This window comes from Lytechinus variegatus, chromosome 10, assembly GCF_018143015.1.
Source record: "Lytechinus variegatus isolate NC3 chromosome 10, Lvar_3.0, whole genome shotgun sequence".
In the NCBI taxonomy this organism is placed as follows: Eukaryota; Metazoa; Echinodermata; class Echinoidea; order Temnopleuroida; family Toxopneustidae; genus Lytechinus; species Lytechinus variegatus.
Window position 1 is genome coordinate 15,627,046 of NC_054749.1, and position 72,089 is coordinate 15,699,134.

General features: G+C 36.8%; 3 protein-coding genes across 4 annotated transcripts in view; 1 reads left to right on the top strand and 2 right to left on the bottom strand.

Moving 5' to 3' along the window:
- Positions 1-3,764: 3,764 nt before the first annotated feature.
- On the bottom strand, positions 3,765-24,260 carry LOC121422620 (ankyrin repeat domain-containing protein 54-like). Its single transcript, XM_041617778.1, has 7 exons — positions 23,588-24,260; positions 13,203-13,250; positions 11,980-12,078; positions 8,538-8,609; positions 7,182-7,354; positions 5,636-5,743; positions 3,765-4,662 (listed from the first exon to the last, which is right to left on the bottom strand). The coding sequence occupies exons 1-7, from the start codon at positions 24,033-24,035 to the stop codon at positions 4,603-4,605; spliced, it is 1,008 nt and encodes a 335-aa protein (XP_041473712.1). The 5' UTR covers positions 24,036-24,260; the 3' UTR covers positions 3,765-4,602.
- Positions 24,261-30,913: 6,653 nt separating this feature from the next.
- LOC121422384 (signal recognition particle subunit SRP68-like) lies at positions 30,914-53,336 on the top strand. The gene is made up of 12 exons (XM_041617390.1): positions 30,914-31,019; positions 33,589-33,655; positions 34,876-34,989; positions 36,210-36,405; positions 37,443-37,525; positions 38,376-38,559; positions 39,584-39,826; positions 40,894-41,121; positions 41,839-41,933; positions 50,189-50,321; positions 51,691-51,769; positions 52,202-53,336. The coding sequence occupies exons 1-12, from the start codon at positions 30,950-30,952 to the stop codon at positions 52,513-52,515; spliced, it is 1,806 nt and encodes a 601-aa protein (XP_041473324.1). The 5' UTR covers positions 30,914-30,949; the 3' UTR covers positions 52,516-53,336.
- An 11,312-nt stretch (positions 53,337-64,648) lies between these two features.
- The window catches only part of LOC121422404 (kynurenine 3-monooxygenase-like), an 18,478-nt gene continuing 11,037 nt past the window's right edge, over positions 64,649-72,089 (bottom strand). For both annotated transcript variants that reach the window (XM_041617419.1, XM_041617418.1), the window contains 5 exons: positions 71,635-71,724; positions 69,862-69,919; positions 67,821-67,903; positions 67,077-67,238; positions 64,649-66,553 (listed from right to left, as the gene is read on the bottom strand). In XM_041617419.1, the coding sequence (XP_041473353.1) occupies positions 66,419-66,553; positions 67,077-67,238; positions 67,821-67,903; positions 69,862-69,919; positions 71,635-71,724 (528 nt within the window). In that variant the 3' untranslated portion in view covers positions 64,649-66,418. The remainder of the gene's footprint in view (positions 66,554-67,076; positions 67,239-67,820; positions 67,904-69,861; positions 69,920-71,634; positions 71,725-72,089) is intronic.

Genomic DNA, 72,089 nt, shown 5'->3' on the forward strand with positions numbered 1-72,089 from the left:
ATGCTAATGATAAATTGTGTCTTTTTATCATAATTTTTGGTATACATATCATTAAAAGTGGAAGTTGGAATTACAGATTAAAATAAAAAGTAAAGAGGGCAACACAGTACGGTTAATGAGAGCATAACAGTCAGAAGTACACTGTATCTCAAATGAGAGTAATCTAATGTAGAACTGCAGATTTACACCCGAGGAGCATTTCATGAAACAAAATGCTAGCGATACTAACTATCGTTATAAACTACTGAAATCCAGGCATTTCATTCGCTCAGAGTGAATTAGTTTGTGAAAAACAAATCTAAAATAATATCGGATTGATGTGTGTGGAGTTAAAAAGTATATATTTATCAAAGAAACAAATTTACACTACCGTATTTAAAAACTTATTTGCGAAGAGAAAAATTTCAGACTTCATCAGGACATGGCACATAAAAACAAGATAAAACTGCTAAAATGGCATGATACAATACTTAAAAAAAAAGGAAAGAAATATAAAAAGCACCAAAGGTCTATAATCTTTTTACAGCTGCATAAATGCAGCAAGAGGGCGGGAGATTGTCCACAAACATCATGAAGGTTGGATATCTTGTGATTCCTAAACATATAAGTTACATTGCTTCAGGTAGAAATTGATGACACACTCATTATCCTGTATTCGCAAAAGAGGTTTCATTTGTGACCAGCCACCCCAAACCACCAATAAGTCGCCAGGGAAGGTTCCCTGTAATAGTCAAAATATTGAAATGGTCTTCGAAAAGCCAAAATAATAAATAGCTTTAATATCTGAAGGAGTATTCATTTTTCTTTATGCTGTAAAAATTTGAAATTGTAAACTCAATTAGAAGACACGAGTTTGTTTGACACAAGTTTTTGTACACTGCTTGAAACTTTAATTGAAATTGCAGTGTGCACATCTCATGCTTGAGTAAACATTCTTCAAACGTTTTCTCCTTTATCTTTGAAGCTGATGCTTCAATGGGTTATTGTTGTTCAATTTAGACAAAAAGTATATATCACTTTAAAGGTATGGCTTTGCCTTTTCAAACTAGATTAAAATCTCAAGGGCGACTTATTGTTGGTTTTGGGGTGGGGCTGGTCACAATTGTACCATGATACACATCCATGAACTATGCAGATTTGTTTAAATAATTACACAGACTATTGCATCGCAAACACTTAACAGAAAAGTCCAATCATAAATGTACACTTTTGGCAAAGGGGGTCTAATTGAAGCATGATGACACAAGAAATCTGCATAGTCTCTGGTTTAGTACCATGGTACAATTGAATCCTCTTTTGAGGATACGGGCCATAAAAATTGCAAAATATACAACTTAAAAATAAATTCCAGTAGAGGTAACAACCATCACATGACTTTGAATGAAATACAACAAGCTTACTGCCCAAGTTCATGTATTTCTACACTGTTTGCATGAATGAATGTATTCTGGTAAAGAATAAATAATTGCTCAGAAATTTGCAACATAATCATGGCATTCTGCTTGTAGATTAGTATTTTCCAAGCAATAATAAAACACATACCCACATGTGCTCATCTGTGCTTGTAATTTTCAATGTAAGATTTCTGGCCAAAAAAAAATCTTTTTTTATAATATCTAGATCTATGATAAACTCTGATTATGCAAAGGTTTGCCGAGAATAAGGTGAATTAAGGAGATGACTTGAGGCAAGTTACCTTATTGAAATAGTAAAAATCTTTGAACACCACCTTCAAGCTAATAATAATCAAAGATTGAACCATACTAACGATGCAAGTAAAACGGCGAAAAAGCGGGGTCACTTATTCTCTTACAACAGCCATTTGGGCTGTAGAAAATGATATCTTCTGCGAAAAAAATTTCACTATGATGAAGCATATTGTGATGTACAGGAGGCAGATGTGGGTCAGATAATCAATTCTGTATGGTTGTTCTTGGCCAGAAACAACCACTCAACAACATAACGGTAGTGAGGAAAATTGTATGGTACATCACATTCAAATGTCGTTTGAATGTGATGTGTTTGGTACTCAAAGCAGGTCTACATGTTTGCATATACATGTAGAGGGAGGTTGGCTCAGTCGGTAAAAGCGTCTGCCCGTCGAACCAAAGATTGTGGTTTCGAGTCCACCCCGGGCGGATGACTGAAGCCAGTGCATTGTGTGTAAACGTCTCTCCCCTGTTTCATAGATGCAGGCTATGGTACAGTGGAAAACACTCTGTCCCTTGGATAGGATGTTAAATGGAGGCCCCATGTAGAGGAGAATCACCACCTTTGCTCGTTACGAACCCACTGCACTATTTGAATAAGAGTAGGGGGAAACCCCGGTGTAGTGGTCCTCCTGCATTCCCCAACCAGTTATCGGCAGGAGAGACCTGCGGGTCACAGTTCTGTGTGCACGCCCTTCTTGGCGACCCAGATTGGCTGGCTCCTCCAATGCGCCTTCGAATGTCTTTGACAGATATATGGCGCTATACAAAACCTGTGCATCATCATCACATACACACACACACACTGGATTAGATCCATATCATCGTGCCGATGCTAATAAATTCAATTCAATTAAAAAAGCACAAACATGAAATCAATGATACGAATTTGATCATTTAGTTTAGGATGACGACCCAACAATAATTCCACCTGTATAAAGATACAGCACACTTGCGGTAAGAAATATTTGTGCCTGTTTTTTTAATTGTTTGGGTAGTTCCATAGGATTGGGACAATTTTGTTGACAATCTTAACTACCACATGTCTCATTTGAACTTTGAAAATATCTGCCATTTTTTCTGATATTAGTAGTTGAAATAATTTTCAAAAAAGCGTCCTCTGCAAAGACATTTTAAAACCATTAAATGGAAGATTTTCACTATCCTCCAGCTTAATCAATTGATGGGAAATTATTTCAAAAACCCTTCAAAATAACACTGGATTTGTAAACTTTCAGGCATTCAATAGATTTAGACTGTCACTTCAAACCCTGATTTCATGACAAGGGACAACAATGGCAGAAGTTACTCTACAGAAACCTTACAAAAAAACAATTACAGAACAGTTATATTTCAAATGTCATTGCTTTCAAGTAATTTTCCATTGAAAAATCTAGACAGTAAAGAATGTTTACTCATCCAACATTTTTTTTTCAACATACACATGTACGTACATGTACGTAGCAGACATATAATCTAAAACTAGAACCTAAGGACGTCCTTTAATGGATTTTCCTCCCCCTTAAGCACACACTCTGTTTTAGATCTGCTGGTAAGATGGTCTATAAGTCTATTCATTTCAATGTTAAGATTGTGACTTTTAAAGTCAACTGATCTTACAAAGGCGTGGTGCCACTGACTAACATTTCATCCCCTCTCTACCGCTTGTAAGATAGCACCAAATGAAGCACAGTGAGGATGACTGAATACATATCTTGAACTCATAAGGGATATCCTGAATACTGTGTGCAGCAACAATGAAATTGTACATGTAGGTTCCACGAGCGAGTCTCTTGGCTATGACCTGGACCTGTTAGGTTCCATTTCAGAATGCTAGATTTTCCTCACATGGAGGCTAAGCACTGATCTATGTGTTGCAGCAATGTAGTTCTAGGTTCCACCAGTCTCTGGGCTAGGACCTGGACCTGTCATGTTCCATTTAAAAATGCTGGACCTTCCTCATGTGGATTTTTAGCACTGGTGTCGATCCATGATGTTATATTATTCAAGTGAGTGGGGGGGGATGAAGCAATAGACCCCCCCCTTGAACACAACATAAATTGACACCAATGATTTTAAGAACTGATATATGTGAACATATGTGTACAGCAGCAATGAAGTTCTAAAGTTTAAGACCAGGACTTGTAATGTTCTAACATGGAAATCCCTGACCTTCCTCACAAATAGTCTCGCAACTAAAGCATGAATTGGAGCCTTTCATAAAGCAGCTAATCAATGAAAAGGATTTACGTACACTGAGCCTGTTGCATAAGATCTGAGATTGAACACATTCCCACCAGTCAATTGCAAATCCGCACATAAAATTTGGGATTGGCCAAACATTATATTGTAATTAAAAGTTTCTGAGTTGTATTTAGATGCAAGAAACATGCAACAAGCTGAATGTATTATTCAAAAGGCATCTTTAATTGAAACCGGGCCTTGCTCCATAATTCCAGGTCATTTCCCTGGCAAGGACTTAGTTTTACAAGGAATTCCTTTTAAATTGGAGAAAGGACCTAAACCTAAAACTGCCTGAGACAAAAAAACGTCCTTACATATATCAATCGATAATTCTTTTATGACAGAGTTCAAGTCCAGGTCCTAGAACTCAAACATTCCACATTTCATGGTCTCAAGTCCTGGACGTCCAGGTCATAGAACTCAAATATTCCACATTTCATGGTCTCGAGTCCTGGTAGTCCAGGTCCTAGAACTTAAATATCCCACATTTCATGGTCTCAATTCCTGGTAGTCCAGGCCCTAGAACTCAAATATTCCACATTCCAAGGTCTCCAGTCCTAGAACTCAAATACTCCACAACACATGGTCTCCATGTCCAGTCTGGGCTACATTACTGTTGTGTCTTTCTCTCCATCTCTGTGTCTGCCACTCACTGTTTGGTGAGGTTCATTTTAGTAAATCCCTCAAGCATATCTTGTAGTATATCCACCTGAATAGGCACAAAACAATAGGACAAAATCAATTTAAAAAAATACTAATATAAAGGGGTACTACACGCTGAAAATAATTTGATTTGAACAGATTAATAAAAATCAGACAAACAAAACACTGAAACTATGATCAAATTCAGACAAGGAATAACAAAGTTATAGCTCTTTAAAGATTTGCATTATTACGGTGAAACAGTTCTAGGCATGTCTTCATGAATATTCAATGAGCAAACTGATGTCATATCCCTACTCGTTCTTTTGTATTACATTATATAAAATTAGGTTTATTCAATATTTTCCTTCAAGAACAAAAAATATTGGAATAACTGATTAAGTGCATTATATACTTGTTGCTGCAACTGATTTCATTATAAGGAGACATACCATTTACACATGTATGAAAAAAATTAAACAATTATAATTTAATGTAATAACATAAGAAAAAGGAAAGTGGGGATGTGACATCATCAGCCCATCTAATGAATATTAATGACAACGTGCATACAACTGTGTTTTCACAAAATATTGATAAACTTTAAAAATAGTTTATCAGATTTTGATGAAATTTTCAGCATTTTCTCTGTGAATGTTACTCTATTTACTTAAAAATAAACATTTTCAACCAGAAGCATCTCCCTTTTCCATTTTAAAGACAAAGAGCTTTTGAGTAAAAAAATCTCTTGTCTTTTAGAGTTTTCTGCACACAATACTACAACACATTTTGACCCCCTGTGAGTAAGAAGTATTTTTCTTACCTTGATTGAGTGGTCTTTACACATTTCAGACAGATATTTTTACCATATTTAAGTTTCTTTTCTTTTTTTTCAAATCAATTTGTTATTTTCATTTCCACACAATCAACACGATCACTGCACTAAATCAACCTTGTCAACAGAGGCCACCTATGAAAAAAAAATTGTTCCCTATCTGTATGCAGGTTGCATTTAAAACATTCTTTGTGCTGGTACCTACCTCTTCTTTCTTCTCTGTTTCTCTTAATTTGACAGACATTTGTTCTAACTGCATGGCATTTTCTTGTTGGCCTCGACATGATACGTACACTCTAAGCATTCCCATTATCTGCAGAGAAAACAAGCAACAATAATGATAATGATGTTTACTTTAAAGTCACTTACAATAATGATTCTATGCACTCCCACTATCTGTGTAGAAAATGAGCAACAATAATAATGTTGTTTACTTTTTACTTTTTAAGTCACTTTAGATAATATGTTATGTATATTTAACTTGAATAAATTGGATTTGTTCCATTTAATTTACTTATTTTTAAAATATTTGTTTATTGTTTGGTTTTTCATTTATTTCATTATCAAGCGGTTATTAACAAACCACAAAACAAGCATGGAATGCAACAACAAAAAATCTGAATGTGATCTCAATATGATTTTCCTTATTGTAATAAATACAAATGGAGAAAATATATTTGAATGACCTCAATTAAGAAAATATATCACCAAGAACAATAAATATGATATATATAAATAAATGAAACAGCAAAATTTATATTTTTTTTAGTATTATCAGTAAATAGATTAATTTTGTAATATTAAGATTAAATGCTAGAATAAGAGTCTGATATCATTCACAATTACATGCACTAAACCTTTTGAAATATAGATCAACACCCCTTGGTTCTGCTTTTATAAAAGCTTGTTATAAGAATACACAATTTCTGTATCTAGTTTACTGTCAGCAAATCAAATTGAATGATTTCAGTAGCTTTTAACTATTGTTGGAGATTGATTTATAACAAGTTCTATGAAACAGCCCCCTGGTATTGTATAACAACATGTAATCTCTGTGGTTTAGAGACATTGTTTCACTGTCCTTCCTTAACAGGTGCTTGGTTTAAACCTTCCAAATTCTTGGAAAGTTTTCCCACTAGCAATTGGTTGCCATGGTTACAACCACTAAATAACCTTTGATGGAAGACTGAATATGAGAGAAACATTAGGATACGGACCCCACCCCCAAAGGAGCTATTGTATAATAAGAGGATTTGGGATTAGAATTGAAGTTTTTAAACACGCAACTGACTACAAATGATTGTGATTTATGTGAAAAGCTTGGTCCATGGGTCATATTATACAACATCCAAAGGCAAAGAAACAGATACATAAATCCTCAGGGCCCTGCTGGTTTCATGACATTTGCTCCCATGACATTTGCTCCTACGACAATTGCTCCTACGACAATTACTCCACTTTAATCAAATGACCAACTGTAATCCAGGGTTTAACACTATACCCTACCCTAAACCTAACATAAAACCCTATTGCAACCATATCCCTAACATTGTCACTGGAGCAAATGCTGTGTCACCCCTAAACAATCTACTCACCCCCCCTCCCTCCCTGCATGATTGCACCAAAATTTCCCCCATCACATCAAATTTTACTACATTTCATTCCTAAATCGAGTCGCAGACCAATTGTAATGTGTGCGGTGACCTTAAGCAAATCTACAATTGTAGTAATATCAAAAGTCTTCCACTCACCGTAAGAATTTCTTGTCTGAAATGAATATCTTGGACAGACGCGTTTGATCGGAGGTGCTGAAGACGACTTAGGGCAAGGTGAAATGGGGTGTGTCCACCCCGGTCCAGGACCTGCACATTAGCCCCGGCTTCTAAGAGTGTAGTCACCATAGATATATGACTACCTATTGCAGCTAAAAATTACAAAAAAAGAAATGAAAATACTGTTAGCCCTGGCTGCTAAGAGTGTAGTCAACAGAGAGATATGACTTCCTATTTGAAGTCAGCTACAAATCACAAAAAAACTACAGTAAGCCCCATCTTCTAAAAGTAAAGTAACCAGAGAGATATGACTACTTATTGCAGCTACAACTCACAAAAAAAAAGAAACAAAGACATCACAAATTCATATTTGCTTTGTTTTGCAAAATGAGATAAGAATGATCTCTCCCAATATCTTTTTCTAGCTCTGACATTTGGGTATAATGCATAATTGGATGTAGATTATATTTCCAGATAGAGGTTTTACATCAATTTTTCCACTGAAAGATTTTTTTCTTTGATAATAATATCTAGACTGTGTTGTCTTTCAATCATTCGGCTTTAGATGCAAGTTACAATATTGTTAAAATTAAAGGACAAGTCCACCCCAACAAAAACTTGATTTGAATAAAAAGAGAAAAATTCAACAAGCATAACACTGAAAATTTCATCAAAATCGGATGTAAAATAAGAAAGTTATGACATTTCAAAGTTTCGCTCCATTTCACAAAAACAGTTATATGAACGAGCCACCTACATCCAAATGAGAGAGTCGATGATGTCATTCACTCACTATTTCTTTTGTTTTTTATTGTTTGAAATATGAAATATTTTGATTTTCTCGTCATTGTCATGTGAAATGAAGTTTCATTCCTCCCTGAACACGTGGAATTCCATTATTTTAACATTTTGTGCTTCAGGCAAGGAGGTCCTAATCGTCAAATTCGTAAAAATTGAAATATTGTATAATTAAAAAAAAAAAAAAAAGATATAGTGAGTGAGTGACATCATCAACTCTCTCATTTGGATGTAACTGGCTCGTTCATATAACTATTTTGTTAAAAATAAGCGAAACTTTGAAATGTCATAACTTTCTTATTTTACATCCGATTTTGATGAAATCTTCAGCATTGTGCTTGTCTGATTATTCTCTATTGATTCAAATCAACATTTTTCTGAGGTGGACTTGACCTTTAAGAAGAAAAGATGAATTTTATAATCATGTAAGTGAAAGACCATTTGGCTATGTTGAAAAATAAATAACTGGGAATACTCGATTTCATTTTTACGGGACACACTTTACAACGTATTGCAATAAATCAATGGTTTTCTTACCTAAATGTAATGGAGTATTGCCAATGCCATCTTTCTGGTTTACATCTGCTCCTCTATCAAGGAGTAATTGCACTTGAAAGACAAGGAATAAATTGAATTAGAAAATACCTTTTTTCATATATCACCTTTCATTGAGAAAAAAGGGAAACAATTACAACAATATGACTAGGTTACATGTTCTAAATGAACATGATACAGGGTAAAATCTAATGAATACAGTATGGTACTTTCCATGGAAAAAAAAGAAAAGAAATCTGCACATAACACTCCTGTAAAAAAAATCGCTGAATGTGAAAAAAAAAACAAAGTGAGTATAAAACATTTCCATGGTCATGAAATTTAGAGAAACTCCTGTAATTGTCAATTTGCTAGCCATAAGTCATATTTTTTTCTATGTTGATAAATGCAATGAAATAACTCATAGAAAATGGTGGATGAATATACAGAGTGGAATCTGTAGGGGAAGGCGGGGTAAGTTGTGACAGTTTTTGCTTTTTGCATGTTAGAATTGATATGATTAATAATCTTGTCGAAATAAGTACCTTGCCTTGAAATATAATTCTTCTGAAATTTTTTCCACCTATATATTAATCGCTAGAGGGTATTCATTTGTCTCGCAATCTACTATGGTCAACAAGGAACTTCGTGATCACTCTCGCAAAAAGTGTTCACTGGCTTTCTAGGAAATTTGTGATCACTCTCGCAAAAAGTGTTCACTAGCTTACAAGTTCACGAGCTTTTGAGTGCCGCTGCAACTCTTTATCAAGTGACACGGATTGTCCGATATAACTTTCTATCCCCACACTGAAAGTCATCGTGACCTTTGAAAAAAACGATGTCAAATGGCTCAACTTGCCCCATATATGGGGTAAGTTTGAGCCACCTTCTGGGGTAAGTTGAGCCACAAAAACTATGTACAAAATGTATGAGGGGAGAACCAGCATGTCAATTTTTTGCTTTAAGTCTTTTCACTTGCTAATTCTCTATAAATACTAATATCCTTTAAAAGGAAGAGCAGTCATGTAAATTTGCTCGTTTCAGCCAGCATTTCACTTGATTTTTATGGTTTGTTTGTTTTTTAAGATACATTACCATAGGAATTACCATGGCTCAACTTGCCCCATGCTGTTTGGCTCAACTTACCCCAGTCCGAACTTAGTGCGATAATTTTGTATCCACACATTTATTATGCATCCATCATATAAAAGACTATGACAAGAATGAAGATCCATACCTGGACTAATAATGTTGTTATCATGTCTTTTTTATAAAGACGTGTGTGTTTATAAAGCACTTATCTATTTCACACTCTTTTTTACTTTTTTGGCTGAAATTCATATATTTCCCTCTAAAAAACTACTTTTTGTTTCAAAGTTGAAAACAATGTGGTGGGGTTAGGGGTAATGCTATTGGTCATCAATACATGACACCACCACAATGTCTGACTCATTCATTATTGGCCTGGGCTGGTGGCTCAACTTGCCCCTATGCTCCACTTACCCCGCCTTCCCCTACTTAAATGTCACTTTGATATGAGCTTTTTCTCATTATGTTCCATTTTAAGTGCTACATGTAGCTATGCTGATACTTTACTAATTATGCAAAGACATAACTAAAAGAGAAGTTCACACTGATGAAAAATTTATTATAAAAATAGCAAAAAAAATACAAAAGAAAGAAAATTGGTTAAGGTTTGAGAAAAATCCATCAAAGATTTTAAAAGTTTGTAGTTTCCATTTTTGAATTGTGACATCAAGTTCGAGCAGCTTCCTATTAAAAAACATCAATGAAATACCATTTTATCAAAAAATTAATGTGTTTATTGTACTTTCAAGAATTTCAACAGAAAAATAATTTCACAACCACTCCTGAAAGAAAAAAAATATGCTAGTCATCATGAACCATTAAAAAAATTGAAATTTATAAATTCAACATATTTTTTAAAAATGTGGGGCAGCTGGTCAAATATGACATCACAAATAAATTGACATTCTAATTACTTCCTTGATCTTTAATGGATTTTCTTCAAACCTACAACAGTATATTTCAATATTTTTCTCTGGTATTTTTTGCGACAAACGTCTCGTCATGGTGAACTTCCCCTTAAACGAGACATTGTACTACAAATACAGGTTCAAACAACTGTTTTCACAAGTGACTCAGCATCTCACATACAACTCTTGTTAAGAATCCATGTCATTCCCTTTCTCTATAATGTGTTTGTTCCTGTAATGTTAACTATGTCCAGATATTCCTGCCCGAGAAAATAGCAAATGTGTCACTCAGCCCCACATACTCTGTTTTGTGTACTGTATTATTTGCCATGGAGATTGTAGAAACATAGGCTACATGGAGTGGTAATGTTTTGTTAGGTCTGGCTGAGCTGGAAATAGATGCCTTTGTTTTTCAGAAAACCTGCATAAAGTTTGAGGCACATGAACATTGTTTCTTTTGCTGTACTTTATTTCTGAACTTTTTTGTCTGTACAGTGTAACAGCTCTTCTCCTGCCTAGCTATCCTCCAATAACCCTGCCATCCCCCCACCCCCCTTCACAGTTCCTTATGAGACTTGAGCCTGCTCTCCCTGCAACTATCCAATTGCGGTCTCACTCCAGTCCCCCTCCCCCATCCCCTTCACAGTTCTGTATGTGTCCCGGTGCATCTCTTCTGTCTCTCTTATATTTATTTTTGTTTTAAAGTATTCTTTTATTGCTTCTTCCAGTGAATACAAACATAAACTGACTTAAAGAATATAATAACTACATAAATGATACTCCAAGGTACCAGTAAATATGTATTTCATGAACATTATACATAATTTATAAAGTAATCCATTCATTTTCCAATTCACTGGAAGAAATTGAGAAATATAATACACAAGAAAAAAGAAACACACCCGTAAATCCCACACGTAAAAAATAAATAAATCCTTGATCTCTCAATACCCCCCCCCCCTACACCAGCTCCCCTTCCTGGTCCCCACCTCTTTGCCTTTGTCTATAAATTTCCTTCAGTTATCATTAAACTCCCCCCCCCCTCATCATTTTTTTCATCCTTCTACATCTATCCTTTACATGTATTAAACCTCTTCTACACTTTCATCTTGCTTTATCATTCTGAAACTTTTTTCTTTTAAGATTTTTTGTTCTCATTTTTGTACGGCCAGCTCTCACTCTTTCTATTTCCTTATCTTTCTCCTTCATTCTTTCCCTATCCCTATCTCACTCTTTTTCTATTTTCTTTCTCCATATCTCCTCACTCTCTCCCTCTCATTCTGTCTTTCCCCCTCTCTTTATTTCTTTCTTTTTCTTTCTTTCTTTCTTTCTTCCTTCTTTCCTTCCTCCCTAACTTCCTTCCATCCTTCCTCTCTCTCTCTTTCTCTTTCGCAAATGCTCTCTCTTCCTTCAATCTGTCTAATCTTCCTACCTTCCATCTATCTTACCTATTTCTCGGAAGCCCTTTGTGATTGCAAAGTGAAGAGCGGTCCTTCCTTTGTCATCCCCTCTATTTGGATTGATACCTTCATCCAACAGCTTCAAAACTGGTGTTCAAAACATTAAACAGAATAAAGGACCAAAATCTAAATGTGTACAATGTTAAAAATTTCATTCCAACAACAAATTATCACATCATAGACCTCCAACATCAAAGGTAATGTTAGATACCACTTACAAACACCCCCAAAATACTTGAACAGTAAGTAATACAATTTTTCTGGTACATTGATAAATGTCTGTGTTAAAACATGAGATTGAATGTTTTTCTTTATGTTTCTAGGCTGTGAATAATTAGTCCCCTTCTCCTCCCCCCCCCAAAAAAAAAATACATCCCAGAAGAGTCCTAATAATTTACTAGTACCAAAGAGCCATATAAATTACTACTGGGTTCAGTTGAAAACATAACCAATTTACTTGAAATCAACAGAGCACATTCTTATACTATCATTTTTCTGCTACATTGTGAATATACATTGTAACATATGGGACACAGGAAATCAATGAGGTCTTCTGTACGAGAATATAAAAGTTCATAAAAAATTATTTGTGCAAAAATAAGAAATAACTATTATGGGCTAGATGCTATCATGATGCCCACTTGGACTTCTAACTTGTCTCCTTGGCCAAAACACTTCCTCAGGCATCACTGCCCACCCTCCTCACACACCTAGACCATAACGATGAAATCTGCTTTACACATAGCGAAGTGCACGAAACGGCAGAGGAATGATTTTTTATTAATATTATTATCACATTCCTTGTTATGTCTCGGGCAAATGTGGAGATACAAGTATAAAATGAAGCATGAAATGTAAACCCCCTTTAAATGACAAAATTTAATAAAGAAAAAATGGTGGAATTGTCTGAAATGAACTCTTTTTTACATCTTTTTTTTTCATTTCATGTCCTCATATCCAGGTGGCACAAACAACCTAAAAATTTATGTTTATACCTAGGGTTAAAAGGTTCATTTTAAGCAGCAAAGTTTTATCAAAAGTTACAATGTATCGCAAGCCTTGCCCATGATAGGAGGATGACTTTGTTTGAGTCAACCTGCTGTACATTAAAACATTCATGTGCTGCAGACAAGACATAAGTGAATTATTTTATGATGCATTACGAATCAATAAATGTTGACAAGTCCTTAATCCATGGTTACTGTACGTACCTTCTCTGTAATCCCCCTGTTGAGCTGCTAGTCTTAACTTTCTTTCACCTACAGAGAGACAATGAAAATAATGTGATACAGATTGTAAGACATGCATGCATCAAAGACAATTTTATCTATTGTCAGAGTTGATACCCTATACCAGGATGCGTCCATTTTCATATAAAGTTGAGGAAGATAGTGGTGTGGTGACCAGTAAATTATTTTATCCCTTTTGATCTCTGAGTATTACTCAGGTGTTACACAAAAGTAGTTGGTATGTAATTTGGGGTATTTGGGTTTATCGTCAGTCCCGCCTGTAATTGATGCAAATTACAATTAAACTCTATTCGCATTTTAGGCCATTGGGACTCTTCCCCTCATTTTGAGCCTTTTTTACACTTTAAGCACGTTTTTGCGCCTACCCATATGTAAAACATTCCCCTTTCTGCATTTTTTTTCTTGCAGATGCTGTCCAATGGTAGTGACAATGATGGGCAACAAACTCTTCCATTTCTAAACTTTATCTTTAAAGCATCATATAAAGCAAAGAGTGCTCTGATGTGAAAACATGAATATTGAAAAAAAAAATCAACTAGCTGTCTACATTCATCCTGTTTTGGGGGAAAAATTAATGTTATGAACTCAAATTCGTGCAGGAACTACCAGCTTTTGCCTCTCCTCTAAAATCAATGATTATCTTCCTTTCCTTCACATCAGACAATGCCCATCTGTATTTTATAAATCACTACTACACTTTTGCAACTACCACAAGATAATTAAAGGACATCCATATCCCATTTCTGGCATCTTTGTTCGTTCTGTGCTCATGTGACATCGAAGGAACTTTGTAAGGTTCATCTAGACATGGCTCATGATCCAAACTACTTTTTTTGTTATCATATTGACTCAGACTTGTCCTTTATCTGAACCAAACATGGTTGAAGAGCACATGAAAGCAATGTTTCTGATTGATAGGTCTCCATCAGCCCAAATTCACCCAAGCTCAAGACTCTAGCCCAACTCAAGGCAAAGTTAAGAAAGTTACAAGTTCAAAGGTTCCCATTTTAGTTCATGAGGGAGAAATTCTCAAGTATTAGTTTCATGATAGGACTTGCCTGATGTTTCATCTAAGTACAACTGTGTGTTTTATGAGAGTTGCCATAGGAACTGCTCTTCTCAGCCAAACAAAATCAAGGAAAGTTGTCAGATCTGACAACTTGTCAGACACAACATTGATGAATCACTCTCCAAAATCCAGATACCATGCTTTTTTCGTAATCAACAAAAAATTTGATGAGGCTTCAAATCTCGGGATAAAAATTCACAATTTAAATAGCCTGTAAATTGAACATTTAATTAAATACAAATTAACAAAAGCTATTTCTGGTTGGGTTATTAGATCATTATGAGGGGGTATATTTTGAAAGATCAGGTTGATAAAAAGGTCTCATTGAGGCAGGAGCTTGTTTGTGTCAGGGATGCTGCTCCCTCAGGGAGTGTGAAGAAGTTTACAGGGTCTGACAAGCTCCTGTCCTGTTCAATGTGTGATGCTGACATGAAAAACAAAGCAGTTCACATCCAGTCCAACATGTTTATTTCATCAATCAATGAAAGACAATGTTGGCCTACATGTACAATAGATATATCATTCTTAAACTCACCCTAACACTCTAAAGGAGAGAATAAAGCCAATTTGTAGCTCATGATAAAACTTGAATGACCCCCCCCCTTTTTTTTATTCTGGGATGATTGAACAAAGATATTTTCAGATGAAGATATTGAATGAACTTTCCCAACATAGCATCATGTGGTATTCACATTCTTAGAAAATAAAGTTGTGGCATAGATCAGGTGGCCAGCATTTGGAAATGGACTGTTTCAATGTCCGCTTTTGGCCGCTTGTTTGGGCCACTGTCAAATACCCATGATTATTATACTCGTTAGTGGATATGATGAAAAGAATATTTAACAAGGAATATGAATAATCTTCAAATCCCAAACCTGTCCTTATAATGTCAGTGAATTTGAAAAATACTTTTTCTTGTATAATCTAATGACCTTTTACTGCTCACATCCAGAATGCAATTGCAAACTGGGACCCCCTTGACACAAAGCTTAGCGAATTAATCTATAATTTGAAAAAAAAATCTAATTTGGTTCCTAGTCAGTCTTCTATTAATAGCAAACTGTGTATACAACAATTAAATCTAAATTGGCCATTGCATTTAATGAATAATCGCTAAACTTTGTGTTAAGGGTCCCTGGTCTATTTAAAGGCCAAGTCCACCCCAACAAAAACTTGATATAAATAAAAAGAAAAAATTTCAACAAACATAACACTGAAAATTTCATCAAAATCGGATGTAAAATAAGAAAGTTATGACATTTTAAAGTTTCGCTTCATTTCACAAAACAGTGATATGCACATCTCGGTCGGTATGCAAATGAGGGAATTGATGACATCACTCACTCACTATTTCTTTTGTATTTTATTATACGAAATATGAAATATTTTGATTTTCTTGTCATTGTCATGTGAAATGCAGTTTCATTCCTCCCTGAACACGTGGAATACCATTATTTTAACATTTTGTGCTTCAGGCAAGGAGGTCCTAATCGTCAAATTCGTAAAAATTGAAATATTGTATAATTCAAACAATAAAAAACAAAAGAAATAGTGAGTGAGTGACATCATCGACTCTCTCATTTGGATGTAACTGGCTCGTTCATATAACTATTTTGTTAAAAACAAGCGAAACTTTGAAATGTCATCACTTTCTTATTTTAAATCCAATTTTGATGAAATTTTCAGCATTGTGCTTGTCTGATTTTTCTATATTGATTCAAATCAACATTTTTCTGAGGTGGACTTGACCTTTAACTATTTCATACTTCCTGTAATAAGTAACCAACTATACCAATTGTTATAAAGTTGAGTCAAAAGAATTACATTGTGGGAGCACTTTGTCTTCTCTCAGTCCCTGACAATGCTTTTCAACAAAGCCCACTTTTTAAAAAGCCATTGTAAGAAAATGACCATAAAATTCACTTTATAAATTATAAAGAAAATTAACAGAAAACATCAGCAAATTAACAAGGAAAGGGTGGCATGTTTGGTCAAAAATTTCATTTCGTATCCATGTATTAAAGAAAAGAAATGTCTTGAAATTGAAGGGAGTTCACCCTGACAAAAAGTTTGTTGTAAAAATAGCAAAAAAGGAAAATCCATGAAACAAAGAAAATAAATCATTCTAATTTTAATGTTTGATTTGTAACATCAATGTGAGCAGATATGGTTTAAAATCACTGAAATATTGATCACTTTCTTTTAACAAAATAGTTATATGAACGAGCCAGTTACATCCAAATAAGAGAGTCGATGACACTCACTCACTATTTCTTTTGTTTTTTATTGTTTGAATTATAAAATATTTTATTTTTTACGAATTTGACAATTAGGACCTCCTTGCCTGAACCACAAAATGTGAAAATAATGGAATTCCACATGTTCAGGGAGGAATATAACTTCAATTCACATGACAATGACGAGAAAATCAAAATATTTCATATAATAAAATACAAAAGAAATAGTGAGTGAGTGATGTCATCAGTTCCCTCATTTGCATACCGACCGAGTTATGCATATAACTGTTTTGTGACATGAAACGAAACTTTAAAATGTTAACTTTCTTATTTTACATCCGATTTTGATGAAATTTTCAGCGTTATGCTTGTTGGATTTTTCTCTTTTTATTCAAACCAAGTTTTTGTTGGGGTGGACTTGTCCTTTAAACTCAAATGTGCATCATTTTATGTGGTATAGGAATCCATGAAAATAAAATTGAATAATGACACCAAGTCTATGTCATCTTTTTATATTCTGCCAATCCTTAGTGAGAATAAATGCTTGTAGGTTATCAAAACAAGCAGCATAACAGTCAACACTAAATCTTCTAAAGTACTTTGACACCTAACAATGTGTAAACTAGGAAATCCAGGAAAACACAATGTTTCCAAGGGGTGTTTTGCCATTCTACCCCTCACAAACACAATATTTTCCCACAGGAAGTCTGGTTTATAACTTAGATGAAAATGATTCATTGTTTGAAGGCGAATTTTAGAAGAATGTCCCTCCATGTACATGTATATAATTAAATCAGGGAGTTTATTGTTACAGAATATTGAGTGATGGATAAGTTCCATGGAAAAAGTTAAAGCTGACTTCTCCAAAGCATGTATGATTTTTAGTTGTAAATTACAAACTTACAAATGTACCTCCTGAATGTAAACATAAAAAAGGAGGCAGCAAACTCATGTTGTTATTTGTAATTATTCTATTCATCCTTTTTTCCTTTTTATCTCTAATTTTAAATGCACATATATGTAATTTTAATGTATATTTTTTGCATATTTATTAATAGTGAATCAATAATCATTTTTAATTCTTGAATTCTTGTTATTTAATTAATTCTTTTCTGTTACTGTGTAAAAATGTTTAATTCAGTACGTGACTGTCAATCATGTTTTTCTTGCAAAAAACTTGAATAGAATTGAAAAAGAATCCTAAAAAGCAATACCGGTACTCCATATGTCTGGGATTTTTTTTCTATTTAAAGATGTCTGATATTAACAAAAATAAGATATCTTATGCTTCTACGTGTACTGGTTATTGCAACAATTTTAATCTTGTGTGTGAATGACCTAAAGAAGAAATGCAAGCATACGTGTAGTTCAAGTGCACGATAGGATCGCAACAAGCCCCTCAGTCCGACACCTGTTCTTTCCTGTTATCTATGTTGCATTGTTAAAGATGGCACATACAATTACAGAGCGTCTCTAGTGCTAGACGGCTTCTTCCTGCTCTTACACCTCGTGTGTAATGATCAAAGGAAGAACATAATTAAATTTACTTCTCATGAAGAAAAGGAGAAAAACTGAAGTAAATGAAAGCTAAGAATTTAGAACTGATATAATTGGTTACCATTTACATGTAGCAATATAAAAATTAATGTGACCCCACTTTGTTGCATTGGTGTCATTATTCTGTTTCCATTAATTCATTGGATTCATGATGTTGCATTCTGATAGATCAAATTAATTGACAATACCAGAGTTCTCTTTTTTCTAACCTCTATTTTAAAGGGATGGTCCAGGCTGAAGATATTTCTATCTCAGTAAAAAGAGTAAAATTCACAAAGCAAACTGCTGAAAATTTGATCAAAATCGGATAACAAATAACAAAGTTATTGAATTTTAAAAATTTGCATTATTCTGTTAAAACAGTTCTAGGCTTGTCTTTATAAATAATCATTAGGTGGGCTAATGATGTCATATCCCACTTGTTCTTTTGTACTTTATCATATAAAATTAGGTTTATTCTAAATTTTGTTACCAAGAACTAAAACAATTGGATTAAAGTGCATTAGTTATTTATTGCTGAAACTTATTTCGTCATAATGGAGACACATCATTTACACTTGTATGAAAAAAATGAAACATTTATGATAGTATGTAACAACATAAAAAAAGAAAGGGGGATGTGACATCATCAGCCAACCTGATGAATATTCATGACGATGTGCATAACCTTTTCACAAAATATTAATAAACTTTAAAATTCAATAACTTTAGTATAACCTTTTCACAAAATATTAATAAACTTTAAAATTCAATAACTTTGTTATTCGATTTTGATGAAATTTTCAACATTTTGCACTGAGAAATTTACTCTATTTATTTAGATATAAATATGTTCAGTCTGGAATATCCCTTTAAGGCATAAAGTTGTTGAGGAACACATAACACATGCAAAAGAGGACTGCTAAAACTAATGCTCTACTTTCAAAAATGGCATTTCAATTATCTGTAAAATGCTCTGAAAACAATGAAAGCTTAATATTCTAGGGAAAGCAATGAAGTAAATATTTTCCCTGAGTATTATAGGGATGGTCCAGGCTGGAAATATTTATATCTCAATAAATAAAGTAAAATTCACAGAGCAAAATGCTAAAAATTTGATCAAAATCGGATAACAACTAACAAAGTTATTGAATTTTAAAGATTTGCATTATTCCGGTGAAACAGTTCTAAGCATGTCTTTATGATTATTCATTAGGTGGGCTGATGATGTCATATCCCCACTTGTTCTTTTGTATTTTATTATAGGAAATTAGGTTATTCAAATTTCTACAGAGAACTAAAACAATTGGACTGACAACTGATTAAATGCATCATTTATTTATTGCCGAAACTTATTTCATCATAATGGAGACACATTATTTATTCATGTATGTGTCAAGGTTGGACATTACGTCTAGGCGAAGCGCATACATATGCAAATTACTTGTAAAACTTTTGTTAGGCAAATGAACTACGCCCTAAAACCCGATCCGAAGGCGTCGTGTACTGTAGGCCTATTAATTTTGGTCATTACGTTTTATTGGTTTGGATGGAGCTGACATGATTTATCTCTATTTGTTTTTGCCTTAGGGGCAATATCAACTTCATCGTTTTTATCATTTTGCTATAGTTTTAGCAGACACATATTATGGATTTGTTTTATCGACGAGCTAATCATATTTTATGCTGCTATGTCAGGAAGGAGTTTTAGATGATTTCTATGATGTATTTCTTAACCCACATACGTGGTAAGTCAAAATTACTTCCTACTAGGATATTTCAATAATCTTTAAAACTAATACGGAAATTTGCACGAACTAAGGTTTTAAGTTAATTGCAGATTATATGAAAGTTATTTAATGTTAAGTCTTGTAAATTAAAACAATTTAAAAGATTTTCGACATTAGTCCGTTTAATGGGTTTGTTTACATACATTGCCTGAACATGGCTGCATGTTTATCTATAAGGGATTGGCATAATTAATGTGTGCTGCATTTGTAAGAATTAAAGGTATTTTGAAAGATTACTTTATGGATATTTTTTAAATGAATTTCCATGAATCAAACGTGGACACTTATTAACACAACTAATTATGCAAAACTAATTAATGAATTAATTGCGTGATTAGATCAGTGTATTAGAAGTGTGGCTCCGTGTTTACTATTTATTGTAGGGTTTTCAGTACCGAGATTCTGCAGGCAGAGCCGTATCAACAGTGAGTACTGAGGGTGCGTACGGGAACTCCGGACGGGACAGAAGTCTCGGGAATTGCCCTCCAGTGTGACGTCATAGTGATGAGTCATCGATGTTCGGATTCACTACTGATCACGATAAACTTGTCAGTTCTCTGCAATGGGCCCCAACGAAATGATAACAGCTAAGGACTCTATATTATTCGAATTGAAATTTCATTATGAATTTATTCTTTGATGCTATGCCATATTATTCACAGGTGTGAACGTGTTGAATTTAATTATAATTAAAGATATTTCATTTGATTTGTAATTCCAATCCATTTTCTTTTTTGTGATTTGTTGTGTAAACAGTACATAGGCAATTATCTTTTCTCTAGAGTATTTTTGTCCTTTGCTTTTGCACTGGGCCTGTGACAGTATGAAAAAATGAAAAATTCATGAATTCATGTAATAACAAAAAAAGGAAAGTGGAGATGTGACATCATCAGCCCACTTAATGAACATTCATGACGATGTGCATATAACTGTTTTCACAAAATATTGATAAACTTTGAAATTCAATAACTTTGTTATCCGATTTTAATGAAATTTTCAGCATTTTGCTTTGTGAATTTTACTCTATTCATTTAGATATAAATATTTTCAGCCCAGACCATCCCTTTAAAGTTTTGATAAATGCAGAAAAATGGGAGAAACATATCCAAATGTTTTTACATGTGGATACATGTATTTGTTCTTCTTTTCACAAATCTGTTCCTCTGATTTTTCTCTCTTTTTCTAAACAACTCTTAATTTAGGTTGGTTTCCTGTTGTAATTATACTGCACATGTACATTTATGTAAATTTATTTCTATTTCAATGAAAGTTTCAAATAAAACAGGAAAACTTAACGAGACCCTTTTTTCAGAAAAGCATAAAAGAAGTATATCATTGCAATCTTCTGTAAATGTTGATGGATCAAACAATATTCTAAATTTCTCCTCATTGTCCAGTTAAACAAAGTTTTATTTCACCCTGAACATATGAAATTACAATTGCTTTTAAAACATTTTATGGTTCAGTCAAGTTGGTCCTTATTGTCAAATCTGTAAAAATTGAAATATTGTATAATTCAAACAATAAAACACAAAAGAAATAGTGAGGGACATCAGCGATTCTCTCATTTGCATGTGAAAAAATTGTACATTTAACTGTTTTGTGACAAATAAGCGACACTTTAAATAACTTTCTTATTTACATCTGATTTCGATGAAATTTTCAGCAATATGCTTGTCTGATTTTTCTCTATTGATTCAAATCAACATTTTTTTTAAAGTGGACTTGACCTTTAAGAATGGAGTTAGCCAGGATCACATATGAAACTTGATTATTTTATGGAACTGCCCAATGACTAAGCTTGAACATCGAATTGTAATTTTAGAATTGCAATAGATGGTCAATCATGGATACATAACAGTAAAGTATTGTTTAGAAACAACATGTCATGCACTAAGGAAATCCACAAGATTATCTATGATAATTCAAACAACAGCATTGCAGAATTCTCTCCTACCATAGCAGCTTCTTCCCAAGTATCTTCTGCTTGTGGAAAAACCTGCCTGCAATAGTGGTTTTGGCTCCTTCAAGTGAGTCTTTCAGAAGCCACCTGAAATCACTCACCCTCTGTTAATAGCTCTCCAGGTGAGATGCATTTTTTACTCTCAAGTATAGTTTGATTTTGTTCAACCACACCAAATGTCATGTGATTTTGTTGTGTGTGTGTGTGATTAGGGCTTAAATCAATTCTAGTACAACTGTACTAAATGGATGAATAAGATGAAGATAATCATGATTTACTGTGAAATCATTTCAATTGGAGGTGCGCACCAGTTTTGATTTTTGATGATTAGTATATTTGCATTATTTTTTGTGTCATTTTCCCCTGCCACTTTTTTTTCCTTCTTAAGTTTTTTCTTTTAATCCCAAGTGCAAACCATAAACAGAACACAATGCACTTAGAAACACCAGTAGTAAGCGCCTTATAAATGTTATGTATTATTATCATTTGGGAAATTGGCAATTTCTGAACATGTGATCTATTACAACAAAGAACCATCTGCTTGTGGAATGTCCTGCCTGCAATAGTGGTTTTGGCTCCGTCAACTGAGTCTTTCGGGACTCAGGAGCCACCTGGAACCACTCACGCTCTGTTAGCTCTCCAGTTGATATGCATCTTTTTATTTGCACTACAGTTTAGTTTTGTTCATAAGCACCAATCGTCATGTGATTTTATTATATTGCGGCTGCAATCAAATCTAGTACAACTATATTCTACAAAAAGAACTGTACTAAATGGAAGAATAAGATGAAGATAATAATGATTTGCTATGAAATCATTTTGGAAATTTGCAAGTTCTGAACTTATTTGCTATTAGATGATTTCCTTGCAACTTCATTGACCAAAGTGGATGATTTATTTGATGCTCTCTATAAAGCAGCATTTTATTGGGTGGTAGAGATGGTGTTAACTTCCATAAATTTGCAAAAATAATTAGTAAACTTTCAGCTTACAAATGACCCGGGTTTTCTTGGAGATTAAGTTTAATCACTTGGCACATAATCCACTTAGACTTCAAGTATACAAATACCCTTTTCTCACAGACGCAGTAAAAACTTTCCTCAACCATGTACCAGGTGGGGATACGTATATATGGCAATTAGCCCACCTACAGTCCCCACTCCCCACTTTCTTTTCTCACAGCGATTTTGCAAAGTGGGCTAACCCCATCTATTAATTTATACTTTACTAGTATGGGATTAGTTGGCCCAGTTGAGGTTTAGTCAAGCGATTGCATCTGTTCTACTGACCATGATTAAATTCAATTGCTGAACTCTGAAGAACTGAGGATCAAAAAAAGGAAAGACTTTGAACTTCCAGACTTCTAGACAGAAGTTTGATAAACCTTCTCCATATTTTTTCTTTCAATTACTAGAGGGGGCATATGGATGTCTTGCCCAAAACAGAGAGATATGAGGTGTTAATCACATTATGTACATGTAGCCGTCATATTTCTGATGGAAACAACGAAGAGTTCCAGCCACCCTATAACCCCAACTTTAATTCTAATTTTTTATTTTCACTTTGGGTTGCTGTCAAGTCCCAAAAGAAACTCCTTATGAAATGACATTTCATCAACAAAACTAATTTTCTAAAGAGAGAAAATAAAATCATAACATGTTTATTTTAAACTTTTAGTCATTAGAACAACCTTGTCATTAATATTGTCATGCTCACTCATTATTTTGTAACAGTTTAACTCTCTTTATTACCTTGGAAATATCTCCCAACTGGAGATTGTTGTAAAACTACTGCCCCTCTCCTGCAATAGAATCTTCTCTTTTTGGCCTTTCCAATGAAATTTGTAAGTTCAGATTTATTTGGAATAGCAGAGTAATCCAGATCAATTGGCTGTTGCACCTGAAGCGTTGAAAGACTGACTTTTTCCCCGAGCATAAACCCAAAGTTACACTGAAAATTGTCTTGAACTTTGTCTTGTTCTGTATTTGAGTTAGTTAAAACATCACCCGAGGAAGGAGATTGTTGTTGATTGCGGTTGTCCCCCGATGGGCCCGGCTCTATATTGTTGTTGATGCTCGGCGGGTCTGTCGGAGCTATGATATTTATCACTGGCGGAGGAGCATGCAAGAACATTCGCCCACCCGAGGCCGCGCCGGCGCCGGACGACGACGGGCCAGCTTCAGTAGCGCTGTCGCTCATTTCTCTTGTAATTTGCGGAACCTAAACAATCATACTCAGTCCCTCGATCATTAAAAAGGAATCCTTCGATTGACACGATGATTAACTAATTCGATGCTGATCGCCAGGTTTACACGACTTTCACCTTTTCCTTACAAATGAGACACATTCCATTCGCAGTTTCAACAGCTCTGTTTCGCGTCATACATACACACCGTATGACGTCAATCATATTTGATAACATAAGAACTGAACGTAGCTAGCTCACGGCGCGCGCGGTGCAATGGTGACGAATACAAATAGTGTCTTCAAAAGAACAAAAATCAATACTGGTACTTTCGGTTAATACATTGATTCCTTTTTTCATTGATTCAAATGACTTCATAATTATGGGACAGCCTGCTCGTTTATTTCGTCAAAATCCTAAATTTGAAATTCTAATAACTTTCTTGATCTTTAATGGATTTTCCTCAAACCTTCACCAATATTTTTGTTATGTTTAAAACAAACTTTTCTTCAGGGTGAATTTTCCCTTTTATCACACGATATTATAGGAAGCGCTTTTAAAAGTATTCCTTTGAATCAGAGCAGTTTCAGTGCTTTTTGCTAAAGGGGGGGGGGGTGATTATCCGTTTCCTTGTATCACCTCGTTCCAATTATTTGTATCATATTGAATTTAAAAAGACGGTGAAGGTAATAGAGATATATTTGGTTGACAAAACACATTGTGGATGCACTCGATCTTTGAACTGCAGCTAGGTCTTCAGCGTTAACCGCAGAAAGGAACATCTATCAAAGAATTTCCTTTTCTTTTTCTAAGCTTGATGAAATGGTTTGGCTGACATTATCTATTTTATAATGAGATCCATATCCTCTTCTCAATTTTCCTAAAAGTTCAACAATAGTTTCCATCCTCCCCCTCCCTTATTGGCGGCACAAAAAAAGGGAAAAGGAAACAGAAAGGAGACAGGAAGGAGCATAGTCCTGGGAAGCGGGGTGAATTCTTTGGGGTGCTGCATGCATTATTCTCCACTGGCAGCGTGGGCGGAGATCCCAGGGGGACAGGGGGGACACTTCCCCCTACTCAAAATAGAGGACACAATAATAGCAAACCCTACTATTTTTGGTCTTTTGTGATGAAAAGAAATACATCATTGAAAATCGAAATAAAACATGCATTTGGACGACCTTACTTTTGGGGTCACAAACTTTTTTCAGTGTGTGTCAATTTTTCCAGCCCCTTGTCCCCACTAAATTTTTGGGAGAGATTTCCGCCCCTGATTGGCAGCACCTCCAGATATTCGAGAAGATGTGTAAAAAGTGAAAAATGTAACCAAAATTACCTTCAGTTTGTAGTGAACCTTTTTTTTTTTTGCTTTTCAAATTTCTCGGAACCTACATGTCAAAGAAAATCCGTTTCTACGGCCCGAGGAAGGAGGAGAAAAAAAATAAGAATAGGAGCATGCAGCAAATGAAACAGGGGGGGGGGTGATTGTAAAACAATTGGATCTGTCACAAAATTTGATTTTGCTTGCTTTCTGCGTTGGCGACTTTTCTAAATTTTATGCCATACGCCATATCTAGCCTCCTCAATTTTTATTTTTTAACTCATTACGCCCCCTGATTCATACTGACATCCTCTTCATACTACGGTCTTTCCTCCAGTGGTTAACATGTTCCCTTTCGCGTTTATATCAACAAAAATCAGCTTCATTTGCTCACATCATTATTTTTAAAACACGTTTATCGAATATACAGCTTGAATTGGCTGTATCTATTTAAAAAAAATGCTTAAAATGCCAATTTTTAGATCGGTATTATCTAAAATTTTCACCTCGTCCTTCTCACTCTCGTCTACTATTTAGATAAACACATTTTTTTTTCGTGATTTCAAAAAGATTATAGAATATCCTGTTCTTATTCAGCAAAAAAAAAAATCGGCTCGCAGCGTCGCGGTCTGAAAGTATTTCTTGAGATCTTAGTCTTTTTTCAGGTATTATAGGGATATCAAAAATTTCCAGCACGCATTATTCATCAGATTTCATGGTTACAAAGAAGTACCTAAACACCGGTTACACTTCGTAATTCCGAAGCTCCGTAATTCCGAAGGTTCTTTATTCCGAAGGTTCGTAATTCCGAAACACGTAAATTGCCTATACCTCGATGTTCGTTAATCCGAAAACGAAAAAGGGTTCGTTAATCCGAACATTTGTGGCGTAATTCCGACGATTCGTTATTCCGAAGGTTCGATAATCCGAAAACGAAATGAGGTTCGTTGTTCCGAAGGTTCGTTAATCCGAAAACGAAATGAGGTTCGTTGTTCCGAAGGTTCGTTAATCCGAAAACGAAAAAAGGTTCGTTATTCCGAAGGTTCGTTGATCCGAAAACGAAATAAGGTTCGTTTTTCCGAAGGTTCGTTAATCCGAAAACGAAATAAGGTTCGTTTTTCCGAAGGTTCGTTAATCCGAAAACGAAATAAGGTTCGTTAATCCGAAAACAACATAAGGTTCGTTAATCCGAAAACAAAATAAGGTTCGTTAATCCGAAAACAACATAAGGTTCGTTAATCCGAAAACAAAATAAGGTTCGTTAATCCGAAAAAATGAAAACCGGGAAAGCAGAGGCAGAGGCAAGGGGCGGGGGACACTGTTGCCGTTCAATTATCATATGAGGATGGGAAGGCAAGGGCGGCCGAACGAATTTTCGTTAGGGGTAAAGCCAACAAATGAAACTCATACGTCAAAATGGGCACTTTGGTCATATTTTCACCTTATACTATCATCTGCTTGAAGTCATTGTGTGTTTGATAGTGATTAAGTAGAGAAAAACTTTTTCGAAGTGACTTCTTATTATGGCAAAATGTATATTTAGGCTTTATTTTTCGGGAGAGATTATAATGAGCGAGCGGCTTGGTAAAACAAATTCAAAGGTGAAGTTGTATAACGTTTTTTTGTGGTCAATTATTCTTTAAATGGCATTATTGCGAGGTGTTGCTAGCGTGAATCACAAGCTAAAACTTTAGGTTATTTCAATAAAAAATGAAAATTAGTTTTTTAAAATCCGAGCAGATTTCTGCTGTCATTAAAAAGATGTGCATCTAACTAAAGAATTAACACGAGCGCAAAACGCGAGCTTAAACATACTGACCAGAAAAGGAACCTGTTAAAGAAAGCATTTAGTGACCTCTTTAGGATGCATATTTCACCAATCGAATGAGAGTGCGAAGCGCAAGCTGAAATTTTTCAAAATTCCAGCCTGAAAACTTACTTAACTTGTATACTTTAAAAAGAGTATTTTATTTCGAAAAAACTGAAAAACGGCATATTTATTTTTGAAAAAGGTACTTTCCCATTTTGGAAAATATTAATTCCCCAGTTTTTTTTTATTTCATTTTGATGCCCCCTGCCTCCCTCCCGGCGGATCCAACTTTCGTCAAATAGAGGGGGGGGGGCAATTTTTTTAGCCATATTTTCCTTGATCGGCAGTTTAAAGTTGATTTTTTTTTGTTTCTTTGAAAGGGTAGTCCTACACTCTAAAAAATGAAGTGCTAAAATAATTTAGCTCTTAAAGAGCGTGTATAGTGACCGCACTTCGAAGTGCTGATTTGTCTAGTTCAAATTTGAACTAGACAAATCAGCACTCCGAAGTGCAGTCACTATACATTTGTGATCTTCAAAGCGAGATGCCTATGTAACTAAATTTAGATAATAACTGCTAGCAAGAAGCGCGAACAGAATTTTTAAATATATAAGCTCTGACCTGATCTAAAGGGGACATTTTAAGAACTTTTTGCAGTTAGCCATGAAGACGATGCGTGTTTTAACCAATGGCGGCGGAACGTATTATTTTTTTTGGGGGGGGGGGCAAAGCAAAAAAAAAGGGGCCAATAGGGGCAATTTGGTGCAAACGGATATTTTCACCATTAGATTATCATCTGTGTAAAGAGGTTGTGTGTTTTGTAGTAACTAAATTGAGCACAATTTTTTAAGTGATCACTAAAGTTATATATTTACGTTTCATTTCTGCGAGCGTAGAGAGCAAGCGGTTTGGGGGAAAAGTCAAATCTGAAGATGTAAAATTCGCCTTTTTGGTCAATTACTGTTAAAAGGGCATCCTTGTGAGATGTTGCGAGCGAATCACGTGCTCAAACTTTTGGAAATTTCATGTGGGCCTAGAATGATAATAATGATATAGATATCATTTGCCCAGGGAAGCCACTTCAGTTCTGAAAACTATTCTCCCAGCTATTATTATTTTTTTTACAAGAATTCTTAGAACACGTAGAATGTCCAGTTTTCAGGTTTGAAAATCGGAAAAATTTGGCTCACGTTTCTCGCTCGCATCAAGTATTGTTTATTGAGGAACTCATTCTATTCCTGGTTACAAAAAAAGAAGTATGAAATGTCCAGTTTTCAGGTTGGAATATCACAAATTTTAAGCTTGCGGTTCGCGCTCTCATTATTTAGTTCGTGAGATATCTATATTCTATTCATGAGTCACTAAATGCAGTCCTTAAAAGATTACTTTCTGAAGCCTGTTGCATAAAACTTTTTACCTGAGAAAACTCTGGTAAAAACTAAAAACTATAAGGTTAGTCTGATTTCCGCCATTGACTTTAGCACAGGGCAAAAACTTTTGTAAAAACAACCTGATTTTTCTCAGGGAAAAGTTTCATGCAACGGGCCCCAGGTCAGTATTTCAACAAATTACAGCTCGCCCTCGCATTAATTCTTTAGAAAGATACACATCTTTCTCACGATTACAAAAAAAAATGCTCCGAATGCTCACTTCACGTCTTGTTACATGAAATGTCTACTAGTTTCAGCTTGCGATTCGCGCTTTCAACATTTCACAAGGATCATTATTAGTATTATTTTTATTACCAGCAGAAGCTGTTATTAAAAATGACATCCCCTCCAATACAAATCCTATTATCTAGAGGTTGCTCGCGCGCTTCCAACACACTTGATCCCCTGCATCTTTAATTAAACCATTTGCTTATAGGCAGCAATTGCTCAGATAAAATCGAAATTAGCCTATATGCTTGATCAGGGCGCCATTCTTAATGAAATACATGCTTTGGCCCCAACACACGCATGTATCATCGATCATTATTACTATCATTGCATAATATCGTGTAATCTTGTAATGACAACATCGTTTGTGTTACCAAAATGAATTATTTTCATTTTCGGAAATACGAACCTTATTTAATTTTCGGATTAACGAACCTTATTTCGTTTTCGGATTAACGAACCTTATTCCGTTTTCGGATTAACGAACCTTCGGAATTACGAACCTTATTTCGTTTTCGGATTAACGAACCTTCGGAATTACGAACCTTATTTTGTTTTCGGATTAACGAACCTTCGGAATTACGAACCTTATTTCGTTTTCGGATTAACGAACCTTCGGAATTACGAACCTTCGGAAATACGAACCTTCGGAATAACCGAACCTTCGGAATTACGAAGCTTCGGAATTACGAATGTATGCGCTAAACACCCGGGCCTTAACTAAAAAATCAGCTTGTGCGCTTTCCGATCGCATTGAGTGTTAGAAACGCACATCGATCATGATTTTTAAAAAAATTGATTGGTGTTCAATTTTTTTGGTCTGAAAACACGAACTTTAAAAACATATATACCTGTATCTCGCGCTTAATGAGATACAAGTTTGTTTAGAATAAAGATAAGATATGCTTATATAAAACCTCTTCAATCTGGACTACCCCTTAAAAACCCCATCAAAAATAGCTCTAGCTTGCTGATAGCGGCAAATGGATTAACCCTCCCCCCCCCCTTGGCAAAAGTTATCCGCCCCTCCAGAAACGGTTTAGTTTTCAGGTCGGACATTCCATCTCGCGCTTTCCGCTTGCATCAAATTTTTAAAGTCGAACATTAGAAACGTCCAGCTCAGCGATGTGCGCTCGCGTTATTAGTTCTGTAGATCTTTTAATCCAATTTCATTTTGTCCTTCTGCCCCTATCAAAATTGCTGCCAGTGCCAGTGCTGCAGCTGCTTAAGTCAACTTTCAAGAGGACAGTCTCAGATTCTCAGAGTACCTTTTCCCCACCCATATAAATGATTCATTTAAGGATATAGGGTGAAATATCTGAGGTTGAAAACTTTTCGATCGCACTATATAGGGCCTACATTGAAAAATCAAATACCACGGCATCACCTGATCTTAGAAAAAAAAACAGTAAACGAGCCGATGTGGTACTGTAACCGTTGGCCACCTACGTAATGGTGCCCCCCCCCCCCGGAGGGGCCGGGGTGTACACGGTTAACGGCCGGGGTGTAAGGATGATCAGGCTCAAACCCATATTTAAGGGTAAGTGGCTATAAAAAGGTACCCATTATTAGGGAGTTTCATAAAAAAGGGGCCATGTTAACGGGGTTGGTTCATTCATCCAAACTTTCAATTTCCATTCAAAAATGCGTTTTGTTTTTCTCAGTATTTCTTATCACGTTCAAGGGGGAGCCGCGATGGTGAACAGCATGGTTTCCAACACTTGACTGGGCATTTTGATCCCGGATTTGCAGGAATATTTGCACCTAAGACATTGAAGGAGAATATGGACCCATATACTTTCAGACCAGTACCTAAAAATCCCACGGTATGCCTTATTTCATGAGTGACCACCCCCACCCCCCACGAGGCATGCTTCTGAGTGGGAAATAACAAAATTTTCTTATTATCTCTGTATTTTCAGAGTGAGCAACAAGGCCAATGACCAAAGGACTACGAAATTTTAATTTGAAAAAAAAAATAAAGGGCTCTCTCCTCCCTTGGCCCTTCGGAAGTTGAAAGTATTTCTTTGACTCCTCGAAGATTCCGTAGAATCTTCTTGTGGAAAAATATTTTAGTAGCTAGTTTTCAAATGATCGAGCTGCGCTGCGCCATCTACGTTAAATTTTGGCACATGCAACATGGCTGGGGAAGGGGAGAGCGTGACTGATGTGGCACAATCTGGACAAAACCCGACGTTTACTCTTGAGGGTATCCTTTTATTATTGAACAGAATATGACGTAGATATGACCTTAGAATGGTTGTGAATGTTAATTTCAAACAACTTGTGCCTGTAATTTATCCAGAGAGCAAATTTAAAGTAGAGAGTCCATGATGATGTGCACTTGCAGTGTCTGATTTTTGTGAACCGACGTGAATTTGAGTAACACTAACAGATTGCATGTCTGAGACTGAGTGAGGCTCCTGCCTGGCTGTGCTGAGTGAGATAGACCAGCCTGGCCCTGGGGCGTATTGGGGACTGAAAGTCATATACTGTACATAAGGAGTCACTCCCCACAAACGCCTGGATTTGCTTTACATGCCTTTCCGTAGCGGACAGGATTACCCGTGTTGAACCCACTCATTCAATGAACAAGATTATAATATAACCTTGTTCTCAGTTATATCTTATATGTGGCAAAATAATGGTGGCAATGTTTGGCTTAATTTCTATTTTTATATGGGACAAATGCTTGATTTTCTTACACTGTCAGTTTTCATTACAGGCATTCATCATATAACTTGGCTCTTATGTAAATTCAATTCTTGAAATTAAAAAATGAAAATTTTCTTGCCATATTACTTTCCACCAATAGAGGGCGTACACAAAAAATATGCCCAAAATTCAAGTTTTTGAGCGCTCTGGTGAATACAAAAATTATTCCCAAGTAACTAATGAAAAATAATTTGCAACTGTATGGAAATCAGTAATTTTGGTCACAAAAGTGATATTTTAATGATTTTTCAAAGTGTGTGCTATGTACAGCATTGGCATACCATAGTCCTACCTGTAGATTCCCCACAGGCAGGATGGTAGCAGTGAACAAGTGGTTGAACCTAGACTTAAATCACCAGTTTTAGTTTTTCGCCCAAAGTTATGTATACTATGATGGTGGGCCCCAACTTGTCTGCGCACCTTACAATTTGAGTTAAGATTTAACATGAATTTCTTCTTATTTAACAAAATCTTTCAGTTCATAATGTTTCTTACATCATAATGAGTTAGTGTGTCAAATATCTCATAAAAATTTGAAAGAAATATATGATTTCCTTGGAAAAAACCTTGGGCAGTCATTTTCAGATTGAAAAAAAAAATGGTACCCGATGTCTGCGCACTCATTCACTTTGCACACGATTCAGAGATTTTGATGACAAAAGGCTGCATTTTGAGACCGTCACATGAAATGCCCTGAATTCATTATTTTTCCACAATTTTGAGTCGGATTTTTTATGAATACCTGTCTATGCATTGAATGTGTAAAGTTCGTGCTTGTTGCATATCTTCTTTTACTAGAATCGCGCAGATACGCGGGTGCGCAGACTTGGGAGACCGCGCAGAATTGGGGGAACTGACCATACATGGGCAAGTTTTATGTTTACTCCCATTTAAAGCATTCTTTAGTACTTTTCATTCGCTAATAATGATAAAAATTGAAAGAAGTTAAGAGCAAGAGCGTTCACTTACCCGTCTGTTTACTCCTCCATTTTGATTTCTTTTGTTATTGATACGTACCTAGATACACACGCGGTAACACGCGTGCAGAGCTGCAACTTAGATTTAAAAATACTTGCATTTGTCAATAAAAATCACGATTCGTGAAATATTTGTTTCGGTTGATAAATATAAAGTAATTTATATGATATTTATCGATTAAAACAAATATATTGCGATTCCTGATATCTATCGGCAGATGCAAGTATTTTTTTAATCCTGATTGGCAGTCGACTGCCAATGAGCATGAGTTTTATGTCACATGACCAAGGTCAAAGGTCATTTAGGGTCAATGAACTTTGGCCGAATTGGGGGTATCTGTTGAATTCCCATCATAACTTTGAAAGTTTATGGATCTGATTCATGAAACTTGAACATAATAGTAATCAAGCATCACTGAACATTTTGTGCAAGTTTCAGGTCTCATGATTAAGGTCAAAGGTCATTTAGGGTCAATGAACTTTGGCCAAATTGGGGGTATCTGTTGAATTACCATCATAACTTTGAAAGTTTATTGGTCTAGTTCGTTAAACTTGGACATTAGAGTATTAATCAAGTATCACTGAACATCCTGTGCAAGTTTTAGGTCACATGATCAAGGTCAAAGGTCATGTGAGGTCAATGAACTTTAGCCACATTGGGGGTATTTGTTGAATTACCATCATAACTTTGAAAGTTTATGGATCTGATTCATGAAACTTGGACATAAGAGTAATCAAGTATCACTGAACATCTTGGGCGAGTTTCAGGTCACACAATCAAGGTCAAAGGTCATGTAAGGTCAATGAACTTTGGCCATGTTGGGGTTTTTTGTTGAATAACCATCATATCTCTGTAAGTTTATTGGTCTAGTTCATAAAAAGTGGACATAAGAGTAACCATGTATCACTGAACATCTTGTGTGAGTTAGAGTAGTTTTCAAAGTCAGCACTGCTGCTATATTGAACTGCGTGATGCAGGTGAGATGGCCAGAGGCATTCCACTTGTATGATGTTGCTAGGTCTTTGAAAAGTAAGCAATCTCAGTTTGTCTCTATGTCGATCCTTAACATGTTCATTCTTTTCTAGTCCTGAGTATCATCAAAGAATCCCAATTACAACATGGATTGCGACATGGTGATTACCAGAGATACAGGTAAAGATATGTCGAGTTTATTTTCATTAAGAACAATGGGCATTACAATTTTTTTATCCCAGTTTTTAATTCATGCAGCATTTCTTGTCAATTAAATGTCCTTCATTAGCCATTGTGCTTGACGGGGCTGATGTTTTTACTTCAATATATTAACATGGGTGAGTGATGTAATTGGTTCCCTCATTTGCATACGAAGCGGAATGTGCATATTTTTGTGAAATAAGATGAATGTGCAAATATCTGTATTGTCTTTAGTGCTGTTATCGAATGTTTTTGGCCATGTGATAATCGATAACCTCTTTCTCTTTGTCGATTGTACCCGCTATGTAAGAACATGTCAGTGATTTTCCGCAATTGCGGAAAATGGACGAAATTAACGGAAACGGCCTTTGCAAAGTGACTTTTCAAACAGAAACTAAGGAAAACTTTATTTCATCTAAATGCACAGGTACAGCAACAGATACAGCAACAAAAATTACTCCAAAATCTCAACAAAATGCGAATACTTTGTAGCCACAAAACACGATCTCACTTCGCTATAATCATGACAATCCAAACATGATGACCGCACTCAACTCTACTTGATAGTATCAAAGACATTCACAAGCGCAAGTAGACTTAATTTAGTGACCAAAAAGTACCAGTACCAGCTAATGTAGAAGGCAGCACATGGCTCTGTGTTGCTGCCCTCTATGATTGGCGATGTACAACAAGATATCAAAATGGCGAATAGGCGAAAGTCATTGACTGCTCATAATGTTGTCCACAAAAAACCCAAATTATTGATTAAAAACTTCAGCCCTAAAATGCTAACGTGAAAGGTGGGGATGTACATACTCTTTATGCTAAATATGTTATGTAATCATTTACATTTGATGAGTGACATTGCTAATCAATGCATAAAAAGGTGCATTATGTTTTGTCGATATCGTTAAGGGTTCTTTTTTTTCCGATATGTCGACCGAGATTTCAACAAGAGAATTTTCTTACCGATAACAGCACTAACTGTCTTGTTCGATTTCGATGATTTTTTTTATTTTTAACCTTTTTTATTATTTTTTTATAGAATCAAATCCACTTTATTGATGCATTGCCCTCTTTGAATTATTACGTAGTAAAATTCGATCTTGCTATGTGTTATGCACTTTGAAAGCACCAATATTCTATTTTTTTCTTTTAACACTTACAAAACGTTTCAACTTTTAATTTTCCATTCTTAGGAGCTACTGTTCCAGAAGATTGAGACGGGTCCGAAAGTCCTTAAAGTTTTCATATGGAAATAGGAACAAATTTGTGAAAAGGCAAATCAAAGATGATATTGTCACAGATGTCAGGTAAGAATGACATGCATTTCTAACCTAATATGTGAGATAGATTGAGAGATAGGTTATTCTGATTAATTTATTATCTGCTAGTAGGGGCTCATTTTTCCACTACTTTTATTATGTCATATGCAAGTGTAAATGTTACATCAAGATACCTTCCTGCAATGCGTCTTTCACTTCGGTATTCTTGCATCTCCCATTGTATTATGAATGCTGAAATGTGAGGATTGGCTTTGTAATTTTTAGATTGGTACTACATCAGGGGGTGTTTTTACGTAGAGTAAAGTGTGACATTGATAAAGTCGCACTTAAATTCCCAGTTGCATGTGGTATAAAAGGCATCACTTACATGTATAAAAGGCATGGTCAAATCATCAGTGATTTCACGAACCGGCTTAAACCTGATTTTCGATCAAATTTTGGATATTCATTTTTTGCATATTCTAAAAGCCTGTAATTCACTCTATTGATTTGCCAATTTTCAGATCGAAATTTGTATTTAAAGAATAAGACACATTTAAATTTCTTACAAACCGCTCAACCCCCTCCTTTGATTTTATGAACTGGCTGAAACCATACTTTGTGTACTGTAAAGTCTCTGGAATGGCGCGCACAGGTCCAAGACCCGACCAAGATGCTGTGTGTATGTGGTTTGTGCAGGGTTTGTGCCTCTAAAAAAATCATGCGCATGGCATGGATGATTTTACGAACTGGCTCAAACCGTGGTTTGTGCTGCTAAAAACAGTCCGCATGATTTACGAAGTGACTCAAACCCCCTGTTTTGGGGAAAAATTAACAGCTTCTGAAATGCATACATGCACTTTATTTAAAATTTTGAGAGAATGAATTTGAATTGCGGACAAAATTATTATAAAAGAATAGAATGTGTGCTTTAAATCAGTATAAATAATTGATCGGGTTTCTTTCAAAGCGTGAAGTTATGAAGGTCTGAAAACCAAACTTTGAACGCGATTATCTCGAAATCATGTTATGGAGACCAGCTGAGGTTTGACCCAGTTCGTAAAATCACTGATGAAATCATGCTAAGATGACACATACTACTGCTTATTAATCGATGAGATTGCTCATCACATGTACATATAATGTTGGCATCATCATTTAAGCTTGACTCAAAGTCACATTTCGTGAAACACCCTCCTGGCATTTATCTTGAAACTTTAAAGTTTGATCCAGATTCCAAATATTTTTTTTTGTATCTCTGTGTGAAGGTTTCTGTATCTCCCACTGGTGTGTGCTGAGAGGGCGTGGGCCTATGCCATGCAACTCAAGACGGAAGGCAACACGGAACCTAGGAAGAGATTCCATGTCATGTCTAGACTTAGGAAGGCTGTCAAGTTTGCTTCCGAGCTGGAGGCACTCTCTCAGAGTGACAAATGCGATGCAAGGTCCAAGCTTGAGGCCAAGGTGTGTGTGCCTAATGCTGCAGTCACATTTTCACTGAGGCGTCCGTACGGCGAGTTGAAAACAGCAGTTTTATTCAAACCACCTACCTGTAGTATTTTTGACACGCTTTACGGCCTCCGTAGTGGAATTGTGCCTGCACCATCAATGAATACTCATGTAGACTTTGCTTGTCTGTCATAACCATTCCAAAAACAATTCGTATTTACGGGAATATATGTATTACTCGCAAATACCATACATGTAAGATATATATATATATATATACGGACCATATCAATTGCTGTCGACCTTCAACATTAAACAAAAATGCTTTCCTGATTTCTCATGTGATAGCGCTGAATTATGGAAGTAACATCTTTATAAATATCAGGCCTACCAACTGTCCGTTATTTTTCAACTTTCAAAAGAGCCAAAAAATCAGGATGTTCTGATTTCTAAAATTCCTTGTGAGAAAAAGAAAAATGGTGGGAATAATTGCCATAGACCCATTTATGCCACCCCAGTCCTCGATACACCCCAATTAGCCTAGACTATTAAGGGTTTAAGTTTTCGGGGGAACTTCCTTCTTGAACCCACCAGGGGCTCAGTGGACCCCTGGCCATTGGCTGTCCAGAGTTTACATTTCCAAATATTGGCATGTGTGGAATACGTTTGTGCGAGCCCTGAGTCGAATTGAACTTTCCACGGTTACCTGACCAATGCCAATTTCTCACCAGCACAACTTCCTTCAGACTGATAGAACAATGAAATAGAAATTCATATACTTTTGACATTCAATATACCGGTAATGAAAAAAATGATTACCATGCAGGACTTCTGAATTTGTTCTTGTCTGAATTTATAAATCCCATACATTACAATATTAAATATTGTACTCTCATATATTTGCAACTATGAGTTACTATGATTATGCACTTCTCGCCTCGAGATGGCACTTAAACTAGTACTACAACCGTAAACATTACCAAAAGCTTTATGAAACACACCCCTGGACTGGACAAGTTGATAGATATTTATCTTTGTTTGCAATCTTTCAGGCTTACTTTGGATGGATGAAGGGGATGCTGTTGTTTGAAGAAGAGAAGTGGGATAACTGCATAGAGACTTTAAGTGAAGCCAAGTAAGTGTTCTTATCTCACCTGCATTTGCATCCATTTACGGTAATTATAAGAGTGTAAACCCCCCCCCATCATTCTTGCAAGCTATCACAAACTGTTCTAAGCATGTCACTCCTTAGTAGCTAGACAGTTGATGGATGTGTTTACAAGATTGCACTTTTTTGGCCTCATTTTTTTTTCCTCTTTATTTTCATTTTTGGCCTCTTTATTTTAATTTGCAGGTCTTTGCAGTGGACCTTTTACTATGAGTTAATAATTGTTTAGATCTATCCCCTATGAATAGTTCCCTTTGATAACTGAGAACCACTATACATCCGAGAAGTGAAATCATCTTTCTTGTTTCCTAATTATGAATGCTTTGAAGCGTCGTGGTGTAGCGGGTTCTGGCTCTCGCCTTGTGATCAGAGGTTGTGGGATCCTCTGTTAGAATCCCACCATGGCCTAGCATCCTTTGGCAAGATGTCAATCCATATTTTGCCACTCTTACTCGGGTGCTAATTGGGTACCGGTAGGAAACAAGCTTCTCTGTAGTTGGTTTAGCCTTACAGGCTGCTAAAAGAGCTATGAATCCAGTGAGCGGGTAGTAATAATTGTGAAGCGACTTTGGGCAGTTATAGATTGGATTCGTGCTGAATAAAAGCCAATAATTATTGTTGTCATGATTATTACAATGCATCCATGCCTCAGATACTTCATCTTTCAAGTTCTTTAATTATCATACTGTGAATCAGTGAAACATCAATGAAAGTCAAAGTCCTCAAGATTTTGAAAACATTAGGGGTGTAAAACATGATGCATTATCGGATGATTAATCTAGTGAAAATTATTATTTCCTTCCAAATATTTCCCCAGGACCATTTATGAAAAATTGGCAAGCGCCCTCAACGAAGAGCAGCGTGCAGTTTATCTTCAGCGTGTCGAGGAGATCTCGCCCAGTATACGATACTGTGCATACAACATAGGAGATGAGAGCGCCATCAATGATTTGGTGCAGATGAGGTTGAAGTCCGGTGGTCAAATGTCAACTAATATAGATGTAAGTTTAGATTTGCACGACATCATTTGATATCCCATTTGCATATCAATCGATATCAATATTTATTTGTGATACCTCTAGGTTGTCATAATTTTCCTTTTTAACAACCAATTTTGATAAGGTTTTGAATTGTTGCTTTTTTCTTTGTATTCAATCAATTTCTTGTTTGGGTGAAGTAAGCCTTTGAATATTACAGACAGGCTTTATTTCAACTTGTTTATTCTATGAAACATTTTGCTTCCAAGAAAAACCTGAAGATTTACCTGTATGTTTGGCATTGTTGTTTGTTTTCTTTATTGTATTTTCTTTGAATAAATTCCATTCAGAATTAGCACTTTGCAGGTTATTTGTTGAACAAGAATCTTTTCTTCATTTCAAAAGACTTGGGAGTTCCAAATGTTTGACCCCTTTATGTAAAATATTTTGATCTCTTTCTTGTTATAAATATGTTGCTCTTTTCCTTAAAGGTAAAGATAGTAGTTGCAGCAAACAATTAATTCATGAGACAGTCTTTGAAATCAAGGTCAATTGTCACCATATTATATATCTAGATCTGGTACATTAATCTAAACTTATCTTTGTGAATTCATGAAATCGTAGCTGAAAACTGATAATTTTGATGATCACTAACACAAAAAACCATATGTGAGACAGTGCTCAGAAAGATACATGACATTTGATGGAAATCTGTGCTTATTGTGCTCATTTCTCAGCAATCACGCATTTTCTTCCAGAGCGACTTGGCACATATTTTTTATTTATACATACAATCACTTGGGTAGTAGATTTAATGGATTCTTTTCAAACTCATTTTGAGATTGTTACCACAACTGGTATTTATTTACAAGAGAGTAAATTGAGTTTTCTTAAAGGGAGGTAAATGTGTATTTGTAAAGTTCAATTAAAAATTTTAACACCTATATTTTTATGTTGACAGTAATACAAGGAATTCATTCATTCCGTGTCCTACAAAATACAGAAAAATATGTATAATCTATTACCAAAAAAATCCTTTCTTCATCAGAGTCTTCTTGCCCAAACCCGAGAGAAACAAGCAGCAACCCTTAGCGAGGTCACCTGGAGAGGGCGTACTGTACCTGTTAGGAACGAGCAAGTCCGAGCATTCCTTCTTACGTGCCAAGAGAACGAGCAGCAGGTGGCGTCCGAGCTGATGGATTCTGAGAGCAAGGTCTCCGTCTACGAGAGTCTACTGATGCAATGTAAAGATTCTCTGCAGATTATACGGGAAGAGCTCAAAGCAGATCCAGTATGTATATTCAGGAATTCCCCATTCTTTCTAACATGCAGTAGATGCGGCAAATACTGCGTAATTAATTGATAGATGAACATAAGCCATGGCTTGCTCATGATCAACTATTCTCAAATGATTTGCAATTTTTCATTAGGAAGAGCACTAACATTTTCAAACGGAGATGTTGCGTAAGCTCTCCCGCCAAATCATTCAAATTCTAAGAACGGGAGGCTTTGTATAGACCAGGTGACCAGAATGGTACATGATTGATGAAGTTTGGAAATCTTTGTTAGTTTCATCGTCTGTTCATTCTTCATCATCATCAACAACAACAACACCACCATTATCACTAGCTCATTAAAGGACAAGTCCACCCCAACAAAAACTTGATTTGAATAAAAAGAGAAAAATTCAACAAGCATATCATTTATCAAAATCGGATGTAAAATAAGAAAGTTATGGCATTTTAAAGTTTCGCTTATTTTCAACAAAATAGTTATATGAACGAGCCAGTTACATCCAAATGAGGGAGTTGATGACGTCACTCACTATTTCTTTTGTAATTTATTATATGAAATATTTTCATTTTCTCGTCATTGTCACGTGTAATGAAGTTTCATTCCTCCCTGAACACATGGAATTCCATTATTTTAACATTTTGTGCTTCAGGCAAGGAGGTCCTAATCATCAAATTCGTAAAAATTGAAATATTGTATAATTCAAACAATAAAAAACAAAAGAAATAGTGAGTGAGTGACATCATCGACTCTCTCATTTGGATGTAACTGGCTTGTTCATATAACTATTTTGTTGAAAATAAGCGAAACTTTGAAATGTCATAACTTTCTTATTTCACATCCGATTTTGATGAAATTTTCAGCATTGTGCTTGTTTGATTTTTCTCTATTGATTCAAATCAACATTTTTCTGGGGTGGACTTGACCTTTAAGCTGATGATAATGATCATTAGTATCATCATCATCTCTATCATTGTCACCTTTATTTCTATCTTCACGATTGTCGTCTCACATGTATTCCTCTTACCAGGATATTGTTTATTTTCATCCATCATTCTCTTTCAGAGTGCTAAATCCAAAGGCCAGCGACAGGACGGCCCTGTATCCACCACCCAATACTTGCATACATACCTCACTTACATCCGGCTTACCAGTACGATAGAGCGCAACATCCTCCTGGCTGACGCCCTCAAGGCCAACCTACAAACAAGGGAGGACGGAGAACAGGAGAGCTCCAACCAGAAACGAACCAAACCTCAAGATCTTATTAGGTTATATGATATTATATTACAGGTGAGTTAGTTATTATTACTATTTGTACTTTGTTTCTCAGTTATTTTCTCTGTTGGGTTGGGGATAGGGGGTAGTAGCTCTATTAATAGATAGTACAGATTGGCATTTGTTTAGCGTTTGTTAAAGATCACTGTCTTTTATACTCATTTTGTTAGTTGTAGGCTTTTGTACTGTTATGAAATATTTTTTTACCAATACAGGGGCTGCAGAAAAAAGTGGGGGGGGGGGGGGCTGAGCCAAAAGTGGGAGGGGCTGACCTTGCAAAAAATCACAATCATATGGTAATTTCTTTGTACACGGTTATGGGAAAAAGGGGGGTGCTGAAGCCCCCAGCCCCCCAAATAAATAAATACTAACATGTTCCAGTTTAGTTTGACAGCTCTGCTTTATGAAACACCCACCAGGGGCCCCATCTTACAAAGAGTTGCGATTGATCCGATCAATCACAACTATGGGCGGCTGCAATGTCAACATCTATTATGCATGTTTGTTCAAAATATTTCCTATGATGAATATTCATGCATTCATTGTTTTCATGAAAATTCACTGCGCTTCTCTTTGTTTACAAAGGACACTGCAAATTTCCTGTAGAAAATTTTTTGACATTGATGGATTTCCATAGAATTACGATTGATTGGATAAATCATAACTCTATGAAGACGGGCCCTAGTCCATCATTGTTTTTTTACTTATCCCTTTGTGTTTTGGCATTTTCAGAATCTATCAGAAATTCCGCAACTGCCTGGCTTAGAAGGTGATGTAGATTTGCAACAAGAGGTAGAAGCTAAAACATTAAAATTCAAGGCATATAGGTGAGTCTAATATTACTATTTCTATTTAATGCTATCCAATATAAAATGTGGATATTGAATTGTATTATGTAAAGATTTAGAACTTGTGTTCATATGGTTGTCACGTATTGATATTGGTCTAGGCATACTTTATCGAATGGCCATTCTCCTGTAAATAAAGAGAAAGTATATTTTGGGGGGACTATTGTACATAATAATCAAATATCAAATTTCTTTTATCAGTTATTATGTAATATTTAGCTTAGTTTCTTGGTGTCATGACAGTTTGTATATCTCGAACTGCTGCTAATTCAGGGATGCCAGGGGCGGTATTCTGAACATTGTCTTTTCTCCATATTTCATCTTATCTCAGAGATATGACAAAATCGGTATTCTGGTGGATGTCATAACTTTTGTCACAAAAATTGTCATAAATTTTGTCTCTTTTTAGCGCGCAGCAAAAATACGCGGCTTTAAATGCGCGTAATCCTTTTATACAAGCAAAAGATATGACAAAAGTTATGACAGGGGGGTAGCAGTCATAAATTTTGTCATATCTTTTAGTACTATATATCCCGATACCCTGCCGACTGAATGTCAAGCAAACAATTATATTTACTTCAATAACTCCATACATCTACTTGATTTGCTAGTTCAGCCCTCTGGACTGCCATACCCGAAAAGAACTCCCAAGGATTTAAAAAGCGCAAGCGCGCCCTCTCCCGTTCAGGCTTACTACCCATGATCACCGCGCAATTAGCGTCCATCTTCCTCTTTTGCTTTCGGCAAGCCATCTGTCAAGACGTGCTCAGATAAGTCTCCTAAAGCTCAAATCTTTTTTGAGCTTTGGTATATTATTTTTGCTTATCTGTTGTGCATTCTCCCTTTTAAATTCAATCTTTCCGTTTGTGTGTAAGATTGTGTTCAGAATTTACACCCGGCGCGACTTTTTAGCGTGTTTTTGGTGACACTTAAATTGTTTTCCTAACGTTTGGGTTCTCGTCGCGCCGCATCGCTAGCGCGTTCGCGAGGCACCAAGTTTGGCCTGCCTACGTGGCAGCAAGCCTTCACCTCCTGCCATGGTTATTGTTCTTCACGTTCAAAGTGTGGTGGTTTTTGGTGCCGTTTTTGAATTAAATTCTAGACAGCCTTTACACTTTGTTGTCGAGGGTGTTATTGTTATTTCTTTTTGCAGGTTGGGATCTTCAACTCTGTTCCTTCCTTGCTTTCCGGAATTGATTTATTAAGATTTTCGATTGATTATTGATTGATTAATTCTTCAATTCTTTTTCCTTTCTGTTCTGAATAAATTTCTTGATTGATATTTTATTCACAGGCGGATCTTAAAGCTCAATTCCTTTTCCTTCTGTTCTGAATAAATTTCTTGATTGATATTTTATTCACAGGCGGATCTTAAAGCTCAATTCCTTTTCCTTTCTGTTCTGAATAAAATTCTTGATTAATATTTTATTCACAGACGGAACTTAAAGCCCTTTTTCTCTTCTGGGATTGTTTAATTCGACTTACGCAATTATAACTTGATTGATTGGTTATTCAATCCCCCCCCCCCCAAAAAAAAAAAAAAAAAAAAAAATTTTTTTTACAGGTGGGGTCTTCTTCCTGTTAGGAATTTTTTGACCTTTCCCGGAATTGTTTTCTTCGTTCAATTCCCTCTCCCCTCCTAGTCTTATATTTTTTACTTCGACAGGCGGGCTCTACGATTCTTTTTTGAGGATTTTCTGTGTCGTTCTTCCTCTTGAAATCGTTACTAGAGACGTTCCTCCTTCCTCCTGTTCTGAATTTCTTTACCTTTCCACAGGAGGTTACGTTTTTCCTCTTGGAAATTATCGTAAAATTTCTCTTATCTGGAATTGTTTGTCTCTCAATCCCTTTTCTTCCTGCTCTGAAATTCTTGTTTTTGTGTTTCTTCGCAGGTGGAAACTTCGTTCCCTTCTGAGCTTGCATTCATTTTTGAATTCTTGCTTCGATTTTTTCCTTCGGGCACAAAAAAAAAAAAAAAAAGAGAATATAGTAGGGGAACCTTGTAGGAGTTTCTTTTTTCAAAGTCTCCGACCTCCTTTCTATTTTCTTACAGGCAGATACCTAAACTATTCTTAGGTTCTTCTTCCTCCCTACCCCTCCCCTTTTGATTTGTTCTGTTTGCTCAAACAAATTTCTTATAGGAGGAGGGAAAGACCACTCCGGTCTCCACTTTTAATCTAAGCGAGATCTTTGTAATAATAAAAAAAAAAAAAAAAAGAAAAATTCTTGTTTTTCTTTTTTCAGGGTAGAGAGAGGTACCGATGAATGGGACTAACACAGCCCCAGAGGACCTGGTGCCCTCCACGGGGACCGTCCCGATTGCAAGTTTACAGAAGTCGGCCGCTTCCTCCGGCGGCGGTGAGTATGAGGTTGCGTCAATCAGCATTCCGAATTTGCGGTCGGATGCTAAGAGTAGGAAGGCCGAGACTGTGGTGCCACGGTCTCGGACAAAGAAAAAAGTGGTAGCCAAGGCTTCCAAGCCTAAAACCAGGTCCTGCCGCCGCAGCACCCAAAGGGCTATGCGACCCACCGGCTACCGGGTCACCGGAAGTCCGGGGAGAGAGTGCGGTTCTCTCCCCCCGGCACAGGTCAGGCTCTCTGTCGTATAAGACGTCCTCCGTGATAGCATCGGCAGAGATCGCCCAGCCCCTGACCGCGAGAGGCGTCACACATCAGACTGTGACCACAATCTGACCCCGTCAGATTCGGGTGAAGTTTCGTTGTTGGCGGCCGCCCTGCCAGGGGCGGCAAATCGTAAGAGATCACCCGTGCCTCTTGTGCCTTCTTCTGCTCCGGCCACGCCGGCGGAGCCCGCAAAATAAGAAGAAGAAGAAGAGGTCGAAGGAGAGGTCGGCCAGCCCTGCTGCCATGGGCGTTCCTCCTTCAGACCCTTGTATCGGTGGTCAGATGTTACAGCTATTCATGCTACTACATTCTGCTACCGCGAGAGGCGTCACACATCAGACTGTGACCACAATCTGACCCCGTCAGATTCGGGTGAAGTTTCGTTGTCGGCGGGCGCCCTGCCAGGGGCGGCAAATCGTAAGAAATCACCCGTGCCTCTTATGCCTTCTTCTGCCCCGGCCACGCCGGCGGAGCCCGCAAAAAAGAAGAAGAGGTCGGCCAGCCCTGCTGCCATGGGCGTTCCTCCTTCAGACCCTTGTGTCGGTGGTCAGATGTCACAGCTATTCATGCTGCTACATTCTGCTACCGCGAGAGGCGTCACACATCAGACTGTGACCACAATCTGACCCCGTCAGATTCGGGTGAAGTTTCGTTGTTGGCGGCCGCCCTGCCAGGGGCGGCAAATCGTAAGAAATCACCCGTGCCTCTTGTGCCTTCTGCCCCGGCCACGCCGGCGGAGCCCGCAAAAAGAAGAAGAAGAAGAGGTCGAAGGAGAGGTCGGCCAGCCCTGTTGCCATGGGCGTTCCTCCTTCAGACCCTTGTGTCGGTGGTCAGATGTCACAGCTATTCATGCTGCTACATTCTGCTTTCGAGCAGTGCGGGTTCACCCCACCCTCGACGTCTACTCACCCCGCTGATGCCCCCGAGCATCAAGCGAGACAAGTGGGCAATAACCACCAGACACCCGGGAAATCCTCGAGCGATTCTGTTAAATCGCCAGCCAGTGCACCGGCTAACCGGGCACCTCAAGATCGCGTGTGCTTTCCAGCATTTTCGTCGATCTCAGAGCACGTGTCCCAGCCGACACGCGTGGCCACCCCGGCGCTTACTGGACTCCCTTGCCTTCATGAGAGCCGGCCGAGAGGCCGTACGGCTCCCGCGGCTCTCGGAGCTCCTCCAGGGGAGGAAACTTGTCATGGGGACAACCTCCCGGTTCAGTCCATGGAGCGAGACTCCCTTTATGAGGAGTCTCTTCGAAGGCGGCCAGTGCGAGGATAACCCCTATCCCGCGGTCGACTCTTCAGTAAGCGCTCAGGCGCTGCTTGACAAGTATCTACCTCACATCTACCCTCCGAGCGGGGGTATTGATGAAGCAGGGGAGTCCTTATTTTTCGCCCCGCCTCTTCAGGCGCTCCGAGCTCAATCGGCCGAATTGGGGGTCTCGGAGAGTGACGGGGTCGCCCTAGACGAGGCGGCTCCTACGACGAGGAAGCCTCCAGCTCCGAGGGTGCAAACCCACCCCCGCTCTGCTGCTGCCCGGAAGCGCCAGGCTCCGGCACCGCCGTCTCGAAACTTTCAAGTCTCTCGAGGCCAGCGAGAAGGCAGAGGCAGGGGAAGAGGGGGCGATTATTATGCAGGTACTCCCGAATTCGCCCTCTACGTCAAGCTCACGTACGGCGACGACTCCTTCAGCGGTAACTCTCTCCATTCTACCCCCTAAGCGGGCCCGTAGATTGGAGGTATGAATCTCTTACATACCGCATGCCGCACTTCTCTCGTGAGAATGTTTGGCTGCTTTGAGAGGGCAACCTATCACGTCCGAGGACCGTCCGCCCAGGCGACGGGACCGTCGTTTTCTGGCCTGAACCTCACTTTCTATTCGAAAGTAAGGGTGCCCTGTCTTACTTAGCTCCTACCCTTGCAAGGCCAGAGTCAGGGCTAGTACAGACACCCGTTCTCCAGCGATCGCCGCTGAAGAGAGGGCGACTCTGATATGAGCACCATCACCGCTCAGCGGTATGTCTCACTATCTCATAGCTCTCCGAGCTTATGAGTATGTATATCGGATCTGAATGTCACGGCGATTAAAAGTTCTCCTGTGCTTAATAATCGCTATGCCTTCACCACCCGGTGCATTATGGTTATGTTAACCTATTTGTCTCGTATTCGGGCGGCTCGTACGAACCCTGCCCGAGCTGCCATCACCGGTCGTCCCCCCGGACACCGCCGGCAGCACCCGCACCGAATACCTGGAGGGAATCAGCTTTTCATATGCTAGATATCCCTCCTGTTGACATTCACAGCTGTTCCCCGAGTCTTTCCCGGTTGGGTAAACATCATCTCGGAGGAAAGTAACCGCCGTACATCTCATGAGATTGTTGGCTATGTACGTGTGTTCAAACTTGTTTAAAGCCCCAGGATTCTCTGTCGGCATTCTATGCCTACTTTCTGGGCACACCCACCGTACCGGGTCGGCGAGTTCACACCAAACTGTACACCGCCAGACCATCGGTCGAGCTCTAACAGTCTATCTTATAGACTGCCCTCTATGTGGGTCAAACTTGCGGGCGTCTCCGCCGTTCCCTCCTTGTGTGGAGTGGTCTACGGTGGATGTCTTTACCGTGCCCGTTTGTCGAATCGTCTTCTTACTTAGAAACTTTTTCACTCGGCACACTCGAGTCGCCTCGCATGCTGCTTTCATCCTCCTTCCATGCAATGCATGTGGCCATGGTCACCGCGCGACCGAGGATGATGTAACCGTGGATGGATGTATGCTTATGCCTTCCTAACCACGATCACTACGACCCGCCTTCTCTCGGGCCGACTGTGGATGAGTCTCTCCATGTAAGTGATTTACTTCACTGGAGTTCTTCTTTTAGAAACTTAGATTCTCATCCCCCGCTGCTTAGGGCGTCATTTTTGCCGCCCCCCGCAGCTTTTTGGAACTCCTTATTCTCCGATATCGGACTGTTCCACGCTGCCGCAACCGGCGCCGGCGGTGCTTGCTCTTACGATCACCTGAGAGACCAGGCCTTGTGGCTGTTTTCATAAACAACTGGTTCTCACCGCAGACTGATGGAAATTTTTGTGATTACTTTCCTCAAGTCTCCTTCCTCCTTCGCTTGTTTCTTTAAGCGAGGACATCGACACTCTTAGCCAGTTCCCGTCCCTAACTTGATAGGACAGGGCCGTTGCTACCTCATTCGATTCCGTTGGGAACGTAACAGTTGAGGTATCATATCTGGCGATGTCTGTTCGTTAGAACATCTCTTGATTGTCGCTTTCACGTAAGATCATGACAGAGACTTTTCGCCAGCTCCCTCTGGCGTACACTTGCTGCTGCTAGGGATTCCCCCGCCCAGCGGACAGCCATCGCAGCCTAGCCTCACGGGCTCTCTCGGTGATGGTGGCTTGAGCCAAGCCACCTCTTCCACCGCGGGCACTGCACCCTCAGATGGGTGCTTCAATCAGTATGGGAGAAAGGGGATCCTGAGTTCTCTCTCGATCACTCGGTCTATCACACTTTTGTCGTGATGTGTACCGCGCTGTTTCTCTGACACGCCCGGTTGAGCTGTTTTGACCAGACTGCTTTATTCTACATAGGCAGCAGGTCCGCGGCATTCCTTATTAACAGGATGGCACTCAGTCGCTTTCTCGACCCTTGACTGCCTTACGAGTGGTTTTCTTCTTAAATCCCTACTCTCCGTCGTTCCTGGTCCCCTTCGGACCGCTAGTAACTTTTTGCCACAGCTCTCTATCAGAATTCTGCAGATTTTCTGCCCTCACGCATTTGAGACAGATATCGAATTCTGGGCGCTTTCTCCCACGCGGAGGCTTCTGAGATATCTCGCCTTCTCAGATTGTTCGATTGATCACTTACTGAGCCTTAAAAGCTTCAGTTTTCCGATCACGATTCTTGTTGAAATTTTCAACAAATTCCGAATTTTACGCTCTAGTCAGCTGGTGATGTTGTTCTCCTGACACTAGGCCGAGGGCCCATGATACTGAGTATTCCTGAGTATACAGGGCATTCCTCTCGAGGACATTTTGAGGGCCGCCTTTTGGCGCTCAACTAACTCCTTCACTTCATTCTACTTGAAGGACATTCCGTCCAGCGAGGCGAGATTTGCTGCTTCGGCGCTTAAAGCAGCTGCGGCTTTTTCCCCCTCTCCCTAATTTTCGTTGTTTTTGTTTTTTAAATTTTCTTAGGCTTACAATTGAAAACATGCCTCCCTACGGTTTGAGTCCGTGTTGGTCTAGCAAATCAAGTAGATGTATGGAGTTATTGAAGTAAATTATGAAAATACTTACCTGATTTTCTTATTTACGAGATAACTCATACATCTACTTGATACCCTCCCACCGACCCTCCGCCTTGCGTAGCAACATGTTTCAACGTATGGGCTTGCGAAAGGTGAGGAAGATGGACGCTAATTGCGCGGTGATCATGGGTAGTAAGCCTGAACGGGAGAGGGCGCGCTTGCGCTTTTTAAATTCTTGGGAGTTCTTTTCGGGTATGGCAGTCCAGAGGGCTGAACTAGCAAATCAAGTAGATGTATGAGTTATCTCGTAAATAAGAAAATCAGGTAAGTATTTTCATAATTATTTAGATTAGATTGTGGTATTAGTTTCACTCATTTTCCATGACAATTTTCAAAATTATTTTTTCATGCTACAATTAGTTAGGCCCTACATATTTATTCCTCCCTTTTTTCTCTGTTTTCCTTACTTTTCTACATCTCCTCCACAGCTCCCTGTCTCTCTTTGTAAATAAGCGCATCAATATACGCGTAGTTGCGCGATGCCAGCAACTGTTTTTGGGATACGCCCTACTTGCCATGGGCTTTCCTATTGGCTAGAAGGGCTCCAACTGGGAACTAACGATGATTTTGATTGGTTTGCTTCCGAAAAGATGGGTGGGAACTTTGAGAGATATGACAGGGAAAAGAAAATGTTCAGAATACCGATTTGTGACAATCATAGCGGTGTCACATCTCGGAGAGAAATGACAAAATTTATGACAAAAGTTATGAAAGAGTTACAGAATACCATCCTAGGGTTTTTTTGTGGGGGGGGGGGCAAAATGATTGAAAGATGATATCATATTTTCTTCATATAGGGAGTATAGACTTACCCTGGCTTGACACCTCCTTTTTATAAATTCTTCTGCAGAGACGTTGGCCCCAGGCAATTGCCTGATTTCAGGCGCTGACAACTCTTTTTCAGGCTTTATATTGCACAGCACTTATGGTATTTTACATGTTCTGGCTCTTTTTTAGACCCAGTGTGTCAGACTGACTGGGATCTCTGTTTCTACTTTTCTACTTTTTCTCCATTTTTTTTCTCTTTTTATTTACTATTCAAGGTATGGGAGGGGGCACTCACCCCCTGTGCTGATGTGGTATGGGTTTTTTTCAATTCGATTTTGTCAATTAAATCTATTTTTAAGGATAAAAGCAAGCAATAAAATATGAACAGTTCAAACATAGCACAGAAAGTATGTTTAATGAAAGGGAAGCAGCTAAAAAGGTGTAAACCTTACCTTAGTCCAGGTTTTTATATTGCAATTAGTATTATTTTTTTGCATTATCTTTGTAATCTTGGAACAGGTGTTTTTACCTGGCCCAGTCGTATAGTCAAGCCAAGAAATGGACAGAAGCAGCGGCTTTGTTTGAGAGGGCCATGTCAAGAGCTGAGTCTTCCAAGAAAGAATGGAGAGCAATCAAATCAAGACCTGTCAAGGTATAGTCATTTCAAGATAAATGAAAGTAGTTGTAGTAAACCACGTCTGTAAAACCAACATTGATTGTCCCCATATCCTAGATCTAGATCTGTACAGTCACGTTGACTGAACTTTGTGGAATTACGATATATTAAGGTAAAATCATTTGCAATTAAGATCACCAACACAGATCAGCACATGTGGGGTAGCGTATTAGTATTGCTTCAAAAAAGAGCTGACAATATCAGTTTAGTTTGTTAATTCTCAGCAATAACACAATTTCTTCCAGATTCGTTGGCACACATTGTTTATACATACAGACACTTTTTTTTTTGGATTCTCTACGAATGTATTCAGAATTGTTTCCATAACTGGCATTTATCTTGAACAGCAAAATGATTTATCTCTTTCACAGAGCTGCTATCAGGTATTGGTATTTGTTCAGAAAATATGAGAGGAATACAAAAAGGCATCAAAATCATGTGAAATTAGAGACGGAAAGAGGAATACATACATGTATGAGAGCACTGAAACAATCCAATATAGTCCAAAAAAAAAATCAACCACATTGTTGCTTGTAGAGCAGAATAGATGTGGATTTGCGCTCGATTGATTGATAATGAAAAAAAATGGGTTTGATTGTGAATATACAAGTCTTGATGGAGGTCCAGAATGGTTTATAGTTGCTCTTCCATAGGTTGGCAGCTTTGCTTATGACGCATCAAAGCATTTCATGGAGGTCACTACAAATTTTTTGCTACCCCCATTCTAAGGAAACTTTCATGCAATAGCCTTTTAACAGAGATCTACAAGTACGAGACTTTGCACTAGTTTTTATCCTCCATGAATAGGTATCTGTGCAGGTAATTCATCCTTTTGGTACAAGATACAGTCTTTCAATTATCAATTACTACAGACCAAGCAGGTCTTTGCGCTCATCCACTTCTGGCTTCCTTGTAATTCCAAAAATTTTAAAAACCTGGGGGAAAAGGTCATTTGCTTTTGCATGCCCCACTTTGTGGAAAAGCCTTCCTGAAGACATTAAAAAATGTACCTCTGTCGAAACTTTAAAAATCTTCTAAAACCTTTTTTTTTTTAACTCTTAGCTCTTTATGCGCCTTGAGCACTCTACAGAGTGGATTTGGCGCTTTGTAAGTCACATTATTATTATATATTATATAACAAAAAACAAAGCACAGCATTAGAAATTGTTTGTTTTCATTTTTTGACAGAAATGTATTGGAACAGCACTTGGAAAATTAGATATATGTACTTAGTTTCGGTCATGGTGGAAATATTTCTTGTCTCTCAAATTATATGTTAGCTGGAATTGCTGACAAGATTACAGATGTGATTTTGAAGTTTTTTTTTTTAAATATCCTCTTTCAGATGCAATTGACTGAACTAGATGAGCTAATAAAACAGATAAATGGTGTCAAGTACTCAGCACATGCTGCTTCTATATTAGGTAAGAATACAATGTAGCTTTCCTGTTGAAAAAAAATACTTTTAAAAGTAATGTTTGGATTCCATTTTGATGGCTGATGTAGTCTTTATTTTTAAGGTGTATTGTGACAAACTTTTGAAATCAATTCAAATGATGATTTTATATTACTTCATGCTTATGAATGCTTTTTATGATATAATCTGTTAAAGGTTCTTTAAGCCTTCATCCTTGGAAAGTGAATATCACATCACTTTTTTTTCCAGTGGCTTGGTATATAAAGTTGTCATGAAATTCTGATCATGCAAATAGTTTCAGAAATTTGTGTTCATTTGATTGAGGGTGATTATATCTTGAGATCCTTCTTATGATTTTTGATTTTCTTTGTATATTGGAATTAAAATGGTATTAAACCCCTTTTCCCTTCCCTTTCCCAACTTTTTTACGCAAACTCAGATTCCTCTGAGGTCAGCGAGAGCATGGCCAAGCTCAGCATCGCTGCTTCGTCATCTTCCGACACCTCGGCACCAATCAGTGAGCGACTCGGCGACTACCGCTCGGCCTCTGAGGTGGACCCTGCCAAGCCTAACCTCGTGGCCTTCCCGCCAGCCTTCAAACCTGTCCCATGCAAGCCTCTCTTCTTTGACATAGCTCTTAACCATCTAGAATTCCCGTCGTTGGAGGAGAAGCTGGAGACCAAGAAGGCTGCCAATGCCAGAGGTGGTATCGGAGGCTTCCTCTCTGGCTGGTGGGGTGGGGGTAAGAAATGAGGATAGTTAGAAAGAAATCATATATTGTCACTGGGGTATTTAACCTCATATCTTGAAATTAAAACAGTTGAGGGCAGCCCAGAAAAGGCTGTATTCAAGAAATATGGCAATTGTCACAATCACAACTTTGTGATTTGGGGCCATATTGTCCGAAAACAGTCTCCTAATTCATGTAGAGAAGTCTTTTCTGCAAAAGAAGGTGGCTCATAGCTCCAACATCAAGCTTTTTCTGAGTTTTCCTAAAACTAGTTTCAGTTTTGAGAATCAAGGTTTCAATGGCCCAATGACAATATAATATTTATCTCAATAGGACTAGATCTTCAGGGTTTTTATCTCTCATTTTCCTTTAGAATTCATTTCTTTGTGCGGTTATTAGGCCATCCCTTTGAATTTTATCTACAAGATTATAGAGAGAGAATCATGGGAGCATTTTATATAAAATAAGGAGTTGGTAATTGAAAGCTACCAAAATCCTTGCATCTGATTGGCTCAGAGCGAATCCGTCAGTGAAATTCACTAACTTTTTTTCCCCATGAAACGTAGCCCCACCAAACCTCTGGGTCTGGAAACTCATCACAACTTAACATGACTGTGCAACACATATTTAGATGACAACAGAACTATTTTGAAAAGTCATCAGTATATATTCTCTTTGTTCCTTTCATTGATTTTTGTCTAGTGGTGCTCTTTTCTTATCTGTTGAATGTTGCATGTTAATGAAGGAAATAACTGCACTGTAAATTGCAGAATCTAGTTCATTTTGTTTTTATTTTGTTTGAGAAGGTAAAGTATATACCATCCATGATTCTACAATGGCTTGTATATGGGTCAATCCATGTCAAATCAACCAATGCTTGTCACCCGACCCTCTTCGATTTTCTTTAAACTCGCACCAAATGTTGCCCCAAGTGTCTGACGGAAAAATCTGAAATATTTTGCCCCAAGGTCAAATGGTTGCTAAGATACGGCCTCCCATAGCAACCAATGCGCACTCAAAGAAATTATTTTAAATAAAATTGCCTATTTTTGATTAACTACTAAAGCAAAGTTTGATTGATTACAGTCTTCATTTTAAGTAAATTGGAAGAACTTTTTGGTCTAAACATGCAGAGTATACTGTAGCGCGGACCTGTCAATCGAATTTCGCACACGAGGTTACCGAAAATGGCGTTAAGCATCCGTGTCAATGATTTCAGAAGCAAGTTTGGAGGCTCATAAATCCAAAACTAAATTAACTTAGAACCAAATATTATGCACATTTATGGACTTTCATATACTCAACAGAATTACAAAAAATTGACCCAAGAGTGTGTGTCGTTTTCCTGTAGGGCGCCCTCAAAGTTGGATTTTTTTCAAAAGATGCCAAGTTCAAGGTCACGGATCACCTCCCGTCCCATCGAGGAGGGCGACCAATTTCTGTGTTTTGATAGACATTTACCCATATTTTCAAGTGTTACTTGAGAAATTTTGCTACCGGAATGTTTAGGGGCTGATTTGCGCATTCCGAAATGGACGTAAACACCCTAAATCTGACGTTAATGACACATACATGCTTTTCAACACTTTTCAAATTGTGATAACTCAAAGATGAAATGCCAAAAGACATTGATATTTTCTGTGATGATGGTCTGTAATTGGTATTAAAAGGATATATCTTCAGAAATAGTTTTTATTGTTGGTAATGACCTTGAAAACACACCTAAAATTCAATAAAAACAGTATATTGGCTAATTTTCCAGAATCATATGGCATTCAAATGGTGTTTACATTGACTTTCAAATGGATGTCATTTCAATACGAAGGGTGAGCTTAAGCCAAAACTTGAAAGACATGTTCAACTTTTGTTCTACTTTAAGCAACATAAAATATTTGAACTCAAAACTATATCATTTGACCTTGAAATTATTCCAAATATAGCTAATTATTGCTTCATAAGTAGCATATTCAAATCGCACGAGTACATTGCACTTTGCAACACTATTCAAAATGGATTTTCTCAAAGAGAGAATACCTGATCAGGCTGATATTTGCAGTATTGGTAGTCTGTAATGAGTTCTTGGAGGATCTATAGATTAAGTACCTATTCTCTCATGACAATGACCTTGAAAATACAGCTGAAAATCATGAAAATCAATAAATCATACAATTTTCATTAGTAATCAAGTCTTTTTACCCACCTTTCATTGTGTGTTATTCCATCTTAGATTGTGAGCTCATGCTGATAATTGCAAATCATGTTCCACTTTTGGTCTACTTTAAGCTACATAAAATATTTGAACTCAAAACCTTATCATTCGACCTTGAAATTGTTCCAAATATAGCTATTTGTGCTTCATAAGTAGCATATTCAAATCACACGTGTACTTTGCAACACATTTCAAAATGGATTTTCTCAAAGAGAGAATACCTGATCAGGCTGATATTTGCAGTATTAGTAGTCTGTAATGAGTTCTTGCAGGATCTACAGATCAAGGAACTATTATTTCATGACAATGACCTTGAAAATACAGCTGAAAATCATGAAAAATCAATAAATCAGACTGAACTCAAAACCATATCTTTTGACCTTGAAATCATTCCAAATATAGCTACATGTATTTGTTGCTTCATAAGTAGCATATATTCAAATCGTGCATGTACATTGTACTTAGCAACACATTTATATACTTGGAAATAATTTCAAGGTCAAATGATATGGTTTTGAGTTCAGTCTGATTTATTGATTTTTCATGATTTTCAGCTGTATTTTCAAGGTCATTGTCATGAAAGAATAGTTCCTTGATCTGTAGATACTCTGAGAACTCATTACAGACCACTAATACTGCAAATATCAGCCTGATCAGGTATTCTCTCTTTGAGAAAATCCAATTTGAAATGTGTTGCAAAGTACATGTGTGATTTGAATATGCTACGTATGAAGCAAAATACCTATATTTGGAACAATTTCAAGGTCGAATGATACGGTTTTGAGTTCAAATATTTTATGTAGCTTAAAGTAGACCAAAAGTGGAACATGATTTGCAATTATCAGCATGAGCTCACAATCTAAGATGGAATAACACACAATGAAAAGTGGGTAAAAAGACTTGATTACTAATGAAAATTGTATGATTTATTGATTTTCGTGATTTTCAGCTGTATTTTCAAGGTCATTGTCATGAGAGAATAGGTACTTAATCTGTAGATCCTCCAAGAACTTCTTACAGACTACCAATACTGCAAATATCAGCCTGATCAGGTATTCTCTCTATGAGAAAATCCATTTTGAAATGTGTTGCAAAGGGCAATGTACTCGCGTGATTTGAATATGCTACTTATGAAGCAAAAATTAGCTATATTTGGAATAATTTCAAGGTCAAATGATATAGTTTTGAGTTCAAATATTTTATGTTGCTTAAAGTAGAACAAAAGTTGAACATGTCTTTCAAGTTTTGGCTTAAGCTCACCCTTCGTATTGAAATGACACCCATTTGAAAGTCAATGTAAACACCATTTGAATGCCATATGATTCTGGAAAATTAGCCAATTTACTGTTTTTATTGAATTTTAGGTGTGTTTTCAAGGTCATTACCAACAATAAAAACTATTTCTGAAGATATATCCTTTTAATACCAATTACAGACTATCATCACAAAAGATATCAATGTCTTTTGGCATTTCATCTTTGAGTTATCACAATTTGAAAAGTGTTGAAAAGCATGTATGTGTCATTAACGTCAAATTTAGGGTGTTTACGACCATTTTGGAATGCGCAAATCAGCCCCTAAACATTCCGGTAGCAAAATTTCTCAAGTAACACTTGAAAATATGGGTAAATGTCTATCAAAACACAGAAATTGGTCGCCCTCCTCGATGGGACGGGAGGTGATCTGTGACCTTGAACTTGGCATCTTTTGAAAAAAATCCAACTTTGAGGGCGCCCTACAGGAAAACGACACACACTCTTGGGTCAATTTTTTGTAATTCTGTTGAGTATATGAAAGTCCATAAATGTGCATAATATTTGGTTCTAAGTTAATTTAGTTTTGGATTTATGAGCCTCCAAACATGCTTCTGAAATCATTGACACGGATGCTTAACGCCATTTTTGGTGACCTTGTGTGCGAAATCCGGTTGACAGGTCCGCGCTACAGTATACTCTGCATGTTTAGACCAAAAAGTTCTTCCAATTTACTTAAAATGAAGACTGTAATCAATCAAACTTTGCTGCAGTAGTCAATCAAAAATAGGCAATTTTATTTAAAATAATTTCTTTGACTGCGCATTGGTTGCTATGGGAGGCCGTATCTTAGCAACCATTTGACCTTGGGGCAAAATATTTCAGATTTTTCCGTCAGACACTTGGGGCAACATTTGGTGCGAGTTTAAAAAAAATTGAAGAGGGTCGGGTGACAAATTGTCTGAAAATTGGTTGATTTGACGTGGATTGACCCATATCATAAACATGCATCTGTGCTTTTACTTGTATGTTACATTCTGATCATTCCGGAATAAAACTAATTACGCATCCGTGGCATTGTCTGGCAAGCGTCATGCTCAATCATATTTTTTATACATGAACGAAAGGTTGTATATACATGTATAGACATGTGGTTGAAATTCAACAGGTACAACTCCAACGGTCACTAGTAAGGTGTCCTCTTATTCTCATCACAATCAACAACCAATATCTTGGGGGGGGGGGTTGAATCAGCCCTAGCCCCCACCCCAAAGCTTGACTTTGGTTGTCTGTTTGAATTGTAGTATTGTGTAGTATTCAGTCAACCAATGGCAAATGAAATCATGTGACAATAAAATGATTAAAGAACAGAACTGGACAGGTTTGATTACATGAATTATTTATAGATGTTTTAAACATTCCTTTACTGTTTATCTTTTAGATTAGTAATTATAATTACTTTTTTTTGTAATTGCCGCGGAACATTGCGAGATACAAAATGTGACTCTTAAACAGTTTGCATTTGATTATTAGCAGTATTTTATTAATTTTGTCTGAATATTAGACTAAAATGCTGAACCAAAAGTCAGTCATTAAGAAATCTAACATCAATAACATTGACAAATTTTGATAACCTTAGTATGACTTCAGATAAAAACACACACGCATTCATTAAGTGATCTGGGCCTGTAATGCTAACCTTTACTAGCAATCATAGAACATTTTTTTTTTTTTGGGGGGGGGATTGCACTGACTAAAATGTACAATCAATCATGAAAATTGATGCTTACGATTAATTGCTAACCTTTGTGTTAAGGGACCCTGGAGTCGACATTCTGTTTATGGGTGGATGTATGTCAGTTGAATGAACGAAGGAAGATAAATGTTTGATTTGAACCTGTCTACTTGGCACTCATTTTTGTCAATGATGGCATAAAATGCATCAGAAAAATTGTTGTTTTCCTTACTGTAGTTGTAAGGTCAACCAAACTCAAACCAACTAGGTTTCAATTCAGAAGCCTTTAAGGTTAATGTCTAAAAATGAGGTACAAATATTTGTAATTCATTATTAAAAAATTAGGAACTCCTAATTTTTTCCCCAATATTTTGGCCAGGAAAATACCTTTATGTGTGCAAGAAAGAACATTCTGGTGAGATAAATTTCTTTTTTATCAATTCCCTGGCATCTAGTACTTTTGAATATTTTAGGCTGTAATTTCTTTTTTCAAATTTGATTTCATAAGGTTACTAAGCAATCTGGGTAAGAAGTTATATTTTACAATCCTGTATACAGTCTTATGGAGAAACATGCTACAATTGGATATTTTGTACAGCCATCATATTTTCAATAATTCACACCAATTTTTTTAATACCAGGAAAGTTATTCTGAGATATTTTCTGTTGCATGTGTATATTTGTGCTCTTTTTTTTTCTCTCAACCTCTTTATAGATATTTTATGATTTATGTTAGGCATAGATAAACAAAGCACAGAGAATATTCTTCTTAACTATGTAAAGTGATATTAGTCTGATACTGTCAAATGCAATTTATGTGACAATTTGTTTTAATGAAATATTTTTTTCTCTTTCTATATCATGCCTAATAAATGTTATTCATTATTCTCTATTACAAAACATACATGTAGACTCGGTGGTTTCATATTTAAAAGGGTATGTCATCTCAAGTGGTTTCTCGGGGGCATTCCAGCACAACAGTCAATGACCTAAATGTGTGATTCTTATCGAGGAAAATCAAAATTGTGAGATATTTTTTTAATTCTTAGTTTAATACTTCTAGTTGCAAACCTTTCTGACACAATATACAGTGCGTTTTTAAAAAAAAGTTTACACTTAGAAAAAATCCTGTAAAATTATACATTTGTAATATCCTGAAGATTTTTCCACATTTTAACATTGGTACAGATCCATTTAAGCAAATGATGATATAACTGTTGAAAAATATTTCCGCTTGATTGAGCACCACTTACTTTTGAAAAGTTGTGAAAAATGATTTGCACAGAACTTTGAGATAGTTATGCGAATAAAAGTAGACCTTAACTATGAAGGACACTGGGAATTTAGCTAGTAAAATTGATTTGAAGATAGCTTTTACCTTTTTTTTTACTTGTTTCCTTGCCCAAAACACTTCGAAAAGTGCATTGCGCCCTTACCCCACACACCGAGGCCATCGTGACAATATTTGCTTTACACTGAGCTGTGATTTACATGAAATGGCTTAGGCTTGATTTTCATTTTGTTAATCATTGTCAAGGTTGGGGAAAAGTGTGGAGAAACAAGTATTAAATGAAAAATGAAATGTAAACTCACTTTAAATGATAAAAACTTGGTGAAAGAAATGCTGGAGATGTCTCATATAAACTTATGTTCAGATTCAGTCATGCCTTCAGATCCAGCTGGCACAAATAGGGTAAAGGTTGTGCTTGTTGAGTGTTGAAATTTCAATTTGGGAGGAAAATTGTTACAAAATGCTTGAATGTATCCGTTTTATTTAAATTGACTAAAAGTGAAAGGGAAATGTATAAGAAATGTTTCCCCTTGACACAGCGTGAAAACAAGCTTTTCTTCGCAAACAGATTTCTGTGAGCTTTACAAAAATGGACAGTGCTTGCTCAAATGTAACATTCTGTCAAAAATTTTACTTTTATTGGATAGATGAGACCCAAACCCAAGATCATATGTGAAAAAATTACCCACATGTTGTATCTTTTCTAATTCCCAGGATTTTTTCAAAGTGTGAACTTTTTTTTGATACGCACTGTATACATGTACATGTCTGCGGGACCTGCATGAAATGATTTTTGATTTCTAATACCGCTTTCATAGTGAAGGCGAAGTGGAGTTGATCCGGAGTAACTCCGGGTTGAGTTGATCCGCTTGTACTGCGGACCGACTTTAAACCCCCTTTCATATTGGCAAGCACTGCAGCAGTGAATCCGCAGTCGTTGCCATGGTTTCCAAGCGAGTTCGCGCCATACGTGTGGCGAGATCACAGCGATAAGCGCATACCGCATTTCCGGTGCGGAGTAACTCCGTTTGTAACCCTCTTTCTCGAAGTGGGTTGAGTACTCCGCTTTGAATCCGGATCGAACTAATCTCAGAATGTTCATATTTCCCTCCAAAGTGGAGTAACCCCTCCTGGACTCCGGACTAACTCCACTTCTGCTCTCACTATGAAGGGGTATAAATGATACAAAAAATTGTATTTATAAATTTTTCTTACCTGCATAATCCATGAAGTGAAAGAAAAAGGGTGGTTTGAAGAACAAGAAATGACAATTTTTTGGAATCACCCTACCCTATATGTGATTAATGGCGCAGTCACATTTCGCCTATGATGGCCGTATGTTATGGCAAATTGAAAACGGCCGTTTTAACATATTTTGTACCAGCTACATATAGGTGGTTTTTGAATGAAAACAAAAAATAACAGCTGTTTTCGACTCGCCGTACGGCCAGCATAGGGAAAATGTTACTGTAGCATTACTCAAAAATAATTACAACAGCTGCAAACATATTGAGCAAATGTCAAACATTTAATTATTCACCAATGTACAACTATAAAACTTGTTATGGTCCACACTCAAGCAATACACACAATCACATTTGTTTATTTTATTGTTGACAATGATCTAAAAGAATATCATCGTCAACCTTTGGAATGTACATGGAATACACTTTTACTCTACTTGTACAGATGAGAGAAGAAATGATTTGTTCTTAGAATATGTGCACATTGAAGCAATATATCGTCAGATTTTCAGGGAAGTTTTACACCATTTGGACCTGTGCTTGTCCAGAAACTGGTGTTGTCCATCTTTCAGTGTAGATATAGACTTATGATAAACATAATACAATACAATAGATTCTCCACAGATTGGCCTTCCATAATCGCTTTAAAGTAAAAATGTTATTTCACACCAGGGCCCCGTCTTACAAAGGGTTATGATTAATCCGATCAATCGCATATATGAAAAGCCAGCAAAGTCAACATATAAAATGTATGTTTAAAAAAAATATAGTTATGACATATATTCATAAATTTGGTGTGTTCTGCTTTGTTTACAAAGGACAATCTTGCAAATTTTCTGTAGAAAAAATTATGACACTGATGGATTTCTATAGAGTTATGATTGATTGGATCAATTGTAACTCTTTTTTAAGATGGGGTTCACAATACACAAAACATCTCATTCAAATAGTAAGAAGTTCACCCTGATGAAAAGTGTGTTGTAAAAATACCAGAAATAATGATTAAAAAATATTGGTGATTTTTTTTTTTTATTTGGGATGTCGTATACGAGCATCTGCCCCATATGTTTTTTAAAATAAAGTATATAAATTTCAAATTTTTAATGGTTCGTGACGTCTTGTTCTTATATAAAATTTCCTTCAGGCACGGGTGAGAAACAAAGGTACAATAAAAACCATTTTTTTATTTTCTGAGAAAGTTACATTTCAATTTTCTGAGAAAATTACATTTCAATTATTTTTTTCCCATACAATACAAATGAAAGCTGTTCATATATGACGTTATGAATGAAAAAAAGTAGCATTCTTAAAACGTTTTTAATCTTTGGTGGATTTTCCTCAAAGCTTTGACGATAGTTTTAATAATAATTTTTCTGCTATTTTTACAATTAACTTTTTGTCAGGGTGAACTCCCCCCTTAAAGTCAAATTTTGCCTCATTCAAACAAATTCCTGTGTCTTTGCTGTGAAGTTAGTATCACACCCTCAATGGCTGAAAGTTTATAAAATCAAAGTCGAGTAATGTCTATCCCCTGGATAGCAAGTTGACTAGATCACTTTATGAAACAGTATCACATATCATAAATTCTTTTCACAATTTTGGGGCTGGCAAGTTATGAAAGCTAGATAGTACACCTCAAGACTGATTGATAGTTTAACAACATAATTAGGTAACTTTTTATAGACTTTAGAAGAAAATTAGATTCTCAAGTGCATACAATCAAAATTTATGCATTCACCAGATCAAGGAGATAACTCGTACCTGATTCTAAAAAAGAACTCATGACCCCAAATTCAATTGCATCATTATCAGTCCCATATGCCTACATGAGCCACGTTTGAAGTTGAACCCTCAAAACAAATCTTTTATCTGAGAACAGATTATTTCATACCTCAGTCACATTGCTCTACAGCGGCCATACAGCAAGTTGAAAACGGCAGTTATATTCATTTTTATTCAAACCACCTATATGTAGCTGGTACAAACATTTTTTTTTTGACTTGCCATACGGTCGCCATAGAGCAAATGTGACCAAGGTATTAAGGTACATATAAAGCAAAGATGCATAGTTGTAATTTTTAATCATTAAAACTCTTGATCGGAGCTTGATCACAATTTTGTTTATTTTGATCAAGCTCGGGCAGATGATCCACGAATGAATGCATTTCTTGTATTCAACACGATTCTTTTGTGCAACCACTGGTCTAGACTTCATTGTCATGCAACAGTCAGGAATGCATTAATGTAATTTTATATGGACAAGGAATGCTAAACTTCTGTTTCTTCTGCTAGTAGTACTATACTGTTACCAGCTGTTTTCCTCGCTAAGCAACAACCAGCCAATTAGAATGAGGTATGAGAGAAACCTGTTAGTAATAACCGTACTTCACTGCACTCAGTACAAAATTTTCATACAGTGAGGACATACATCAACTCATCCACCTTGTTTTCTTGTAACTCAGCAAAAAGCCTTTCAACAATCGTGGATTATTACACATTGGATTTTCTAATCACATTTTTCATCATCAGAACTCGCTTTTAAGTTCCATCCCGTGTTGGTTTCCATCGCTTGTGTCATCCAAGTGGAATTTGTACAATGTTATTTTGGAGAACATTTCACTCAGCCTTATCTCAAGGAGTTTTGTTCAGGCCCACTCACACTACTGCGAGTATTAGTATACTAACCTCGCCCCATGAACCGCGTTTGGCAGTGGATTGCTGCGACCTCACTTCTGGTGTCCACAACACACGACTACTATGGCTTGATTTTTCTGTGCGCGGCATCATGTAATGAACCCTTGAGTGGTTCAGGCCACGTGGGCGAAAAAGCACAATAAGGACTGGTGAGTTTATTTATAGTTGTCTATGTACAGTAAGAGACCTAAGCAATCATATACAGTGGTGCTCATAAGTTACTGAACCCCACCAGAAAATGAAAACATTTAAAGTGTTCAAGGGCATTATCCTGGTTTAAGTCGCCAGTCCATTCACTGCCGTTTATTTCATCAGCGCTGGTGACTTCTTTCAACTCCCATTGACTTTGTACACGACAAGTGCATACACACCGACACACACGAGAAGAGGGTGACTTATTTCATAATAAGGCCTGTTCAAGTTGTGCCAAGTTTTAGATATTTAATTGTGAAATCAGGTGATAAAGTATTACATTCAATACAGTTTGTGTCTTTGGGCTCACCAAATATTGCAGTGTTAAGTGCATTTTGTAGTGGGGTTCACAACCTTTGAGCACAACTGTATGTACACAGTAGAGGTGGATATGTCTCCAGACTTTGAAAAGTTAAGCATAAACAGCACTCCCAGAACCATGTTTACGATCGGCATTTTTAATCAACGTTTGAAATCGCCGATTCTGTCCTCGCAATTGAAGCATAAACACACCCATAGTGAATTTAGTCTCTCTGTTTCCGACTCTGCACTGTGCACTATGCAAATTGCTAAAACCATGGGTCTGTCCCTGCAGACTATTACTTGAACCAAGTTTGAGGTCAATCCTCGCCTCTAGCCTTTGAAACGGAGTCGTGGGTTCGAATCCCAGCCATGGCGTGTTTTCCTTCAGCAAGAAGTTTATCCACACAGTGCTGCACTCGACCCAGGTGAGGTGAATGGGTACCCAGGGTAATAATAGCAGTGCCTTGTATCCTCAGGCAAAATGCACTTTATAAATCCAGCTATTATTATTATTAATCCATCAAAAGGTTGTTTAGTTATCGCAAGAACCCAAAAACGCAATGCCTCCAGCAATGACCTACTGTGGGCAAAGGCACTGAAAATGTCTGATATTGCTGATATTTGTCAGCATCAAATAAATTTATTTCTTTAAAGAAAAATATATGAAATTAGAAACACAAAGTAATATCTCCCAATTTCCCAGTGCGTACAAAAAAATTGAACTGAATAGGCACATTGATCTCCTGACAATAAACCTCTGAATCACAGTTATGTGTAGGTACATCAAATACAATTTCAACATGATCGGGTTAATTTTCTAATTGATTTTCAAACATGAACGGGTAAATCCCAGATACTGCATAAAAAATATCTTTGTCGGTATGAAATTATTGCTTTAAAGAAAATCATTAACAGTAGTAGCGTGATATCCACCTCATTACTTCCTAGTACACACACAAAAAAAATTAAAAGTGAGAAAAAATAATGAAAAGGGTTATTAAAAAACCCTACTTAATTCTAATTGTCTGAAGCACACAATATATTTCTCGCAGCAAATATATTTATCAAGAAACAAATCCAAAATGAGAAAAAAACTAGCTGCATCATCTTGGTACCAACAAAAATCAAAGTTTCAGAGTAAATCAAGAACTAAAACCAAAATGAAAAAAAAATCACATCATGGCATGATCTAATTGGAAAAATCAAAGTACTGAGTGATAATGAAAACACTTTACACTATAATTATAAAGCCATTATTAAAAGCACACAGGAGGCCATTTCCTTTACCAGCACATGCAATTCCTATGCACACATATCCTATAAGGATATCACGATTCTGTGATATGCATGTAGTAATTTGAATTGGACAGGAGCTACATATATGATAAAGAGGTCAAATGTTCGTCTTCTCTCCGTCTGTCTTCTCACATTTCATTCAATCAATTGACGAGGGAGGCATGATAAATCTACTACAGTGCATTAAAAACAAATCAAATACGTGAAATTATGGACAGGAAAGTTTTCATTTGAAAATCGAAAATGACTAACATTTCATACATAATACTGCTAGGCAAGGCAAAAGAGCTCTATATTCTCAAGCAGAATAAATCGGCGCTATCAAGTAATCAGGGAATATTCAGAGAAAAACAAACCAGAATACACAGTAGATAAATTTTTACAAAAATATACTTTTTTTTCATTTGCACTGTATAAAAGCACTTCATAGGCAATAGTGTATCATATCATTATATACAGGTGATTTAAAGATATATAATGCAAGTCAAAGGGAAAATAGACTTTGAATAACTTGATCTTCCATAAATGCCTCAATAACATCTCAATTCCACATTATAGACCAGAATATGCAAAATACCGTAGGCATTAATCAGTAAAATTTAAGTCAAATCTCTACATACCATGTGAGAAAAAAAATAATGACGCCTCACAAATCCCCATTTTAATGAAAAAATATGTCATGAACTCATAATCATTATATATGGCTGGAAGAGTATCAAATAAAGTTGATACAATATTTATGTGGTATGTGTTAACGCTTGGATGATCAGTAGGTATTCTTTGCAGTGATGTAAATTTTGATTTGTGCCAAAGTAAGGCATGACTGCAATGAATGAATACAAATGCCAATGATGTCATAATCCTACATGAGGTAGTAAACATATTTAGCAAATCCATTTTCAATGAAATCAATATGAGAATCAATACTAAAAAGTTGTTATTTAACAATTACGATGTAAATTATTGAAAAGGTGTTTTGAAACGGATGTCGATGCAACCTGTTTACATAGGCCTATATTCTGACAAAAACACTTTCCAAACTTATCATTTTGATTGGCCGAAACATGGAGAAAACCTTTTATCATCCTATATGTATGCTTTGCCAAAGCATGCATTTGGATTGAATGGATGTTGTCAAGGCATTAATCCTATGGAACCACAGGAGAGCAATAGTCCAGAGCCCTGTAACATAAAGCTTAGTAATCGATCACGCGGAAAATTGTTACTTTTGATCATGCACAATAGTCAATTAAATCAATCTTAGAAATCGGCCTTACGATCAATCACTAAGCTTCATATTACAGGGCCTCAGAGGTAGAATATATATATACATACCAGTAGAAGGTAGAGGGCACTGGATATAGCACTGTTTACACAGGCCTTTATTCTGAACTTGGGTTTAACTTTGGCAGTGGTCTAACTCTGTGCTAAAATTATGGGAAGCCAAACTTTGTTCACATGGTATGTTTCTTATGTTTACTGTGCTCTTTCTTAATTCTTCAGTGGTGAACACAATTATCTTACTTAATCTTCCCAGACAGTTAAAAATTATCTGAGAGTCAAATGAGCTGATGCCAGCAGCCTCTACTGTTAGAGATTTATGTCACAATTGGCTTTCCATAGTTAAACCACAACTTCAGACCACAGTTTAGATTAAACCTGACTTCAGAATACAGGCCATAGAGATTATCTACACACTCTGAATAACATTAGAAGAAATCATGTATCCTTCTGGTGAGCATTTCTGTTAATCTGGTGTACTTTATCTGCTGCCCTCTGGAGGCAAGCCATACAAGCATGCCCAGTGATGATAAACCCAGCAAGATCAACCCATTGTTTACGACCTGGGAAAGAAAAGGAAAATTGGTATCAAGATTAATAGGTGGACTGTATGTACAACTACATATCCCGGAAAAAAGTTGCTATGAATTACAACGGAATTTGATACATATGCATTTTATATGATTGAATGAATGGATTATAATAATAAGTATTTCTAATTTGCACTTTATAATGAATCATTGCTCAAAGCGCTACATATTACATTCGAAATATTCACAATTAACATAATCAAACATAAAATTCATATGAGGAAAAAGCATGGACTTCTCTAAAGTGATTGTGAAAATTCAATATTTGACACTTGATGGATGATTGAATGGATGAAGATGAATGAACGGACTGGTGATTGAATGGATGAATTGATGGATGGACAGACGAATCAACGAAAAAATGACAAACGGACGAATGAACGAACGAATGAATAAATGAATGAATGAATGAATACATAAAAGAATCAACAGATTTGTTGATATTCTTTATTATTATTCAAATAAATAAACATGAATAAAATCTATAAATAACTACCTTATCCTGCTTCTTCCACTTGTTAATGACAACGTGGTATCTGATTCGGCTAAAGGTAACCATGGAATAAAGAGGAATGTACTTGGAAGGAAGAAGCCAGTTCAGTAATCTGTCCACTTTCTTGCGGAAGAGGAACCAGCGAGAGTTCACCAACGCCCTCATCTTGTGAGACAAGAAATAAAGAAATTTATGAAGGCTTGTTCACATACGGCACAAAAAGCTCAGCAAAACAAAAAAAAAAAAAACGCTCAGCAACATTTTTTTAGTACAAAGACAATGGAATATGCAGCATAATAATGAATGATAAAGAAACAGACTTTTCACATTCTTTCATATGTCAGATGAAAATAGTTTGTCCAGAATTGCGCAGAAAAGCTCAAGATATTATTTGACGTTATTAATGAAATCATTATGACACCATCTTGTGTTTTTTCAAAAATGCGCCTTTAGACCAAATGCATAAAAGTCATTATGCCGTGATGTCTCCACCATTTTTGCGGGAGGTATATGCACACATTTCAATAGATACCAGTATCAGGGATGCCAGTTGATTTGACCAACTCATACATGTATGAGCTTTCCAAATAAACCCTGAAAAAAAATTAAATGCATGTAGGAAATCATCCAGGCCTGAAATTTGGCAAAAATCCTGAAGACTGGAATCTTCGAGTTATTCTATTAACTAACCTGGATCAAAGAATGATTGTCATTGTTCACTCTAACCTTGTTACTACGCACACTTACCTCAACATAGTTATACATCGCAAGGTCACACATTGCCTGTGCATCTGGGCTACGGAACGTTGAGAAATGGGGAAGAACTTTTGCTGTAACAGGAAATAGAAATAACAAGTGGGATTCCTTAATGAGTAAAAACTGATAACAAGTGGAATGCCTCTGGCGGTCTCACCTGCATCACGCGATTCAATACAGCAGCAGTGCTGACTTTGACAACTAATATAAATTGCACAAGATGTTCAGTGATACTTGGTTACCGGTACTCTCCTGTCCACGTTTTATGAACTAGACCAATACACTTTCAGAGATACATGTAAGATGGTGACTCAACAAATACCCCCAATATGGCCAAAGTTCATTGACCTTACATGACCTTTGACCTTGATCATGTGACCTGAAACTCGCATAGGATGTTTAGTGATACTTGATTACTCTTATGTCCAAGTTTCATGAGTGAGATCTATAAACCTTCAAAGTTATGATGGTAATTCAACAGATACCCCCACTACGGCCAAAGTTAATTGACCCTAAATGACCTTTGACCTTGGTCATGTGACGTGAAACTCATGCAGGATGTTCAGTGATACTTGATTAACCTTATGTCCAAGTTTCATGAACTAGGTCCATATATTTTCTAAGTTATGACATTTTAAAAACTTAACCTTAGGTTAAGATTTTGATGTTGATTCCCCCAACATGGTCTAAGTTCATTGACCTTAAATGACCTTTGACCTTGGTCATGTGACATGAAACTCAGGCAGGATGTTCAGTAATACTTGATTAACCTTATGGCCAAGTTTCATAACCTAGGTCCATATACTTTCTAAGTTATGATGTCATTTCAAAAACTTAACCTTAGGTTAAGATTTGATGTTGACGTTGCCGCTGCTGTCGGAAAAGAGGCGCCTATAGTCTCGCTCTGCTATGCACGTGAGACAAAAATCAGGGAAAAATTATACTTGTACAATTTATATTCGTATGTGGTATTACATGTATCTACTGTAAACTTTTTGAGATTGAATCTAATTTTTCTAAAATTCATTCACTACATAATTCTGCTTATGATATATCATTTTTACATACAAAAATAAAGATCGCTTATCAAAACCGGGGGGTGTTTCACAAAGATTTAACCTTATCTAGGCCGGGGGGGCCTCGGAGGCCCCCCCCTCAACGAATCGCATGATATTTTCACCGTGCGAAATTTTTTGACCGGGCTGCTCGCTGACTTTTTACTTTCAAGTCTTGCGCAACTTTTGAGACCAATTTTGCGTCACCCGGGTACGTGGTTCCGAAATTACGCAACATTATGTAAGTGCATGTCAGACCGAAAATTGCTCAAAAACGTGATTTTGTGTACAAAGTCAATGCAAATTGTGTTTCCAACCAAAATTCATAAATGTATGATTATTTTTAGTTTTGCTAGTCTAAATGTATCAATTTTATGCTTTTTATGATCACAGAAGAGTCCCCAACAAATTTCATTAAAAAAACAATGAAAAACAAAAGGTCCAAAAACAAAGAAATACATAAGAAATTGCAAAAAACAATATAATACATAAGAAAATGATTTGATATCACAATTTTTTTCATGTACACTTGCTAAGGACACCACAAAGAGTTTCTATACCAAAAATTAGTACATTTGGAGCTTTATTTAGGGAGTTAGAGGAAAAAGTATGATCTCGCATACTAATTACGCATAAATTAGCATAATCACTTAATAGCGATTTGCATGAAATAAATTTCTATACAATCTTGTAGAATATGTCCCAGGCAACCCGCGTGCCAATTTTCGGCACTATCGCGCGGTTGACGGCCGAGATCTTAGGGGGGGCCTGGGAGGCACTTATAAAAGGCTGGCACGTATATGATATGTAGCAGTATGTAGTATACTTTTATGCTGTAGTGCGCATCTTCTTAGCATGTTCTGACCTATGCGGTCATTCCTTATATACTGCACGCAACTAGGCAGTTAAGTGTCACTCTAAATCATGTCTAAATCTTTGTGAAACACTCCCAGGTCTTTATCTTTTGTGAAACTTACCAAAGTCACCATTATGTTGATCCATGATTTCATTGAATACTAAGCAATCTTCAAAACCCTGAAATGACCAAAAAATAGATGAAATCAAGATAAGACTTCAAAACAAAATTTGCAAACAGTACAAATAAGAAATGCCACCCAAAGACTCCACACTTCTATAAAAAAAAGTTGAACACTTTACATCAAACAAAAATTATTTATATAGCATTTTTACAACAAACATGTCTCTATTTGAACATGCGCTTTGCATTAAATACAGGAATTCTATAAAAAAATTACTATGATTACAACAACATGGCCAGAGTATTTTCATTTTGCCTATATTTTCTTGTGTGAGTGTTCCACAAGGTTGGCAAACATGATCTGAGTCACAACAACTTCCTCAAGACTGTTGTCATGACCTCTCCTTTTCTCAACCCTAAATTTTTAATCTTAATACCCTAAAAAATTTTTGGGTAGTTTGTATAGCCCAGTGCACAATATGAAATCAGATACAGTGTGATTTCTTAATAAATCACTTTTGCATTGAATATAAAAGTTCCCAGAAGAATAATTACTTTATTTGAAGTTTGGCACAATGTTAGGAATAATTAAAAAAAATCATAATTTTGCTTTGCAGCAAGCACAATGGTCTGAGTAAAGTCCAAAATGGCTTCAAGTCGCAGCCGATGATGATGTCATTAGGATTTTGAACTGGATTTGCTTTAATTCCTACAGGGAGGCTTGAACTCGACTAAATTTCAATTTAAGTAGTCCTATCACTATTCTTATCTCTGACCACTAATATTTTATTGGTTGGAATGTTCAAATCAAATGATATTATTTTTTTCAATTAAAATTAAATCGCAACAAATTGCACAGTGCAAACCTGCTGTAGCAAACCATTAAGACCTCATACTTATTACAGGCTGGGCAATCTGTTTTTCTTCAATTACATTCCTCATTGGAACTTGTACTAGAGAAACTATCCATTAACCCTTGACCCCCCCCTCGACAAATTTTACCGCTACGCCGCCACGCTAATTTTTTTTACCGCACCGCTCATTGACTCTTTACTTTCAAGTCTTGCGCATCTTTTGAGACCAAATTTGCGACACCTGGGTACGCGGTTCCAAAATTACACAATATTTTGTAAGCGCATGACGGTCCCAAAATTGCTCAAAAACGTGATTATGTATACAAAGTCAATGCAAATTGTGTTTTTCAACCAAGAATCATAAATGATTAGTTTTAATTTTTTGGTTAAGATGGACTTATTTTATGTTATTTATGATCGGAAAAGGGTCTCTGACAAAAATCATCGAAAAAAAACAAAAAACAAAGGTTTGAAAACAAGGAAATACATAAGAATAAAAAGACATTAAGATACATAGGAAATTAATCATTTTTCAGCAATTTTTGGTAGATTTAGTTAGAAAGGAAATATTTATATGCTCACCAAAAATGAGCATGCTACTTGCTATATAAAGTGAGTTTAAGGCAAACATCCAACAAAAACAAAATTAGGGCAAATTTCATATGCTTATTTGCATAATAAAAAAAATAAACCATTAATTTTTAAAAAAATTTATTAGACAGGCTTGTAGTTTATGTCCGACTCTATGCGCGTGCAAATTTTCGCGGCGATCGCACAATCATCACCCAAGACCTGGGGGTGGGGTCAAATTGACCCCCCGTATATGTCCCTCTGATATAGCCCAGGTAAGATAGGGTTAAGACCTTTAATCTTGACCCCCTTGAGTGATCTTTGTACGCAGGTTACATTTTACTCACACAATTCATTCCTTGTCCATAGAAGGGTACCATGGCATGTGCAGCATCTCCCATTATAACAGCTTTATCTTGATAGTGGTAAGGGGAACACTACAGAGACAGATGGAGAAATCAATACTATTCATGTACACGTTCAAGAGATAGAGAGGGATAGAGAGGGACACTTATGCATGGTTGGAATGTAATATTGTAATCAATTTAAGACATTGCTTAAGACCCATCTTTTTCATGTCTAGATATTTCCACTCCGTCTATCAGTTGTGGGTAGGTCTATATGGAGGTGCACATCTTAGTTTCGATTCGTTTTTTATATTTTATTTCCCCCAGTAATCTATAGTTGATAGGCAGAAAATTGAGCACTTAGAAACACCTGTATTAATTTAAGCACCTTACAAATGAGTTATAATTATTATCATAATCAACTAATATAATTCATATTTAGTGACCATTTATCA

Coding starts and splice junctions, on each gene's coding strand:
- LOC121422620 (XM_041617778.1), bottom strand. CDS start 24,035: ATGAGCGACAGCGCTACTGAAGCTGGCCCGTCGTCGTCCGGCGCCGGC. Junction 12,079..13,202: donor ACAGGGGGATTACAGAGAAG/GTACGTACAGTA, acceptor TTTGAACACCAG/TTTTGAAGCTGTTGGATGAA. Junction 5,744..7,181: donor TCAGACAAGAAATTCTTACG/GTGAGTGGAAGA, acceptor TTTTCTCTGCAG/ATAATGGGAATGCTTAGAGT.
- LOC121422384 (XM_041617390.1), top strand. CDS start 30,950: ATGGCTGGGGAAGGGGAGAGCGTGACTGATGTGGCACAATCTGGACAA. Junction 39,827..40,893: donor AAGAGCTCAAAGCAGATCCA/GTATGTATATTC, acceptor ATTCTCTTTCAG/AGTGCTAAATCCAAAGGCCA. Junction 51,770..52,201: donor ACATGCTGCTTCTATATTAG/GTAAGAATACAA, acceptor ACGCAAACTCAG/ATTCCTCTGAGGTCAGCGAG.